The sequence below is a fragment of the Gossypium arboreum genome, chromosome 13 (assembly GCF_025698485.1).
Source record: "Gossypium arboreum isolate Shixiya-1 chromosome 13, ASM2569848v2, whole genome shotgun sequence".
NCBI lineage: Eukaryota > Viridiplantae > Streptophyta > Magnoliopsida > Malvales > Malvaceae > Gossypium > Gossypium arboreum.
This window is the reverse complement of record NC_069082.1, coordinates 2,951,619-3,023,707: the sequence shown is the minus strand read 5'-3', so window position 1 is coordinate 3,023,707 and position 72,089 is coordinate 2,951,619. Positions and strand designations below refer to the sequence as shown.

At 30.7% G+C, this 72,089-nt stretch overlaps 6 protein-coding genes, 3 long non-coding RNA genes and 1 other non-coding gene across 11 annotated transcripts; 1 reads left to right on the top strand and 9 right to left on the bottom strand.

Annotated features, from left to right (window-relative positions):
- Nucleotides 1-9,167: 9,167 nt before the first annotated feature.
- Nucleotides 9,168-9,974, bottom strand: LOC128286929 (uncharacterized). The gene is made up of 2 exons (XM_053024741.1): nucleotides 9,711-9,974; nucleotides 9,168-9,605 (listed from the first exon to the last, which is right to left on the bottom strand). Exons 1-2 carry the CDS (start codon nucleotides 9,814-9,816, stop codon nucleotides 9,346-9,348), a joined length of 366 nt encoding a protein of 121 aa, XP_052880701.1. The 5' UTR covers nucleotides 9,817-9,974; the 3' UTR covers nucleotides 9,168-9,345.
- Nucleotides 9,975-20,836: 10,862 nt separating this feature from the next.
- LOC128286392 (uncharacterized) lies at nucleotides 20,837-21,583 on the bottom strand. The gene is made up of 2 exons (XM_053023690.1): nucleotides 21,388-21,583; nucleotides 20,837-21,255 (listed from the first exon to the last, which is right to left on the bottom strand). The coding sequence occupies exons 1-2, from the start codon at nucleotides 21,491-21,493 to the stop codon at nucleotides 20,999-21,001; spliced, it is 363 nt and encodes a 120-aa protein (XP_052879650.1). The 5' UTR covers nucleotides 21,494-21,583; the 3' UTR covers nucleotides 20,837-20,998.
- Nucleotides 21,584-24,346: 2,763 nt separating this feature from the next.
- Nucleotides 24,347-25,107, bottom strand: LOC108463596 (uncharacterized). The gene is made up of 2 exons (XM_017763518.2): nucleotides 24,870-25,107; nucleotides 24,347-24,765 (listed from the first exon to the last, which is right to left on the bottom strand). The coding sequence occupies exons 1-2, from the start codon at nucleotides 24,973-24,975 to the stop codon at nucleotides 24,536-24,538; spliced, it is 336 nt and encodes a 111-aa protein (XP_017619007.1). The 5' UTR covers nucleotides 24,976-25,107; the 3' UTR covers nucleotides 24,347-24,535.
- A 4,814-nt stretch (nucleotides 25,108-29,921) lies between these two features.
- On the bottom strand, nucleotides 29,922-32,511 carry LOC128286383 (uncharacterized). The gene is made up of 2 exons (XM_053023682.1): nucleotides 32,328-32,511; nucleotides 29,922-30,358 (listed from the first exon to the last, which is right to left on the bottom strand). The coding sequence occupies exons 1-2, from the start codon at nucleotides 32,431-32,433 to the stop codon at nucleotides 30,081-30,083; spliced, it is 384 nt and encodes a 127-aa protein (XP_052879642.1). The 5' UTR covers nucleotides 32,434-32,511; the 3' UTR covers nucleotides 29,922-30,080.
- A 6,011-nt stretch (nucleotides 32,512-38,522) lies between these two features.
- LOC128286582 (uncharacterized) lies at nucleotides 38,523-40,249 on the bottom strand. The gene is made up of 2 exons (XR_008277195.1): nucleotides 40,123-40,249; nucleotides 38,523-38,863 (listed from the first exon to the last, which is right to left on the bottom strand). It is a non-coding gene; the product is annotated as an uncharacterized LOC128286582 (long non-coding RNA).
- A 1,689-nt stretch (nucleotides 40,250-41,938) lies between these two features.
- Nucleotides 41,939-43,929, bottom strand: LOC128286481 (uncharacterized). Its single transcript, XR_008277060.1, has 2 exons — nucleotides 43,780-43,929; nucleotides 41,939-42,385 (listed from the first exon to the last, which is right to left on the bottom strand). It is a non-coding gene; the product is annotated as an uncharacterized LOC128286481 (long non-coding RNA).
- Nucleotides 43,930-46,567: 2,638 nt separating this feature from the next.
- LOC128286497 (uncharacterized) lies at nucleotides 46,568-48,501 on the bottom strand. The gene is made up of 2 exons (XM_053023825.1): nucleotides 48,356-48,501; nucleotides 46,568-46,822 (listed from the first exon to the last, which is right to left on the bottom strand). Exons 1-2 carry the CDS (start codon nucleotides 48,456-48,458, stop codon nucleotides 46,611-46,613), a joined length of 315 nt encoding a protein of 104 aa, XP_052879785.1. The 5' UTR covers nucleotides 48,459-48,501; the 3' UTR covers nucleotides 46,568-46,610.
- Nucleotides 48,502-54,343: 5,842 nt separating this feature from the next.
- TRNAA-AGC (transfer RNA alanine (anticodon AGC)) lies at nucleotides 54,344-54,416 on the bottom strand. The gene has a single exon. It is a non-coding gene; the product is annotated as a tRNA-Ala (tRNA).
- Nucleotides 54,417-54,855: 439 nt separating this feature from the next.
- On the bottom strand, nucleotides 54,856-61,045 carry LOC108464392 (bifunctional aspartate aminotransferase and glutamate/aspartate-prephenate aminotransferase). 2 transcript variants are annotated; one of them, XM_053024388.1, is made up of 10 exons: nucleotides 60,777-61,045; nucleotides 58,987-59,224; nucleotides 58,753-58,846; nucleotides 58,509-58,612; nucleotides 57,145-57,393; nucleotides 56,933-57,046; nucleotides 56,718-56,801; nucleotides 55,619-55,789; nucleotides 55,361-55,474; nucleotides 54,856-55,207 (listed from the first exon to the last, which is right to left on the bottom strand). In XM_053024388.1, the coding sequence occupies exons 2-10, from the start codon at nucleotides 59,179-59,181 to the stop codon at nucleotides 55,067-55,069; spliced, it is 1,266 nt and encodes a 421-aa protein (XP_052880348.1). In that variant the 5' UTR covers nucleotides 59,182-59,224; nucleotides 60,777-61,045; the 3' UTR covers nucleotides 54,856-55,066. The 2 variants fall into 2 exon arrangements, with proteins under 2 accessions (XP_052880348.1, XP_017620161.1); XM_017764672.2 differs by lacking the exon at nucleotides 60,777-61,045 and adding an exon at nucleotides 59,995-60,363.
- Nucleotides 61,046-63,053: 2,008 nt separating this feature from the next.
- LOC128286951 (uncharacterized) lies at nucleotides 63,054-65,798 on the top strand. The gene is made up of 3 exons (XR_008277640.1): nucleotides 63,054-63,178; nucleotides 64,127-64,198; nucleotides 65,587-65,798. It is a non-coding gene; the product is annotated as an uncharacterized LOC128286951 (long non-coding RNA).
- Nucleotides 65,799-72,089: the final 6,291 nt, after the last annotated feature.

Here is a 72,089-nt window from a genome sequence, read left to right as displayed (position 1 = left end):
ATTGAAAAGTTGTGCTGTGCCTTGATCTGGACAAACCGAAGACTGAGACAATACATGTTGTACCATACAACTTGGTTGATATCTAAAATGGATCCTCTGAAATACTTAATGGAATCGACTGCCTTGAACAGGAGAATGGCCAGATGGCAAATTCTACTTTCTGAATTCGATATAGTCTATGTGAACTAGAATGCCGTAAAAGGGAGTGTGATAGCAGATTTCCTAGCCAGTAGAGCCCTAGAGGACTATGAGCCTCTGAACTTTGATTTCCCAAATGAAGATCTAATGTGCATAGCAACCACGGAAGAAGACCCTCAAGAAGGTTACCCTTGGAAGCTAAACTTTGATGGAGCATCAAATGCTGTGGGAAACGGAATCGGGGTAGTTCTGGTGTCCCCGAACGGAGATCATTATCCATTCACTAGTAAATTAGATTTTGACTGCACGAACAATATGGCAGAATACGAAGCATGCATCATGGGAATACGTACGGCCATAGAACGTAAAATCAAGGTGTTAGAGGTATATGGAGATTTTGCCCTAGTGATTTATCAACTCAAAGGTGAATGGGAGACAAGAGACCCCAAATTGATCAATTACCGGAGGTTGATCCTTGAGTTAATTAAAGAGTTAGATGATATTTTCTTCTACTACCTCCCACGAAAAGAAAATCAGATGGCTGATGCCCTAGCAGCTTTAGCTTCTATGATTAAGGTGAACCAACCAGAGGATGTGAAACCAATCCAAATGAGTATTTCCGAGGCCCCGACTCATTGTTACAACCTCGAAAAAGAAGAAGAAATTGATAATCACCCTTGATACCACGATATCCTGCGATATGTGAAGAATCGTGAGTACCCCGACCAAGCTACTGAGAACAACAAGAGAACGTTGAGAAGACTGGCCAGTGACTATGTCTTAGATGGGGAGATCCTATACAAAAGAATGAAGGATCAGGTATTGTTAAGATGTGTAGACGCCATTGAGGCTAAGAAAATCTTGGAAGAAGTCCATGAGGGCCTCTGTGGGACACACGCTAATGGTTTTACGATGGCCAGGCAAATTATGAGGTTCGATTATTATTGGTCCACCATGGAAGGAAACTGTATTAACTACGCCAAAAGATGTCATAAGTGCCAAATCTATGGGGACAAGATTAATGTACCTCCCTCACCTCTGCATGTCATGACTTCACCATGGCCTTTCTCGATGTGGGGCATGGATGTGATTGGGCCAGTTTCACCAAAAGCTTCAAATGGGCACCGATTCATCTTTGTTGTCATCGATTATTTCACCAAATGGGTGGAGGCCACTTCATATGCCAATGTCACTAAATCAGCAGTTAGCAAGTTCCTAAAATGGGAAATCATCTGTCGATATGGAATGCCGGAAAGGATTATATCTGACAACGCATTGAATTTGAACAACAGCACGATAGCAGATGTCTGTAGTCAGTTCAAGATCAAACACCACAACTCGTCACCATATCGCCTGAAGATGGACGGTGCAGTCGAAGTAGCCAATAAGAACATCAAGAAGATTGTGGGGAAAATGACTGAGACTTATAAAGATTGGCATGAAAAGCTACCATTCGCCCTCTATGCTTATCGAACGTCTGTCAGAACTTTTACCGGGGCAACGCTTTTCTCATTGGTTTATGGAATGGAGGCAGTTTTACCTATCGAGGTCGAGATTCCTTCCCTCAGAGTTTTGTTAGAGGTAAAGTTAGATGAAGCAGAATGGATCTATTCTCAATACGATCAGTTGAATTTGATTGAAGAAAAGAGGCTAAGGGTTATTCGCCATGGTCAGATGTACCAAAAGCGAATGATACGAGCTTACAACAAAAGGGTTCGTCCTAGAGAATTCCACGAGGGAGACCTAGTATTGAAAAAGATCCTGCCCATACAAAAGGACTTCAGAGAAAAATGGATGCCGAATTGGGAAGGGCCTTATGTAGTGAAGAAAACCTTTTCTAGCGGAGCATTGATATTGGCTGAAATGGATGACAAGACCTTATCCAATCCCGTGAATTCGGATTCAGTTAAGAAATACTTCGCTTAAAAAAAAAAAAAGAGGCCAGGGTGAAAACTCGCAAAGAGCACCTTGAGACCAAAGGGATTTTGAATTGAAAACCCGTAAAGGGCGATTCAAATTTTGATCAAAGGTAGGGCATGCTTATGATACCTAAATTAACAAGGAGGAGAGATGTTACATCTTGGGGCATCTGCAAGAGTACTCTAGATCCCCTAAACACATATTGGGCAAGAAGGGAGTCCTCAAGAAGTCAGTACAGAGAAACTCACGCTGCGATATTTGGGGCACCTATTCCCTTCTATTCATGTTGACTGCGATTAGTATATCCCTTCAAATGTCGTTTCTGATAAATTTCAGTTTTGTCATTGTTATGATCTTTTTCAAGCATTTTGCATTGAAATGATAATTAATGGACTAAAACCATTTTTTCAAAAAGAGTTTTGCACATTACTCTGAAAGTTCTAAATAGTACAGGAACCTGAAACAGGACTATTATTTAAAACTAACCAAACTCAAAGATTGGAAGCATCTGAGAAGAAAGAGTATAAATTGGAACCACCTCTTCGGGTTTTCTGTTCAAAATTTGAGCTAAACAAGAAGACAGAATACCTTTTCAGAGAAAGAACCTTGATGAACAAAGAGCAATAGCAACTTAAACATTAAAAGGGACTCACCCTCACCACATGTTGCACCCATACATTCATAGATCAGTCATAATGCATCTAATTAGGAGCATTTGATTCACTTTGATCATAGCATCCTAATTCTTTGGCATAAGCATAAATACATGGAACTGATTCTACAGGTCATGTCCCTAGAATTAGTGAATTCACCAAGCCTTAAACCCCTAAGAAGTAGGGTAACAGGTTAAATTTACAGACCTTAACCCCCTAAGCAGTAGGGTACTAGGCTGAAAATTACAGATTTCGCCTCCCTGAAGTTGCAGTGGAGCAGATCAAATCCAGCGAATCCTGTCTTCCTGAAGTTACAGTGAAGCAGATTGAAGATTTACAGATCTTACCCCCTAAGCAGTAGGGTAACAGATTGAATTCAAAGGGCTTTAACCCCTAAGCAATAGGGTAACAAGCTGAATTTGCTGATTTTATCATCCTAAGCAGTAGGGAAACAAATCAAAGAAGATGGGCTTTAACCCCCTAAACAGTAGGGTAATAGGCTGAAAATCACAGATCTTGCCTCTTTGAAGTTGCAGTAGAGCAGATCAAATACATCGAATTTTGCCTCATCGAATGCAGTAAAGCAGATTCAAACCACCAAGCTTTAACCCCCTAAGTAGTAGGGTAACAAGCTGAAGTTTATAGATATTATTGCCCTAAGAAATAGGGTAACAAGCCAAATTTTCAAACCTTAAAACCCCTAAACAGTAGGGTAACAGGTTGAGTTTACAGATCTAAAAGCAGATCAATGATGGCAAGCCTTAACCCCCTAAGCAGTAGGGTAAGAGGCTGAAAATCAAATATCTTCTCCCTGAAATGGCGTTGGAGCAACTAAAAGCCACAGTAGATTTCTTTGAAGTGGATTAGGCGAAGCCACAGCAGTAGGGCAGTGAAGCGAAGTGAAGCAACAAGATTGGAATAAAGCTACCTGGAGAAAAGGAGCGCTAAACAAGTCTAAACACAGTGAGACCGGGCAAAATTGGTCTTTCTTAAGTCTTTGCTCTATTCTCGTTACACGACAACAAGCAAAGAGGGGCAGCTGTACAAGCCCAATTTTGGGCCTAAAACCCAAGCTCACTAAAACCCAATTATGCCAGGCCCAAAACCAAAATGCCCAAACCCAATTTACATCAAACCCTAGCCCAAGTGAACCATCAAAAGTTTCAACCCTAGCCCCTAACTCTTGCGCCGCTGCCTCCATGTGCTGGCCTCAACGTGTACAATGCCCGAGACAGGCGTCCCATCCACCACCGCCCCTGCTCCTACCGACAGAACGAATCCACGCCACAAGCACTTGCAAAAATTAATAAAAAAGAGCAAGTTGTAGAAAAATGCCTATAAGAGGCCAAATCAAAAAACCATTATAAGCGGGGACATTTTTTGTGAAAATAAAAAGCAAACAACATTCCATTTCCAGTAAAAACAAAGACTTTAGCAACATCAAGAGTAGGGAATAGCCCCATATCAGAGACCGAAGAACCGCAAACAACAAAATCTAAGGTTTATTTCCCATTTTTCCTTTCGAATTTATTTACATATATTATCCCCATTTTTAATAAAACAATACACATATATTAAATAAATAAAAAATATATAAAAAAAGAAGAAAAAATCTACCTACGGGTGATTTACGGCCACCGTATACGGTGGCCGGAGCTACGGCCGGCACGATGGACGACACGGTGGCAGACGATCTGCTCCTCGCTGGTTTCTGGGCTCGCTGCAGAGAAAGGAGAGAGGGAGAGAGGTTTTCAGTTTTTTTTTTGTTGGAAAGAATGAAAAATGAAGTTTCAAAAAAAAAAACTTGACTTTTAAAGGCCCCCGGTACGACGTTGTTTTGGGGCGTGCATTCAGCACCTAAAACGACATCGTTTAGCGACCCGATCCATGACCCGACCCGTCTGCCCGAAGGATCCGCGTGTTTTTGCAAGCATGGTCTAATTGCATGCTTCGTCCTTCCGCTTTTCATATGATTTGCAATCAGTTTTTAATTTCTTTTAAATTGGCCCTGGAATTTATAGCGATTGCGATTCGGTCCCCCCTTTTGCGACGTCATTTTAAGAGCTCGGGAAAATTTCCCTTTTGGCCCTCCGCAGTCGCGCGCGTTTTCAAATTAGTCCATTTCTCCTTTATTATTTTTTAAATCGGCCCCGAAACTTCATTTTGTTTCGAATTCAGCCCCTTTTTCATATTTAATACGGTTTTTGTATTATTTTTCCCTTTTCATTTTAATATTATTTATCATTTTATTTATTATTCTCATTATTATTATTAGCATGTTTATACTATTATTTAGTAATCTTTTATTTTCCATTTGATACTTATATATATATATATATATATTTTATGTATATGTTTATAGTTTTATATATTATTATTATTCCCAATGTATATTTCATGTATACGCATTTAAATACCATACTATACACATATATGTTATATCTATTTTTGCTCCCATTATATTTGGTAATAATATTAGTGTATGTATTATTATATGTGTATATATTTTAACCTATACATATCGTCTACATTTATATATTATTATTAATTTTTGGTATTATTGTTGTATTAATGCATTTGTATATCATTTATGCATCCTTTTAATATATATATATATATATATATATATATATATATATATAATACACCATATTATGCACATGTATGTTAATATTATGTCATGCATATCAAATATATATTATGTACATATATATTGTAAATATCATATTGTTTGTACATTCTATAATGTATATTTTATAACTATTATGTACTCATTTCAGATACATATCCCGTACATTTTAATATATCATATATATATATATATTTGTTTCTATTAGTATATATATTTTAATACCATATGTATTATTATCGTTTTATACTATTGCTATTATTATTGTTTTCGTCATCATTGCCATTTTTCTTTTGTCATGTTTTATGCATCTTTATTTATTTATTCATGTATTCGATGGTTTTATTTTCCTCATGCATTTGTTTATATTTACACATTACTAGGCTTGCTATTATTTCATTTTTATATAATTGCTCACATTATTATTTTTGATATCGTCACGCTCATTATTATACATTATTATTAATACCAAAATTTGCTTTTATAAATTACGTTATATTTTTTCACTCAATATATTCAAACAATTCTTTCATAAAAGCAATATCCTGTACTAGGTAATTCGAGATAATCGTGCCCTAACTTACTGGGTTTCGATTTTTCTCATTTAACCTAAATAATAGAATATATTCTTTTTAAATCACTATACGAGTTTTGAAAAATACTTATTCTCGAAGATGTGAAATGTTGTGCCCTAACTTACCGGGTATGACATTTTGTCGTCTTGAAATAAGAATTTGTTTTAGAATAAGGGCAATATTCAGTATTTGAGAATTCGAGAAAACGTGCCCTAACTTACTGGGTTTCGATTTCTCTCGTTTACTCTAAATAATCGAATACCCTTTTAATAAAATACACAGATTTTATAAAAGGCAAGCTCGCTCTCGAAAATTCAAGATGTTGTGTCCTAACTCACTGGATATGACATTTCATGTTTTGAGACGAGAAGGTCTTTAATATTTAAGCATTTTCTTTACAAAGAGGGATCGTATTTCAAAAGTCTTCCAAGTTTTCAATCTTCGACACTAAAACACTAATTAATCAATTAGGTACCAGTTTTGGGCGTATCAAGGGTGTTAATCCTTCCTCGTTCGTAACCGACTCCCGAACCTGTTTTCTTGATTTGCGTAGACCAAAATTGTTGTTCAAATAAATCAAGTTATTTATTAAAAACAACCACTTTAACAAGGTGACCCGATCACACCTAGTCAAAAAGGATCGATGGCGACTCCCGTTTTTTGCGTTCATTTTCAAAATCCAAGTCGATTCCCGTTTTACCAAAAAATGGTTACGACAGCAACTACTGGTCATTCAGAAGAAACACGGTCTCGACAAGGACTGCATTAGCAGGAGAGATGGATACAGCCACCTAGAGAAGCTTTTCAAGCTAAATGTGGATGCCAATTTTGATAGTAGGAAGCAAGAGACCGACTTAGGAATAGTTATGCAGTGACCATGGTTGTGTAATCAGTGCGGCTGTTCAAAGTTGGAAATGTAGTGGTTTGTGCTATTCAGCGAGGATCGAGGTGGCTGTTTTTAAAGGTTTTACCAGCTTATAGGTAGAATCCGATTCCTTGCTAGCAATACAGGAAATTGAGATGAGGGACGAACCATGCTGGGACTGGGGTACTTTGGTTCTTGATATTTATGATATAGCCCTTGATTGTCGTAAGGTTGTTTTTGATTATATAAAAAGGGATTGTAATAAATTATCTCATTCACCATCTAGATTAAATTGTGATCAGGTTGGTGACGTTAGAGTGTGCGATGATTCTTTACGATACTTTGCATAATCCAGACAAAATTTTCTTCTAAATGAAGTTTTGAATAATAGAATTATAATTGTTAGTTGAATATTATCTTCATTTAAACAGAATTTTGAAAAATTAATTTTCGTGGAATGGGAAAGGTTGTATGAAACATAGATGTTACATCATTCTGTATTCTTTACTAATTATTTAATGTCATGTCAGTATTTTTTCATGTTATTGACACATCATTTTGATAAATTTTTTAATCTAAACCCTAGACATTGAACTCTAAACCTGATAAACCGTAAACCTTATTTTAATCCTATGCTTAGTGTGTTTTTGGATGATTTATTATATAATTTAGTGAATTTGATTCTCCTAATCCCTTAATTTCATGTTTTAGACTTAGGTGAGTATAGGGGAACAAAATGAGCAGAAAACGGGTTAAAAACAGACAAAACGGATTGATTGAAAGATCCACACGGCCAAGACTATTTCCACACAGGCTGAGCACACGCCTATGTGAACGACACGGCCTAGACATTGAGCTTTAAATTCCAGACCCTGAACCCTAAACTCTGAACCTTGGACCCTCAACCCTGAACCCTAGGTGCAGGGTTCAAAGTCTAGGTTTCAGTACAAAATCCAGGGTTTCAAGTGAGTCCAAGGTTCAAATTAAAAAGATTATTAAAATGATGTGTCAATAACATGAAAAAAGATACTGAAGTGACATTAAATAATTAGTAAGAGATACAGAATGATGTGGCGTCTCTATTTCTGATAAACCATAAATGTAAGATATTTTAATTCTATACTTGGCATATTTTTGAATGATTTATGATGAGAATTAGTAAATTTGATGCTTCTAATCCCTTAAATTCATGTTTCTATACTTAGGAGAGCACTTGGGAGCAAAAAGAGCGAAAAAGGGGCCAAAATCGGAGTTTTCAGGATCCACACGCCCATGTGATCCACACGGGCAAGCCACATGCCCATGTGCCAGCCCGTGTCAATATCACTCCCTGTTTCTCAAACACGCGAAAAAAACCAATTTTTAGGGTTTCTGAGCATTCTAAAGTCTATATAAACAACTAGAAGAATACCTAAAGGGGGGACACAGAGTAAAAAGTAGAAAATACTCGAAGGAAGCCATTGGAATTATCTCAGAAGCAGATTCACTTCAAGTTTGAAGATCTCTATTCAAATTTTTCTCGAAGTTTTTTTTAGGTTTTTTATGTCTTGTTGTTTTTCTAAATTTGAGATGTCTTCCTTTTACATTATGAACTAAACCCCCTAAATACCTAGAAAAGATGAAACCTAAGATGAATCTTATTATTTAGTTATTTGAATTATGATAAATACTTGTTCTTATTCTTAATTATGTGTTTTTAATCCTTATTTTAATATTTTCATGATATTATTCTAAGTTTGATGTGCTTATTCAGTAGAGTAAAAGTCCCTGTTTAAGAGTAGATCTAGCATAATTAAGCGGAGTTGCATGCAATTCTAGAAATAGGACGACATAAATCTGCCGGATTAGAGTCAAATCTAATAGGGGAATCCATAGATCGAGTTACGAAGATAGGGGTTTTAATTCAATTAATCAACCTAGAGTCAGTTGTTCTTAGTCTTGAAAGAGATATTAACATAATTTAGGGATTTCTATAGATTAAGATAAGTGAATATAGAGTTTGATTCAGAGTCAGAATAATAAGTGAAGTCTAGGTGGATTCTTTCCTGGGTATTGTCCTCTTTATAAGTTTTCTTCAAGTATTTTTCCCAATTTGCTCTCTGTCGCTATCAATAGTTAATTAGTTAGTTAATTTTAGATTAAAACAAATCCCTTATACTTTAGGCTAAATAATAGATAGTTAATACTAGTACTTTTAGTCCTTGTGGATATGATATTCTGGACTTACCATAGCTATACCACTATTCGATAGGTACGCTTGCCTTAGTTATGATCGTAGTCCAATTTAGTGATTCATAAAACGATCATCAATTTCATATAGTCATTTCTTTTCATGGAACATCCTATTTTTTTAAAAAAAAAACAACAAAACTTAGATAACGAAAAACTTGAAAAAATAAAGTTTCAATCCAAATATGGATGCAAATTTGAGGTCTAAAGCTTAAAATTTGAAATGCAATTTAAGTTTTGGCTGGTATGAGTGAAACATACCAAACAACAACAGAATCCAAAAAAAAAAAAAAAAAAGAACAACGCCAGACTTTATCTCAAAATGAAACATAAACTTTATGGATTGGGGTTATAGTTGTAGGAATTGGCACTCGAACACGCTTGCACGAAAACATTATTAGTAGTTGAGTTTTTGCAATTCCATCCTGAGTTTGTGGGGTTGTTCGCAATCTGGCGAGAATTCACCACGACCGGAGATGAGCTTGTCCTTGAAACCTGGCTAGATGCGGCTGGCTGTGAATCCTGGCCACCCCAAGATGGTGCTGGTTGTGATTTACTTTTCCTTACTCCCGCTTTGCTTGGTCCATTGCCACCTTCTGCAATTCAATGTATTGGGCATCATACACATAAACCAGGACAAGGTTTTAAAAAAAGAAATGAAAATGAATACGATACATATAGAAAATTGAAAAACATTTTACCTTCCCCCAGTAGTTTACGAGAGACTGTTCCTTGTTGGAAGAAGACGAAAGATACCAAGAGGTAGCAGGAAAGGATGAGAGGAAACGGAGATTTGATGTTTACCATAATTTGCTTCTCTGCTAATATTCTGGATTGGATGTTCAATTTCTCCCAATTCTCAAAGCAACAAAAACTATTGTTTTGGCTATTTTAGTTAGTACGTTTTTTCACATAACAAACTATGCTAATTATAAATACTATGACACCTTTCTTCTGGTCGTCAACCCATTCATTAGGTTCTTTCGTCTGTTTGTGTGAACAAAAAAAAGTTGCCACCGCCCAAGTAACTTTTAAAATAAAAGAAACACGGTACAACTAGACCAACTAAATTTTCACCTTGCTAAAAATCAACTATCTTAAAGTTTTTGAGTTAATACAATGTTTAGAGCTATTTATAATCTATTGTAACCTATAATGAAGAGATAAAAATTTCAGCATATTCAAACCCACATCTTCCTACACTGATGAGAATAATATCAATATCAATCAAGCTAAGACTCAATTGGCTATTAACAGTATTATTAGATTTCGATAAAGTGAATATATCTTTATATATTTACAGTTTTGGAAAGGAAGCTTGCCTGTGTAGGTGAGGTAACATTTTTAATAGCAGAGCCGAATGGTAATGAAATGGCTGATACATTAGCAACAGCTGGAATGAGTAAGCCTGGTATGTTTAAGGCATGGTGGTGAGTCTTGAAATGTTGTTGTTATGATCCTACATGTATGTTGGTATGCTGTTATGGGGTCTGATGGAGTTTTGTACTGGTTTTTGTTTTTTTTTCTTAGAGGGCTGTTTAACAGAAGGGATTATGGGGTCATTGTGGGTGTTTTTTGTGGTTATCTGATTATGGTTTTGTTCATGGGTGCATGTGGGTCTTTTTGTTGGGGGTATGCTTGCATTTGTAAGTATGTTACTGCAAATGTGGAAAATTGTAAAATCTTGATTGAGCAAAAAAAATATTATAAAGTTGTAAAAAATATTTATGTTCACATTGATATTTAGTGTTTTAGATAATTAACACATGTGCATAATTTGGAAAATAATTTCATTTGTAGATGCCAAAATTTAAATAAATTATTTTCATTTAAAATCAAGTTTGTAAAAAATCAAAACATTATTATTAAACCAATGTAATATAGGTTTTTTTTTGTCAATCTCATTATAAGATTTAATAATTTCTGCTCTTTTTAACATATTGCATAGTATTATCTATAGCTTCTCGTCAACTCATAACTAAGAAGATAATGCGCTTTAACACACTCGAACTCACATTCTCTTGTATTAGCAATACTGTTCATACCAATCAAGTGTTATATTTACACAAGGACTTCAACCGACTAACTAAAACAGTTATGACTAACTAAAAAGGTTATGAGCTAACCATCTTATTAACCACTAACAACTACCCGTTGACTGGTCAACTGACCATGCTGTAACAGTAGGCTAATACTGCCCCTGCTAATCAGAATGACAGGAACAGATTCAACTTGCAGCTTACTCCTTAGATAACAAAATAAATTCTCAGCTATTTGCTCCCCTTCTGGAACATGACTGACTATGAGTTGCTTGGCCCCAACTTTCTCGCGGACAAAATGAAGTTGCAGTTCAACGTGCTTGGACCGAGCAATGAAAACAAGATTCTTGGACATTGCCATGGAGCTCATATTCACACCAAGCTGTAGGAACCCCTGTCAGTTTCACTCCCATTTCGTCAAGTAAAGATTTTACCCGTACAATCTCAGACACAGCACTTGCCACACTGCGATACTCAGCCTCGGATGTAGACAGCAAAACAACCGGCTGCTTCCTCGATCTCCATGCAATGGGATGGTTACCAAGATACACGACATATCCAGAGGTGGACCTCTTGTCTTGCAGGATGTTACCCCAATCAGTATCAGCATACGCCGTTAACACAAACGCTGAAGCAAGTTGAAACACAGCAGCAAAATCAACTGTAACTTCAATACGGGTGAACAAACTTCTGTTAAAACCGAATTAATTGACCGAATCAATTTAATTCGGTTAATTGGATGGTTAACCGATCTAGTTTAGTCGGTGATTGGTTAAATTTTTTTTAAATTTTCGGTTAACGGTTAATTCGGTTTGAAATTAGGTAATTAACCGAACTTAATAAATATTATATATTATATGTATTAGGCTAGTACTAATTCGGTCAAATAAATATTATAAATTTATTTATTTTGATATGTTTTACACTCGTTTTAACAAAAAAATATAAATTTCGGTTAATTTGGTTAACCAACTGAATTAACCAAAATATTTCGGTTCGGTTAATTTTTTTGAAAAAATTTTGGTTTGATTAATGGTTAGGATTAAAAAATTCGATTAATTCAATTAATACTAGTTCAGTTCGGTGAACCATTTGAACACCCCTAACCTTGAAGATAGCGTAAGATTCTCTTTACACTCATCTAGTGGTATTCACATGGATGGGTCATAAACTGACTAACCTTATTCGATCAATATCTTCATAAACAAAAAACATGCACAAAAATCGTCCAACATGCAAAAGTCACAAACAAGTCTTCTCGATAATGATACTAACAACTTGACCGTGAGCAAAATATAAAATAAAGAATAGGTTGCTTGTACTGCAAGTGTACAGGTCAAAACAAAGAATACATGCGTTGAATTAAGCAAAATATAAAACAAAGAATAGATTGCTTGTACTGCAAGTGTACAGGTCAAATTGAAATAATTTGTATTACAACGAAACATTGGAAATATTCTGAGGATTGAACCCAAAAAAGATTATGCACTTTAAAGCAATAAACAAAATAGCAGGCACAAGGAAGTCTATCGAGCTACTAAAGCAATCAATTATTAAGGAAATTGAAAATAGGTGAATTTATAAAAATTACAAACAAACAAATAAACATAAAAGGTTCTAAATGAACAGTGATCAATTAACTCTCATGTAAGCAATGAAATTACACCTAAAGGACTCAATTGACAATTTCCTCGCTTAATCAATTTTACCTTTCGGTATCAACTAATCAAATAAGGAAGTTAATCAAATTATCCTCTTGATCTCACTCAATTAAGTTAAACTAAATCATTTTTTACGCAATAGATTATCCTTTTGGTCTCACCTATCTAAATTTTTACTTAGAGTTGTCAATTCTAAATGTTATAATCTATTCAATTTAGTCCATATTGTTTATTGAATAATTAGGCATAAAATCATATGCTTACAATTAAATTAACCAATCACCCAACAAATTTAGCACATAGTCATGGAAAAATTAAACACAAAAAGCAATTTCATACAATTAAATTAAATTAAATTAAAAGGATGAAAATGTATAAGCTTAAAAATGCATAATAATATGGAGAATTTCTTTATTCCAATAGTAGAAATACTTCATTCCACGAGAGTTTATGAAAGCCCATTATTGAAATCTTCATTTGAAATGAAAATATAAAAGAAAATAGAGCATTTGAGTAAAGAAAAGTACTAACCTAGAAATTTCTGCTAACCAGTCCCTGTACTATTACTCTAATCTAATTTTAAAAACTATTAGCTCAAATAACCATAAATTCTCTACTTAGTCTCTCAAAATGTTGATTTAAGGTGATATTTATAATTGAAAATGTAAACAACCATCAATTAAATGTTTGTCCCTAATAATAATTCCAAATAAGGCATGTTTGACCAGCAATTCCACAGCTTCCCCCTCTAAAATCTCAATTGATTTGGTTGTTACGAACTCTATGTCACGAAACTGGTGATGTGAGGTTGTGACAGTACTACTCAGAGGGCTCTGGATTGTAACACCATAGGTCCGATGTCGTGATATTGCTCAGTTTCCTCGATCCAACTTCAGAAGACTCAATGTTGCGACATCAACATCCCAAGGTTGCAATGCTGAAGCTTTTTGCTTCCTTCCTTCCTTCTTCTTCCTCAGTTAAGTCCCTGCCAGTGCCTTGGCCACATGTTAAGTTTGTTTGGACATATAATTGATGAATTTCATATGGCCAAATATAGTATATGTTGTATGCCAACTAAGCAAATACACACATAACCCAAGTGATGAACATTGAACTGTTATAGTCAGACTTATGAAATATTTAAAGGGGACCACTGATTTTGGTATTTTATTTAGTGAGTGCCTTAGAAAATTTATTTCATTAATTGTAAAGTGGCACGTACTTTTAAGAAAATATTAAAAAATAAAACTGTTAAATATGACTCCTATTTTCAGTCAAATTTGAGAAATAATCTTTCAGTTAAACTCTGTTTACTTGTTTCAATCAAATACTGATTAGTTTAGATTATTTTATTATTATTTGACCTATGAATTTAGCCTATAAATAGGCTCTTTTACAACCTTAAAAAAATACACCCATTAGAGATTAAAACTCATAACATATTTAGAGAATTTTGCGTTTACGTTTTGAGGGTTCTTTTTTTCGGGTTTTTAGGGTTTAGTCTTTATCTCCATCTTTTGTACTCTTCGTTCTTTTGCCATTATAGTAAAATTATCTTTGCCCGTGGTTTTTTATCCTCTTTGGAGGGGTTTTTCACGTTAAATTTCTATGTTCAATTTTTTAATTTATTCTGCGATTTTCTTGTCCGTTGCTTAATCGGGTCGATTCCTAACAAGTGGTATCAGAGCTAGTTCAATTTTCATAGATCAGCCCGTTCAAAAATGGCAGCAACAAGATTTGAAATTGAGAAGTTTGATGGTGAGACAAATTTCAATTTGTGGCAAGTTCGGATGATGACAATTCTAGTTCAATCCGGTTTGAAAAAGGTTGTTACTGGGAAAAAGCCTGAGAATCTAAATAAAAGCAGAATGGGAAGAGCTTGATGAAAAGGCTTTATCTCGCAACCCGCTTGTGCCTCATGAATACTGATTGCAGGAGCTATTGATGGAGAAGACCTCATCCGCCTTGTGGAAAAGGTTAGAAACTCTTTATGCGACTAAGTCTCTGGCTAATCGTTTAGTGTTGAAACAATGTCTATTTACGTTTCGCATGAACGAAGGTGAGCCTCTTAGAGATCACATCAGTCAATTTATTACTCTTTTAAATGATTTAAAGAATGTTGAGGTTCATATTGACGATGAAGATCAGGCTATGCTATTATTGTGCTCTTTACCCCCTTCATACAAGTCTTTCGGGGAGACCCTGATTTATGGCAAAGACAAACTCTCGTTCGAAGATGTAAAGGGTCATTTGTTGAGTAGAGACAAACTCGACAATGACCTTCATTTGGATAGCAAGCTTTCGTTTTGGTAGCATCAAAGAAACGAGATAAAATGTGTCGCTATTGTAAAAAAGTTAGGTCACGTCAAAGCAGATTGTTATAAACTACGAAATAAAAGAGCTGCTGAGAGTAACGAGGAAGATGTAGCTAGTGCTAATTTGGCCGATGAAAATGGTGATGATTTTTTGTTAGTGTCAACAAGCGATAACACCAAGCTCACGTCCGAGTGGATTCTAGATTCAGGATGTTCTTTCTACATATGTCCCAATAGAGAATGGTTCTCCACATACAGTTCGGTTGAAGGTGGAGTTGTGCGCATGAGAAACGATTCATCTAGTAAGGTAATTAGTATTGGTACTGTTAAAATTAAGATGCACGATGGGATGCGTCGAAACCATTTTTTTTATTTGAAAGAAAAAACAGAAATCGACTTTTAAACAACATGTGGAGTCGCCACCAATCTCTTTGCATAGGTGTGATTGGGTCACCTACTAAAATATTTTGTTCCACTTAAAACAATTTTGGTTCACATAAAATTTTAAAAAAAATGGTTCGGGAGTTGGTTACACATGGGGAAGGGTGAGCACCCTCATTACGTCCAAAAATTGGTACCAAATTGATTCGATGTTATCCTTATATCAAAGATTTTAAAAAAGATCTTTCAAAGTATAGTTCTTTAAAATGTGTGAATAGTTCAAGTTAACTGTCAAAATTCTCTCGTTTCAAAGATATGCAGTATCATACCCAACACGATTGGATACGATCTTTTATACATTCAAAAATACTATTGATTTTTCACTTTCAAAAACTCGTACGCTAAAATTATAAAAGGATATCCAAATATTTAGTTCACCAAAAAAATCATACCCAGCACGGTAGGGCATGATTTTCTGAATTCCCAAATATTGGATATTGCCTTATTTTAGAATTTTTGAATAATAAGGAAAATTAGAAATTAGCTCAAATCACATTTATTTGTTTTAAAATAGATAGAATACTTAATGCATCATAACGAAACATTTGTATAGAAAAGGATTAATGAACATGAAATAATATGCACACATATAGTACAATAAACCACAATTAATAAATCCAATAATTATGTACAACTATTCTAAGTAAAATGTAACCAAATTCTTAATCATGGATGGAGAACAATTGATATAATGAATAAAACAATGACTAAATGACATACATCAACAATAAATATCGCACAATATAAAACGATCCACAAAACATGTACAAAATCAAATGGAAATTTGAAGTCAATATGGTATAAGACATTTTCAAAGTAATGATGAATTAATGAACACATAATATATAATATATAAGTTGACAAATTTGCATAAAAACTAAGGATATATATTTATTGAAATAGATATTATAGAATAAAACTTTGAATCAAATTATATGTAAAATATTTTAAACACAAATTTATTTTAAAATTGACAATGTACATAATAACTTAAATAATATATAAAATACGAAAGAATAATAAAATACATGATAAGATATAATATACATAATAGATTCACAAAACATGCATATATAAATAGATTTAGGAATAATTATTTGTAAAAATAGCATGAAATTAATAATGCATATAAAATTTAGTTAGACTATTTTATATACATACCATTATACATAAAACATTTAAATGAGATACTATATAAATATTAGAGTAACCTAATATAAAGAAGCAATAATTTCATAAGTACAAAAACGAAGTTCTGAATAATTTTATATATACATAAAACCTCAAATGAATCTTAAAACAACGTGTATTTTAAATAAAACTCCATTAAAATAATATATGTACAAATATTCACAAAAATATTTAAATGAGACATTATCTAAAATGTTAAAATAGTATGATAAAATTAATCTTAAAATAATTATACAAATAAAAAACAAAACAAAATTAATAAAATAAATTAACACATATACAAAAATATTAAATGACTTTAAAAATAATAAGTGTTTCAAATAGAAAGCTTAATTAAAACACTAGGTATGCATAGGTATATACATATATAAATGTTTAAATAAATTTTTATACATAATGTTAAAACAATATAATGCAAACTTCAAAACAATGATTTCTTTAAATTGAGTAAAACTATTAAAGTATTTTCAATACATAAAAAAATTCCTCAAAAGACAATGAGTTATACAAATAGGAAACTTAATTAAAATAAATTTAAAATGAATGGGGATAATGTATAAATTTCTAAAATTGAACTGAGGACTAACACACAATACACACAAATTCCAAGGGACCAAAGCTGGAAATAATCCAGATCTCAAAATGCAGAGCTTAAGCGCGGGCTGAATTGATGTAATATCCTAATTCTAGGTGCAATTTAAAAACAAATAAAGTATGAATAGGGCCTAATTCAAAATCGGCGCGAAGGAGAAGGGCTACGCGCGTAAATTCCCCAATTTAAGCAAAGGCTTGCTAAGCGGGTCAGCGCGCGGATCTTGCCCTCTTGGAACGGCGCCGTTTTAAACACAGCCCTTAAACTCTCATTTTGGCTCCTTTTCTCCTATTTTTTTCAATTGCAGCCCACCTTTTAGCAAATTTCTATAACCCTAAGTCAATCTGCTTCATTTAGCAGCCGCCAAACCCACCACTCAATCTGATGGTCGAGGTGCACGAGCAGAGTCCCGATCTTGCCATCACAAGTCATCCATGGAAATCTGGTAAGTTAATCCTTCTCATTCTTTAAAAAAAAAAACTCAAATAATGTATTGTTCTCTCTAAAAACAAAGCAGAAATTCAAAAGAAAAAACATTCGACCCTCGCCCCGAATCTCTATATTTTCGAGATATATGGCCGTTCATTGGTGCCGATTTAAGTGTTTTCACTTTCATGGTAATATTGCGAGCAAATTGAGAGAAGCAAAAAGAAATAAAAAGATTTTTGGAATAACCTTTGGATAACTTTGTGATTGCTCTTTTTCGATATTTCGTATGTATTTCAGTATGCGTAGTATGCGTAAGATTTACAGAGATGAAATCGACAACTTTTTATAGCCAGATTTTCTTAGAATAAATAAAAATAAAAATTACATTTATTTACTGTATTCTGTTAGTGGTTCTTTTGGTGTATTCTTTTGCAGATTCAGCCGTACGGAGGAGCGGGGAGACACGGGAAGGAGGCCGTGCGAAGAGCTGCTCGTAGGAGCCCAACTCTCTAGCATATTCCAGAAGCTTCTGGTGCTCTCGACTGCTAAGCTTCTTTTTGGGCCCCGAATTTGGGCTAGGTTTAGGATATGGGTTTATAAATTTGGGTTAGAATTGTATCTGGTCTGGTATAAGTTTTTATTTGGCCCTAAAAATTTGTAAAAGGACTTAGATGATGGACTTTTATTGGTTTTCATTTTAATTTATTTTAGTTTTTGTTTTTTTTTATTTTTGGTTTTTCTCTAGCGAGCTCGGGCGAAATGGGCCAATTACAGGATGATTAGGACACTCTCAGATGTCAGGTATGTACCTGATTTACAAAAGAATCTCATCTCCTTAAGTATTTTAGACTTGAAAGGATACAAAATCAACATCGAGTCGAGCGGCATTAAAGTATCTCGTGGAGCTCTCGTTTTGTTAAAAGGTAAAAGAACCGACAGTCTTTATATTCTGGAAGGTTATATAGTGATCGGTGAAATCGGACGTCCCTCGTCCGTTACGGAGTTGAAGTCAACTTGTTTGGAGCAGAGGCAACTTGGTCATAGGAGGGAAAAATGTATGACCGTTTCGTTGAAGAGAGGTTCTCTTTTGGATGCAGGTTTTGAAAAGTTAGGGCACTGTGTTCGTGAAAATCAGACCCGGGTTAGTTTTGATTTGGCAGTGTACAAGTCGAAGGCTAGAAGTCTTTCAGTTTCTAAGCACAAATTCGACTCAGTTAATTCCATGCATAGTTCAATATAGGCTCGTGGCGGGCTTTGGCAAAGATGGCGTTGTGAAAATATGAGTCAATGTGGAGATTTGTTAAATATGACTCCTATTTTCAGTCAAATTTGAGAAATAATCTTTCAGTTAAACTCTGTTTACTTGTTTCAATCAAACACTGATTAGTTTAGATTATTTTATTATTATTTGACCTATGAATTTAGCCTATAAATAGGCTCTTTTACAACCTTAGAAAAATACACCCATTAGAGATTAGAACTCATAACACATTTAGAGAATTTTGTGTTTACGTTTTGAGGGTTCTTTGTTTTCAGGTTTTTGGGGTTTAGTCTTTATCTCCATCTTTTGTACTCTTCGTTCTTTTGCCATTATAGTAAAATTATCTTTGCCCGTGGTTTTTTATCCTCTTTGGAGGGATTTTTTTCACGTTAAATTTGTGTATTCAATTTCTCAATTTATTCCGCTATTTTCTTGTTCGTTGTTTAATCGGGTCGATTCCTAACAAAAATAAATTAAACATGTAAATTTTTTAAAAATTAATTACTAGTGATAAAGTATGAACTCTAGCTCAAAGCTCAATTGTAGATTAATTTTTTTGGGTAAGTTACACTATTGGTCACTAAATTATGGGTAAATTTTTTTTGGTCATTTAGTTAAAAAAATTACAATTTGATTATTAAGCTTTTCAAATGTTTTTCTTTGTCACCTAACTATTCAACAACACATTTTAATTGGTATAATAATAATTTTATTCCTTAATAAAAAATATGAAAATTGAAATTCTTTTAAAAAGTTTGAACATTTTAAAAATTAAAATTAAAATTAAATTAAATTAAATAAAAGTAAATGAAAATTTCAAAAATAGATAAAGGGAGAAAATGAGGAGAATTATTTTTAGATCCTCTAGTTTTTATTTGTATTATTTGTATAGAAATATCCTATACCCATTCTTTTAAAAAACACATAGGAAAAATAAATAAAAATATAAACCAAAACTATTGGTTCTATTTTTAACTCTTCTATTTCTTAGACATATTTTTTCGTTATAAGAAACGAAAAAAAACTAGAATATAATATTTTTTTTACAATTTGTGTTTTGAAAGATAATTTAAATGAAATGAAATTTTAAATTGAGTCGAAAAAGAAAATTTGTGGTATGTTTTGCTAAAGAATGACATCAAAATCAATTTCACAAGCCTCTGTAATATTGATTCTCGACGTTCTTCGAGGACACGAAACTTGACTTCAAGATATTATTAATTTAGTTTCGAAAAACATTGAGGAAGCATGCAATGATCTAACTTTTTTTATTTATCTTATTTTTAATTTGTTATTAGATTCTATTGAATGATATTTTTTCCATACATATTAGCTCTTCAACAACATTTTTAAGATTTTATTTTTCTAGAAATTTTATATAGAAGTTTCTATTTTTTTAAAATAATTTTGAATTTTTATAATTTTTATATAAAACCGAGTCAAATTGTTAAAAATATAAAATTAAAAACTGCAATAATTATTATACCAATTAGAAATGTGAACTTCTAAACGTCACAATATATTCTTTATTTAAAGAGAACCGAGATCACAAAACTTTATCTTTAAGTAGGCAATCAATATATATTTAAGCAATCAAAGAAATTTGGATTATTTTTATATGTAAACTCAAGGTTTCCTCAAGTCACACTAAACTTGAGGCTTTTAAAATCTTTAAAAACATACATTGTTAATATAAAAATATATTATATATAATATATATTATTAATTTAGAACTGAATTAATTAATAATCGAAATCTCAAAAAATTATTAGTAGACTTCTGACCGAACTAAATTCGATCATGAAACGAATTAAATCAGTTCGATCAGTTAATTCAATTTTAACCGAACTATGAACACCCCTAATTTAAAGCTTAAAATTTGATAATAAAAAAAAAGATTAAGGTTTAACTTTATTATATATCCTTCTTTTATCATTTATTTCATTCGTAGTGCACAGTTAATATACCAGCCATGAATATCATTTTGGCTGGTATAGGTGAAACATACCAAACAACAACAGAATACACACCAAGCATTATCTCAGAACGAAACATAAACTTTATGGTCTGGTGTAGGATTGATAAGTGGTCTTCGAACACGATTTCACGTAACCATTACTAGTAGGTGTGGTTTTGCAATTCCATCCCGTGCCTGTGGGGCTGTTGGAAACCTGACGAGAATACGACACGACCGTAGGTGGACCTGTATTTGAAAACTGGCTAGACGGTGGTGGATGTGAATCCTGGCCACCCCAAGATGGTGCTGATTTTGATGTACTTTTTCTTACATCCGCTTTGCTTCGATTATTGCCACCACCTGCAATTCAATGCATTGGACATCATACACATAAACCAGGACTAGGTTTCCTTAATGAGTTTGTAAAGGGTATTAAAAAAAAAAGAAATGAAAATGATTAAAATACATATAGAAAATTGAATACATTTTTACCTTCCCCCAGTAGTTGACGAGAGAGTGCTCCATGTGGGAAGAAGACGAAAGATACCAAGAGGTAGCAGCAAAGGATGAGAGGCAATGGAGATTTGATAGTTACCATAATTCTTTGCTAGCTAATATTTTAGATGTTCAATTTCTCCCAATTCTCAAAACAACAAACACTATTATTGTTTCGGCTATGGTAATTAGTATGTTTGTTCTCACTACAGCTCTGCCATTTATAAATACTATGACAACTACTTTATCTCTTGGTCGTCGACCCATTATTTGGGTTCTTTCGTTGAAGTTAGTGTAAACGCAAGTAAAGGTGCCTCATGGACAAAAATAAATAAACAATGACGCCCAAGTAACTTTGAACACGGTAAGACTAGACCAACTAAATCTTCCCCTTCAATTAAATCTTTTAAATATTGATTCACTACTTATTTTGAAAATATTTAGATAATAAATTGAAGCTATGCTCCAATGGTCTTTGAGACAGGGGCAGAGTTAAAAAATATTTTGAGAGGGCCGGAATAAAGTTGTATGTTTTTATGATAGCAAAAATGAAATTTCACCATTTTAATAGTATATATCTTTATAATTTTGAAAGATTAAATCAATTTTTTCTTATTCTTAAGGGGTCAAAATGTAATTTTACCATAACTAATTTAAAATTTTAAAATTATAAAAGGACTAAATGTAAAATTTTATATTTTAGGGGGCCTACCACCCCTTGGCTCCGCAAACTTAAGTCTTATTCGATAATACATTGAAATAATTAAATTAGTTAAAAATCAAAAATTGTTTCATAATCTATAAAAAATATATAATTTTTTTCTATAAAAATATAGAAAATTATAAATAGATTACTTAATACAAAAAATTTTAATTATTTTTATTATATTATCCTTTAAATATTTTGGTTTATTTTAAAATTATATTATCCTTTAAAAATTGAAGTTTAAATTTTAACTTAAAAAATTATAATTAAAATTTACAACCATCAAACTATATAATTATATAGTGTCTTTGAGATTTGATCTTGAAGCTAGATTTGTAAAGATGTTTGCTTGAAAATTTTGATTTTCTTTTGACTCAAGAGTTTTCAAAACTTAATCTTAAATCAATTATGTTTGATTCAAATGTTTTTAGACTTGATCCTAAAAACAAGTTTGAAGAAAGTTTGAATCCAAAAATTTCCAAAACTTGATTTTAGAATAGTTAAGTCCAGGTTGTCAAGTTTAATCTTGAAAACATATTTTATCACCTTTATATACAAAAGGATGGGGATAGTTTTGATCCAATTATGGTCTTTGAGACATGATATTAGATGAATAATTACTCTTCAAAGGTCTTTTAGATTTGATCTTAAAAATTTGTTTATCCCTTTTTTATGTTGGTTGAACAAGGTTAGAGAGAAACTAACCAATGGTTGCTGAAATTGATGCAGTGTTCTTTAAAATTCTTTTGAACTCTCCAAAATTTTTCAAAAACTTCTTAATATTTGATTTTTGTATTTCTTTTAAACAATGATTAAAGTGTTTCATTGGAGGATATTCAAAGGGATTCTTCCGAGCAACTTTGGATGGCATGTGTTGTTTGAATGTTGCTTGAGAAGAAGACTTTGGAATTGCATCTGTCCTAACTTGCCGGTGAATTTGACTTGGACACTGGTGAGTCTAACTTTTGGGATAACTTTATGCTGGTGACTGATTCGTTATTTGAAATGGGTTGAGAGGAGCATGATTATCCTATGCCACCTTTGGTTCAATAGAAATAAAACTTTTCAGGCAGGTGCTTGTTTATTGGCTGCTACATTCGAGTATCATATTTTAGAAATGAAACAAGCAACGGCAAGTACTGGTCATTCAGAAGAAACACGGTCTCGACAAGGACTGCATTAGCAGGAGAGATGGATACAGCCACCTAGAGAAGCTTTTTCAAGCTAAATGTGGATGCCAGTTTTGATAGGAGGAAGCAAGAGACTGACTTAGGAATAGTTGTCCGAGCTGACCATGGTTGTCTAACTGGTGCGGCTGTTCCGAAAGTTGGAAATGTAGTGGTTTGTGCTATTCAGGCGGGATTAGAGGTGGCTGTTTTTAAAGGTTTTACCAGCTTATAGGTAGAATCGGATTCCTTGCTAGCAATACAGGAAATTGAGATAAGGGACGAACCATGCTGGGACTGGGGTACTTTGGTTCTTGATATTAATTCATGCTATAGTCCTCGATTATCGTAAGGTTGTTTTTAATTATATGAAAAGGGATTGTAATAAATTAGCTCATTCACCATCTAGATTAAATTGTCAGGATGGTGAGGTTAAAGTGTGCGATTATTCTTTACAATACTTTGCATAATCCAGATAATTTTTTCTTCTAAATGAAGTTTTGAATAATAGAATTATTATTGTTAGTTGAATATTATCTTCATCTAAACAGAATTTTGAAAAATTAATTTTCGTTAGAACGTAGAAGGATTGTATGAAACATACATGTCACATCATTTTGTATTCCTTACTAATTATTTAATGTCATTTCAGTATTTTTTTTCATATCATTGACGTATCATTGATAAATTTTTTAACCTAAACTTTGTATCCTAAACTCTAAATCCCAAATCCTGAATCCTGAATCTCGAACCTTTGACCCTCGACCCTGAACTTTAGGTGCGAGGTATGAAATCTAGGTTTCAGGGTATAAAATTCAGGGTTTCAAGTGAGTCGAAGGTTCAAGTTAAAAAAATTATCAAAATGATGTGTCAATATCATAAAAAAATGCTGAAATAACATTAAATAATTAAAAAGTGATATAAAATGATATAACATCTCTATTTCTTACAATCATTTCCTTTTATAGAACATCCTTTTTCTTTTCTTTTTTTTTAAGAAAAACCAAACTTAGATAACGAAAAACTTCAAAAAATCAAGTTTCAATCCAAATATGGATGCAAATTTGAGGTCTAAAGCTTAAAATTTGAAAAGCAATTTAAGGTTATCTTTCTTTTTTTGTTCATTTTCTTCATTTCTTTCCTAGCGTACAGTTCGTGTACCAGCCATGAATGTCATTTTGGCTGGTATGAGTGAAACATACCAAACAACAACAGAATCCAAAAAAAAAAAGAACGACGCCGCACTTTATCTCAAAATTACGAAACATAAACTTTATGGATTGGGGTTATAGCTGTAGGAATTGGCACTCGAACACTTTCGTACGAAACCATTATTAGTAGTTGAGTTTTTGCAATTCCATCCTGAGTCTGTGGGGTTGTTCGCAGTCTGGCGAGAATACATCACGAACGGAGATGAGCTTGTCCTTGAAACCTGGTCATACCAAGATGGTGCTGATCGTGATTTACTTTTTTTTGCTTCTCTGCTTGGAGGATTGCGACGTTCTGCAGTTCAGTGTATTGGACATCATACACATAAACCAGGACAAGGTTTTAAAAAAGGAAATGAAAATGAATACGATGCAAATAGAAAATTGAAAACATTTTACCTTCCCCCAGTAGTTTACGAGAGACTGTTCCTTGTGGGAAGAAGACGAAAGATACCAAGAGATAGCAGCAAAGGATGAGAGGAAACGGAGATTTGATGATTACCATAATTTGCTTCTCTGCTAATATTCTGGATTGGATGTTCAATTTCTCCCAATTCTCAAAGCAACAAACACTATTGCTTTGGCTATTTTAGTTAGTACGTTTTTTCACATCAGAAACTATGCTACTTATAAAGACTATAACAGCTTTCTTTTGGTCGTCGGGTCGTCAACCCACTCATTGGGTTCTTTCGCCAGTTTGTGTGAACAAAAAAAAGTTGCCACCGCCCAAGTAACTTTCAAAATAAAAGAAACACGGTACCACTAGACCAAATACTTTTTCACCTTCCTAAAAGTCTATTACCTTAAAGTTTTTTTTTTTTTTGAGTTAATACAATATTTAATATTATTCATAATTCATTTTAACTTTTAAATAAGAGATAAAAGATGTTTTAACACATTCGAATCTACGTCTTTTTGCAATGATAATAATATTAATATCAACCAAGTTAAGACTCAATCGTCTATTAATAATATTATTAAATTTCAATAAAGTGAATATACCTTTTTATATATATATATATATATATATATATATATATTACAAGATTCTAAATAAATATTTATGTTCACATTGATATTTAGTGTTTTACATAATTAACAGATGCATAATTTGAAAACATATTTCATTGTACATGACAAAATTTAAATAAATTGTTTCCATTTAAAATCAAATTTGTAAAAAATCTAAACCTTATTGTTAATAACAAAATCGTATTGGAAGAAATTTGATGATGTCTAACACCATTTTTTAAACTAATGTAATATAGGTTTTTTTTTGGTTAATCTCGTTATAATATTTGATTGTATCTGCTCTTTTTAACATAATGATTAGGGTTATCCACAGTTCCTCGTTAATCCATAAATAGGAGTATAATACGCTTCAGCACATTCGAACTCACATCCTCTTGCATTGGCAACACTGTCCATGCCAATCAAGTGTTATATTTATACAAGGACTTCAACCGACTAACTAAAACGGTTATGAGCTTACCATCTTATTAACCACTAACAACTAACCGTTGACTGGTCAACTGACCATACTGTAACAGTAGGCTAATACTGCCCCTGCTAATCAGAAAAAAAATATCAAGCAGTAACAGGGACAGATTCAACTTGCAGCTTATTCCTTAGATAACGAAATAAATTCTCAGCTATTTGATCCCCTTCTGGAACATGACTGACTATGAGTTGCTTGGCCCCAACTTTCTCACGGACAAAATGAAGTGGCAGTTCAACGTGCTTGGACCGAGCAATGAAAACAAGATTCTTGGACATTGACATGGCGCTCATATCCACACCAAATTGTAGGAACCCCTGTCAGTTTCACTCCCATTTCGTCAAGTAAAGATTTTACCCGTACAATCTCAGACACAGCACTTGCCACACTGCGATACTCAGCCTCGGATGTAGACAGCAAAACAACCGGCTGTTTCCTCGATCTCCATGCAATGGGATGGTTACCAAGATACACGACATATCCAGAGGTGAACCTCTTGTCTTGCAGGCTGTTACCCCAATCAGTATCAGCATACGCCGTTAATGTTAAGCTTTGGCCTGCAATGCAATATGCAAACCAGCATTGGAGCTGAACCAAATGAAGCAAAATCATTTTGTTTATTTATAATTGATTTGGTTGCTTTGTAATCTAACTTTTAAGTTAGCAGGATTTGGTCAAGATTTAAATGTGATAGCTGGTATGTCAGCTACATTTTATTTGTAATTTTAGCTAAGCTTTTGAGAAGCATTTATGGGAGCAGTTATGTTAGGTAACTGTCATTTTTATTGTAATATATATACTTTATCCGGATGAAATGGAAAGTAAGAAAAATTCATTTCTTCCAAAAATTTCTGCTTTGTTGGTAGTTTCTTTACAAGTCTCAAGTCTTTAAAGTTCAAACTTCTTTCATATTTTATCCGAGTTAATTACGTTGTTGCTCTATTTCTAGACAGAGCTTCATACTTGATCCGGATTACTTGCTTTTGTTTTCTTTCTCTGCTGTTAAAACTCAACAGTTAACACAAGCGCTGAAGCAAGTTGGGTAAATGTTTTTTAAATTTTTGGTTAACGGTTAATTCAGTTCAAAACTAGGTAATTAATCGAATTAACCGAACTTTGGTTGTCCCTCCAAAATCTCAATTGATTTGGTTGTTACGAACTCTATGTGACGAAACTGGTGATGTGAAGTCGTGACACTACTACTCAGGGGGCTCACAGGTCCGATGTCGCAATATTGCTCGGTTTCCTCGATCCAACTTCAGAAGACTCAATGTTGTGACATTAACATCCCGAGGTAGCAATGCTGGAGCTTTTCACTTCCTTCCTTCCTTCTTCTTCCTCAGTTAAGTCCCTACAAGTGCCTTGGCCATATGTTAAGTTCGTTTGGACATATAATTGATGAATTTCATACGGCCAAATATATGTTGTATGTCAAACTAAGCAGATAAACACATAACACGAGTGATCAACATTGAACTATTATAGTCAGACTTACGAAATATTTAAAGGGGACCATTGATTTTGGTATTTTATTTAGTGAGTTTCTCACAATATTATAAGGATACAATGATGCTAATTGGATCTCAGGTTCAGATGAAAGAAATTCCACCAGTGGTTTCATATTCACCCTTAGTGGTGGTGTTATATCATGGAGATCAACCAAACAAACTATTATAGAAAATCTACTATGGAGTATATTACTCTGAAGTTGGCTGGTAATGAGGTTGAGTGGTTCAAAAACTGAGCAAATATTTCATTGAGCACGAAGCCAACAGCTTCTGTGTCGATGCGTTGTGATTGCCAGTCGGCAATAGCCATTGCAAAGAATAAAACTTTCAATGGCAAAAATAGACATATTTATCTAAGAAATGATGTGATTAAGTAGCTGCAATATGATGGAGTGATATTAATTGATTACGTGATGTCAAAGATGAATTTGATAAATCATCTGACTAAACCTCTTGGGAAGAAACTAATATATGAAACATTGAGGGGAATGAGACTATTGCCAAAGGTTGAATTTAACAATGATGGAAACCCAATCTATGTGATTGGAGATCTCATGAGTTAGGTTCATATGGGTAAGAACGACGTCATAGTTGACCTGCTAAGCACTATACGAGTAACAATGCTTAAACAAATAACTGCATGGATGGTGAGGATGAGTAAAACCTCTTAATCAAATTCATATCAGTTAAAGGTAGTGTATTGCTCTGTGGAATACAGTTAATGGATTGACATATATGAGTGTAACTTATTAACATACAACTGCGTTGAAGAATGAATCATAAATATAATATGTTCAATGAGAAAGTTTACAAGTTAAATAATTGGTTAATAAAAACTTGTTTCCCCAATTATTTAAGTAAATTATACTTATTTGTCGAAAGTTTTGGTTCATAGGAAAAAGGACACCAAGACTATGCATTATATTGAAATACTTGGCTAAAATTCTTTCTTAGTTCTATGGAATATTCGGAGAATTGTTGGAAGTTTTATGTATTTCAAAGAATTCACAAAGTCTCACATCCTTTAAATAAACTTATCAATATTATGTTTATATAGTATTGTTTTACTTTGAGCTTATAAGAGCCAAAGTGAGAGGATGAACACGCGCTCATGAAGCTTGAGCCTGAAAGCTCAGTTCAGTTCAAACGAGTTAATTCTACCCCTTGCATATGATTCTAAGCTCAGTTCAATTTTGCTTTTTACATTTTTTATTTATTTTATTTATCACTATTTCAGTCAAACTAGGTTACTTGATTTCCTATTTAAGTGAGATTTTTTAATGTTAAAATCAAATATTTCTTAATGTATCAAGTATTTTCCCAACGAATATGTTTTCTATTTTTGACATACATGGTACCTTTAAATGCCATGCATGATACCCTTCAAACATAAACAATCAGTTTATTCTTAACGTTCTCTTACAAATTCTCTGTTTTTCTCAAAAACTTCCTTCTATGATTTTACCCCAGTATTTAATTGTTTCTTTCTTTCTTGTTCCCTATTTTACGATTAATTAACAAAAGTACTTGTTGAATTTTAGAGGATACAGAACCCGCGAAATATCTTTAAGGACAGTTATATTCATGACTCAAGCAATAGTTCCAATTTTCTAACCCTTGGATTTCTAATAGAGGGTTGGTCGGTTGGACCCTCCACCTTCAATTTTCTTGCTATTTTTTTGGAGAGGGGGATGATGGATTGATGGAGATGACTTAGGGGGGCTACTAGGGGTAGCTCGACTAGGGTATGGTGTTGGTGGTAGTGAGGGAGTTGTAGTGACAAAGCAAGGTCTCAAGGACTAGATTGTAAAATTTGTAAAGCCAAGTGGCCTCTTTTTCTAAATCCTCATTTTTTTTAATTTTGTTTTTTTGGAATATTGAAATTAATAAAATATTTATATAAAAAATTATATGAATCTAAAATGGATGGGCCAAAGCCCGATAAAAAATTATCTAATAAAATAATTATAAGCATTCTGAACTAAGTACGGGTTTTTAGAGTTAGCTCACCTTCGGGGGATCGTAACCCTTTGTCCGTTCTATTGTAGCACGTGTCGCCCAAAGCATAAGGGGCATGATGACTTGATATCATCTTCACCTTCCTCTAACTTATCACCAACAGTTTGCTCAAAGTTCCAAACTCAACGGTGGCAACTAAACATGAGGGTTGCACTCGTTATGAGACTTAACCAACACCTTACGGCATGAGCTGAAGACAACCATGCACCACCTATGTCTGTATTCCCGAAGGCACCCCTTTCTTTCAAGAGGATTCGCGACATGTCAAACCCTAATAAGGTTCTTTGCTTTGCATCGAATTAAACCGAAATTAGTTTGGGCTTTAATTCGTACACACTTCAAAAAAGCTCAAGATAAATTTCCCAAAAAATAAAATTATGAAACAAGTCATTTAAATTAAATTTAAAGAGTAAATAAGTTAGCAAGTTAGTGATTTTAAGGGCTGACAATTAAAATTAGATTAAATTGGACACATTGCTTTGGGTCTGGACAAAATATGGTGTTTTTTACACGGTTCATGTACACAAAGTACACAACAGAATACACAAAAAACGCCCAACTGCACCTAAAAACGAAACATAAACTTTATGGATTGGAGTAATAGGTGAAGGATTGAGAAGAGGAGCTTGAACACGATTGGGTGAAGACATTATCATTAGTTGTGCTTTCGCAATTCTGAACCACGGTCGAAGAGCTCGAACACGAGTTCATGACAGCATAATCATTAGTTGTGCTTTCGCAATTCCATTTCTGTTCTGCAACCTGGCTAGATGGGGGTGGATGTGAATCTTGGCCACCCCAAGATGATGCTGACTTTGATTTACTTCTTTTTACTCCCGCTTTGCTTGGTCCATTGCCGCCTTCTGCAATTCAATGCATTGGGCATCATACACATAAACCAGGACAAGGTTTAAGTCATGTTCCCTGATGAGTTTGTAAAGGGTTTTAAAAACCAAAAGGTTATAGTATAAATTCTCCATCTCACTATAAATTTACCACTCAGCTTTTTGTGGTTCAACTTTATCATTAAATTATGAATTTTATTAAAATTTGTTACCAACTTTAATTTTTAAATAAAATTTACCATTTGATATTGATTTGATGTTTTAAAATAAAATATAATAAAAATTATTCAAATATTTTATGTTAATAGATAACAATAAATTAATTTATAAAAATTAAAAACTCATTTATTTGCTTTGAATTTTCATTTAGCAAAAGAAAGACTTGAATTTTTTTAAAAATGGGTAATGTATATGAATGTACTATAACTCGGCAACTTATACCTACTTGATACTTAAATTTTTTTTTTAACTTCATTGGTATCTAAACTTGGAAATTGTAAGCCAACCTGATACTCTTTTAGGTACCTAACTAACATCATTAAAATACATTAATATGACACTAACAACCAATAGCATGATAACACGTGGTAGCTTAACATTTTGACACATGACAAAAATAAAATATATAAAATATATATTCTTTTACACATAGGTAATGAACCTAGACAACCATTTGTCTAGGTTCATTTGAGTTGGATTATTTGTCTAGATTCATTCTAAACATCCTTTTAGTTTTTTATATATTTTAAATTTTTATATTATTATTTTTAAATTTAAAATATATAAAATCCAAAAATTAAAAAATTATAAATTTATAAAAATATTAGAAATATAATTTGATACTAGAATGAACCTGGACACCAATTTCTCTAAATACGCTTGAACCTAGACAACCATTTGTCCAGCTTAACTCTAGGTATTTTTGGTAATTTTCTATATTTTTATTTTTAGAAATTATCATATTTTATATTATTATTAAATTAAAGATACATAAATTTTTATATTTTGTAAAATCTTATGTTTTATAATTTTTTGTATATTTTAGATTATATTAATTATATTTTATATATATGGACAAATATATTTTATATTTTTAAAAATTTGACGTGAAATAATATTATTTTAAATATATTTTTAATATATTTTTAATTTCATAATTATAATATATAAATTTAATATTTTATGAAAAATAAAAAAATTAAAAATATTTATGGAATGAATATTGACAAAAAGTTGTCCGAGTTCAAACGCATGTAGACAATGATTTGTCTATTTTCACTCTAATGTCAAATAATATTTCTAATATTTTTGTGAATTTGTATATTTTAAATTTCTAAAGAATAATAATATAAAAATTGATATGTCGGACAAATTTTCATTCCTATGTGTAAAAATTTATGTATTTTTTTATTTTTTGCCACGTGTCAAAATGTAAAGCTTCTATGTATCTCAAGCTATTGGTCGTTAATGCCATATCAGCACTTTTAATGTTGTGAGTCGGGTTCCTAAAAATGTAATAAGTTGGCTTAAGATTTTCAAATTTAGGTATCAAATAAGTACAAGCTAAATTTTAATAAAAAATTAAACTTTTAATATCAAAATCCAATCAAGCAAAATTGAAGTGGTGAAATTGAATAAAGAGTTAAAGTATAGTGATAAAATTACCTCTAGTTCAAAAGTACAAAAGCAAATATCAATGAAACTAAAATATAATGACAATTTTCAATTTTTACATTGCAAATGTACACATTAAGCTAAAAATAATGAAAATGATTAAATTTAAAAGATACTGATACGTATAGAAAATTGAAGACGTTTTGTCAATTGGCATGGGTATTGTTACCAATACAGGAGGACATGGGTTCAAGTGCGCTAAAGCGCATTATCCTCCTATTTATGAGTTAGAGAAAGACTATAGATAGTTCTAAACATTGTATCAAAAAAAAATAAATATAATCCGAATATATAATGAAATTGCACGTTTTACCTTCCTCTTGTAGTTTACGAGAGACTGCTCCATATGGGAAGAAGAAGAAAGATGCCAAGAGGTAACAACAAAGGATGAGAGGAAACGGGGGCTTCATAATTATCATAATTTGCTTCTCTCCTAGTGTTGTGGATTGAATGTTCAATTTCTCCCAATTCTCAAAACAACAAACACTATCTATTTATAAAAACTTTGAAAGGAAATTCAAACCCACGCTGCATTAATAAATTATACACATTTAATCATTCGTTACTGAGTCAACAAAATAGACTATTCATCTAATTAATTCTAGAAGTGGACCAAAAGCCTTTCTCCCATGAATATATAACTTCAATTTTGCCTTGAGTCAGGAAAAAATGTTATATTGAACATGAAGTTAATAATAATTTTAATAGTGTTAATAGTTGGGTTTGAATTTTAAAATCTAAAATATAATAAAATTAAATTCCTAAAACTAAAAGTATAAGGACTAAATTATAGTTTTGTGAAAATTATAGAGACCAATAATATATTTTAACCCATTATCCAACCCATCATTTGGGTTCGTTCGTTTTTTTAGGTCAATGAAAATGCAGTGCTGGGCAAGTTCTATGAAATTGAGGTTCTTGTGTGAACGTAAGTAACGTTGGCGCTATCGACAAAAATAAATAAATAGATAACGTTGACGACAATGTAACTTTCTTTTTCAAAAATATAATTCAGGTCTAGTATTATTTACGTAAAATTTCTTAACAATATTAATTTCAAGATTCGAATTTAATTTAAATATTTAAGAAAAATAATTATTTTTATTTTTAATTATTCATGTCATAAAATTAGAACTTTAATTGATAAATCGTGTCGCCTTAGATGATTTTTCGCTTCACTCTTAAGTTAAAGAATATTTTTTAGAACATTTACTTAAACACTTGGCGATGGTGTACTATTATTTTCTTATAGCTTTTTTGTTGAAGTCCCATTGTCTTTCCAAGTTATTTCTTCTTTATTTTGGTGCCTTATAGAATGTCTTTTTGTGAGTTCTCATTTTCGAAAATTAAGTTGACTTAAACGGATTTGAAATAAAAAATCACCTAAGATCAAACTGTTTACTAGACTAAAATTCTAACCCGTGATACTTGATGGTACTCCAATATAACTTTCAAAAACTAGTTGCAAAATCAAAGAAGCACTCTAAGACTTGAAGAAATTCTTTTAATGTTTAACTCACGGCAAAATTGGAGGTATATATTCATTGGAGAAAAAACTGACTTTTGGTACACTTCTAGAATTAATTAGATAAATAGTCTATTTTGTTCACTTAGTAACTAATAAGCAAAAACGTCGTAAATGTTTTATACAAAATGGACTTTTTAGTCAATAATCTCTTGACTCAATGACAAGAGCATTATGTTATAGGCACCCCAATTATAAAAACAATACGCTTCTTATAGGTCAAATACATATTTTTTATTATATAATTATATAATTATTATTTTATCTATTTAAATAAATAAATTATTAATTCAAATATGAATTAAAAATAAAATAAAGCTTGAGAAGAGATTCAAAGTTGGGTTACTTGAGTAATATGCATAAACATTAAACCATTAAACCAATCAACCAAGTAGCATAATGTGTAATAAGAAACAACATTTTGTATAAAGTGTTAAGAACCATAAAATTATTATACAAAGCTATATAAATTAGAATCATCATATAAAATTATCAAGAACAAAACTAGATATAGAAGTATACTTGAATTCATTAATATTTTTGAAATTTTGAATCTTATGGTTTTAATCTTCCAAATTAGCCCGAAGTAATTCAGAGAAAGTGACTCTCTTTTTTTTCTAAGGATTGGATATTAGAAAAGTTACGTTATGTGTAATTTGGGGACGATAACACTAATTTATGACTTTTGCATATTAACCTAATTTCTAATCAGTCCATCATTAATTAGAAATTAGTTACTAGTGTATCTACATATATTTGACCATACTTTATTTAATAACTAAAACTCAATAAACGTTAACTAAATTAGATCACTTTTAATTTGAGTTAATCTTTTATAATAGTAAATAATAACATGTAATTACTCTTATTATATATGTGATGTCCATATTTTCCAACATAAAACACTTTTTTTAAGTGCATCCTAAGGTTATTTCCGTAATTAATTCTAAAACTAGTTCAAAAGTTGAATTATTTTCCCAATGGGTATATACCCCTACTTTTTTCCATTGATTCACAATTAAATTTTCCAAGGATATGAGATTCTTCTTTAAATCAGGCACATGTCTAACATTTGATAGTGTCCTAATGATTCTATCATGCACAATGATCTGAATGATACCAACATTGGTTACCTTAAAAGGTGAATTGTTTCCTATAAGCACAACTCTACCTTCAACTAGACTATATGTGGAGAACAAGTCCTTGTTTGAACACATATGGAAAGAGCACCCCGAATCCAGAATCCACTCAAACTTAAGTTTAGACCTTTCAATCATAGACACCAACAACCAATCATCACTTTTGAAACCATTTTTTTTAAAAGGGTTGGCTTTTATTTAAAAACGAAAGTAAGAGTCGCCACCAATCCTTTTTATTTAGGTGTGATTGGATCACCTAGAGATTTGGTCGTTAATAAAATATCTCGACTTAGTAAAACAACGATCTTTGGTCTACAAAATTTGAGAAAACGGGTTCAGGAGTCGGTTACATGTGAGGAAGGATTAGCACCCTCGTCACGCCCAAAATTGGTACCTAATTGATTAATTATCGTCTTAATGCCGAAAGTTGAAAAGATTTTAAAAGAAATTTTAAAATACGATGCCTTTTTATGAATGTTAATTTTAAAACACTTGAGTCATATTGAAACGAGCATCAAAGGCCCACTCATCCTGAGATAACAAAATGCCACATCCCGTAAGTTAGGATGCGACGTTCGAATCTTCGGGAATAAGTTTGCATTTAAATTTTTTATTGAAACTTCGTGTATTTTGAAATCTAAAAGGATATTTGGCTATTTAGGTTTAATAAGAAAATCGAAACCCCGTAAGTTAGGGTACGGCTTTCTCGAATTCCCAAAACGCGAAATATTATTTTATTTTGAAAATTTTCCTTTCGAATAATAACGAGTATGACACTTAACAATATGCGTTTATTTTATTTGGAATAAAATGAAATGATCTATATTGGATGAATATGTTGGAACTTCATACACGATGCGATTTAAACGAAACAAAACAAAAATATAACATAGAGCATGGAATAATAAAACACGAATTAGATGCAAGGTTCATGAATGTCAACAATATGAAGATGTTAAATAAATAATTTCAATAACATGTGATGACAATATTCACACGACGTACACCATTTTAATATCAACATTAATAAACATAGAAATGAAATAATAATATAAAACAACTTAAAACAAATAATAAGATAGTTTTAAATAAATAATATATATATATATATAAAGGTTTAAAATAGATGCTATAAAAGCAATTTAAAGTAAATAATATAAAACAATTTAAAATCATTAATATTCAAAACAATAAAATAATATATATAGAGAAACTTAAAATAAAATAATTCAAACTAACATATAAAAGTTTAAAACAAAATAAATTTACAATAAATAATATATAAAATGTAAATAAAATAGTTCAATGTAAACAATACATGAAATCTTAAAAGGTTTACAATGAATAACAAAGAGTATTTGAAAGTTAACATGTAAAACACTATAAACTAAATAACATATAAAAATTTAAAATAGATCATATATATATATATATAAAATAGCTTAAAGTAAATAACATATAAAAATATTTAAAATAAATAATATGTAAAACAGTTTAAAATAACTACTGCAAAAAACTTAAAATAAAAGTATAGAATAACTTAAAACAATGCACAATAAAACAATTTAAAATGAATATTATAAAGCAATTTTAAATAAATAATACATAAAATAGTTTAAAAGAACTAATATGTAAAAATACCTAAAATAAGTAATATATAAAATTGTACAAAATAAAATGTATATATAAATAATAAATAAGTAGAATATATAAAACAACTTGATTCTAAACGGTTAAGGATCGAGTTAAAAAAAGGGTTAAAATGTGGGGTATAAATCGTAAATAATAAAAGCTGCTAGGGGCTAGAATAGAACGCACGTGAAGGAACAGGGGTTAACTGGGTAATTATTCCCCAACCCCTGTGCGCAACGTTTCAATACAGGACCGAAATGTAAGTAGAATAAAATTATGCGGGTAAATATCAAAAATGTAAAACAATTATAGGACCAAATTGAAATGTACAAGAAAAATAGGGGGATTAAAATAGCAAATAGCCCATTTGGGCTTTAAAAACACGCGGATCCCCCCATTAATCGGGTCGGGTCGCGGGTTTTCCCCCTAAACGACGCCGTTTTGAGGCGTGTGGGGAAAAGCAAAACGCTGCCGTTTTGCATGGCTATTAAACCCAAAAAAAAAATTAAAATTTTCATTTCAGCCCATTTTAAGAAAAAAATCAGAAACCCCCTTTTTCCCATTTCTTTTCTCTGCTAGGGTTTTGAAACCCATCATTGCCGCCGTCGTCGCAGCGCCACCATGGGCAGTGGTTGGAGTCGCGTGAAAATGGGGTTTTTTAACCCCTGTTTAAAGTTCCCGAAGGCCATGCCTTCTCAGCCCGAAAGCTCGAGAGAAGAAGGCCTCCCCTCTCCCTTTGGACTTGGTTTCGACGACGAAGAGGGGTCCGATGCACGTCCCTGGGGCGATTCAGGTAAGTGTTTCCTTCTCTTTTATTTTTGTTTAAAATAGGTTTATAAAAAAATAAATAAAAAATAAAAAAAAACGAAAGGAACAGGAGAAATGGAAATCAAAATCAACATTTTTTTTGCTTTTGATTGCTCAATATCTGTGTCCAATTACATTTCAAGTTCTTGTGGCTATATAGCCGAATACATATTTTGTTTGCCTCTGTTGCCCTTGTGTGCTGTGTTGTTTTTGTTCCCTTTTTGGTCTGTTTGCAAGTTGGAGGGGCAGGTCAACAAGCGGGGCTTCCGTTTTGGTGCAAGGGGACAAGAGGAGCCGAGCCTCGGGCGTTGGTCATGCCGATGAGGCACGTGGAGGGTGCGGCGCTAAGGGAAACGAGGGTTTCCTACTACTTGAGATGTTGGGCCATGTGGGCCATTATGCTTTTCTTATTATTCTAGGCTTGTAACAATTGGACTTGAATTTGTTTAATAATTTATTTGGTTTTGTTTATCTAATTTGGGTCTGGGCTGGGCAAAATAGGCCCATTACAATCACCATTATCCTCGACTACACAACGGCTACCTCAATCTTGTGTTCCTCATCGCTCTCAGTAGCCGTCTTGTTTTTATTTTTCAACTTAGAACATTTTGCCTTTATGTAACCCAACTTTTTGCAGTAATTATCGAAACCCTTTTTTTTATTTTTAAAAAAACCATGGGAATCGACTTTTTAAAACCGAAGGTGGAGTCGCCACCAATCTTTTTATTTAAGTGTGATTGGATCACCTAGTAAGATATTCTACATCAATTTTGGTTTACATAAATTCAAAAAACGGGTTCGGGAGTCGGTTACGCATGAGGAAGGGTTAGCACCCTCATTGCGCCCAAAAACTGGTACCAAATTGATTTGATGCTGTCTTTCTATCAAAAGTTTTTAAAAAAATATTTTCTTAAGTATAAAAAAAAATGTTTGAATAGCTCAAATTAGTTGTCAAAAATCTCTCATTCCAAAGATATGCGGTTTCATACCCAGTACGATTGGATACGATCCCTTATTCCTTTAAGATACGATCGATTTTCGAATTTTTAAAAAAAACTCATACATTAAAAGAGGTTATCTAAATATTTGGTTCATCAGAAAAGTCATACCCGTACAATTGAGCATAATTTTTCTGAATTACCCAAATATTAGATATTGCCTTATTTTAAAAATTTTAAATAGCTGAAATTTAGAAATTTGCTTAGTACATCTAACAATCATTCTAGGTATAATGTAACAAAAAAATTCTTTAAGCATGGATAATGAATAATTAATATAAAAATAATACACATGATCATAACATAAAATAAAATGATGTACAAAAATATGTATGAAACAAAATGGAGAATTGATGATCATATAATATATATAAGTTAATACATTTGCATAAAACTTGGGATATATGTTTATTGAAATAGTTATTATAAATTTCATTTCAACCATGGTCTTACACATTTCATTTCAAAGAGCACACTCCCGTGAACCTCATCCTTACAGTGGGATTACCAGTCCAGGCTAAATCTCCTACAATGACAATTACTCTTATGAGCTTGGATCTGAATTACCAGTCTAGGCTAAATTCAGACTTTAATTCGAATTACCCGTTCGGGCTAAATCCATTTACACATATTCTTCGGGAGGGCTATATCAGGATAGGATCACCGGTCTGGGCTAGATCCTTTTTATCGTCAATTCTTTTTCAGAGATCCATCGAATTTTCCTTTCATTCAACCGGGATTTCTTCCCCTTTTATCAAATATGTTAATGTTTCATCAATTTTCATACAATGAACATTCAAATCATATTCATATCAAAAACATATATTTCAAACATTTAAGAATATAATTCAAGTTATACAAACTTACCTTGCAAAATTGCAGAAATATCAAGATTCAGGGGCATTTTGATAATTTACCATTTTTCCAATTTTCACCCGATCATAAATTGACAATTTCACTCAATTTATTAATTTAGATAATAAAACAATTCATTCCCTTTAATTTGGTCATTTTTACATTTTTACAAAATTACCCCCTAAAGTTTTACTTTTATTCAATTTAGTCCTTAAGCCTAAAACATGCAAATTAGACATGCTAGCTGAATATTCATATATATTTTCCTCATTCTCCTCTTCATTCCACATCCTTAATGTATTCAACACACTTGTAAGTAACATTATCTATAATTTTTATTATTTACTTTTATGAATATTCAAGCTGTCTATCTGTGTCATAGTCACTAAATTATTTATATCTGGAGATCTAGAACTCTAAATTAAGATCCGTTAATTTTTCCTGAAACTAGACTCATATATCTTATTACCATAAAATTTTTAAAATTTTTGGTTCAGTAAATAAGTACAGTTTATTCTTTAAATTTACCCCTGTTCTGCTATCTGACAGTTGTGACCCTTCTTAACTAAGAATTAATTATCTCCTCGTACAGAATTCGAATGATGTTTCTGTTTATTTTTCTTGAAAATAGACTCATTCAAGATTCTAAACATATAAATTTAAGCCCATAATTATTTTTCTCCAATTTTTGATGATTTTTCAAATTCAGAACAGGAGAACCCGAAATCATTCTGACCTTGTCTCACAAAATTTATTATATCTCATGATTCACCATTCCATTGCTTACATAATTTCTTCTATAAGAAATTAGACTCAATAAGTTTTAATTTCATATTTTATTTATTCTATAATTTGATTTATAAAATTTTTGGTGAATTTTAAAAGTTAGACTACTGTTGTTGTCCAAAACTGTTTTAGTGTAAAATGTTAATTTTCATTTTGCCCCAAATTTTACAGTTCATACAATTCAGTCCTTATTTCACTTCTAACTTGAAAATTCTATCAATTTAATCCCTAATTCAATCATTTCATTCAACATGAACAATATCTAGAAATCTAATAACTTTCAAAATATCAACTTAACTTCATCAAAACCTTATTCCAAAACTTCTAAAACATCAAAATTAAAAGAAAAGGACTTAATTGACTTACCTATTAAACTTCCAAGCTTCACACCTTGAATTTTCCCTTTTCTTCTTTCTTTTCTCTTTTTCTTTCTTTCCTTCCCCTTCTCTCTGTTTCGTTTGCTTTTTCTTCATTTCTATTCTTTTTTTATTTCCTTATATATATATATATATATATATATATACATGTATTTATATTTAAATAATAAGTATTTATTTATTCATGTGTATATTATTAATACATTTGTATCCATTTATAACCATATATTTGTCATTATTTAATATATTTATCATATAAAATCTTATAATACAATTATTTAATTAATAAATATCTTTTATAATTAATAAATATCCATTAATAATTAAATACTTATATTACAAATGTATGTATTTTTATCCATACACTTGTATATTTTATTTACTATACATTTATCTTTATACTAATTTATTTATCATATAAATATCTTATAATATAATTATAATAAATTAATTTAATATCATTTATTACTAATAAATATATATTTTATAACTAAAATCTAAGTAAAAATCTTGGATTTTTACTTTTTATGTCATCTCACTTATACTAAATGACATAATTGTCATTTTGGTCCTTTATTTTCTTTTTAATCTATAATTAAACTTTCACATTTTATTCAATTTAATCTTTTATCCAATTATCCTTAATTAAGCTAAATTCACTTAATTAAACTCTAATTAACCACTCAATTAACTTTTTAAATATTTTTATAAATATTTACCGATCCGTTTTCAAGATGTGAAACTCGAAAATATACTTTTTCGATAACCGTAAAATTTGGGTTATTACATTATTTATCTTTTAAAATTCCATCCTTTAGTCATCATTTAATTTGATAAAATTATAATTTAGTCCCTCATAGTTCTTCACCTATTCAATTTGGCCCTAATCCATCCATTTTCCTTAGTTTCTAGATTATTCCACCCTTAAAATATTTACACTATTGGTCCTTCAACTTTTTCATATTTACACTTTAACCCCTCAAATTTTGAGTATTTACTCTTGTGCAACAAAACCTTTCTCACTTTTACAATTTAGTCCTTCTTGAATTAATATATTATAATATACTTCCCAATATTAACATAACTCAAAATTTCCCTTTTTGTCACTTTATTTTCTTATTTTACTATATCACGGATAATATTTTACTGTAAAAATTTTCGGGATATTACAGTCCCGACACTCCTCACTTGTCTTAGGCATTTTTTGGTTGCTTTTCATTCATTTTTCTAAGTTTCTGCAAAGAGTTCGATAAATGTGAAGCACACCTCACAGGCTCTTATACTAGAAGTTAGATTATATTTTGTCCCTTTACTGAAAATGGATAAATTATTCCCTATACATTAGATCAAATAGCAAATTGGTCATTTTTATTAAAAAATTCATTTATTTGTACTATTAAAAACTAGCTTGATTGATAGAATAACCAAAAAGTAGCACGTGACATAACATGTGTACCTCATGCCAATATACAGAGATTAATTTTTAACAGCAGAAATGGATGAAATTTTTAACATAATGACCAATTTGCTCTTTGATCTAATTTGATTTAACGTACAATGACTAATTTACCCATTTTTTGAGTAAAGGGATAAAATACAATCTAACTCCTAATTTAGAGCCCACTATAGTACTTATATCTTACTCATGAGATTTAAAATTTAAAGTTGTAAATATCATCTTTTAAAAATTATTGCATGAATTAATTAAGATAACATGCAAAAAGAAATCCCTTTGTTTCTTTTATCTTGGGTAAACATAGTCTAAGCACAAAAATAAGAGTCAAAACTTTGAAATGTAAAGAAGATTCTTGAAAGAGAAAATATTAATATGAAGAAGCAGAAGAAGAAGAAAAATTCGATAGCATACAGTGCACCCTTGTATATCGTAAATTTATTCCAAAACTGCTTGGAATACTTTATATGGGGCAGACGCTTGGAGTAGGTTGGGACTTTTGGCCTTTCAAAAACAGTAAAATTATAACGGTAAAATAACATTTTTTTGGCTTCTCAAAATATTTATAATTTAATTTGAGTCCCTCTTATAAATTTGTTTTTATATTAAGGGCTCCTTTTTTAAGTTCCGCTTTGATCTGGTTGTTTTCCATTAGGATTTGGAAGACAAGGTAATTTACCACGTCCGCATTCTCGAGTTAGTGAGCGAGTTGAGGGTGGAGGTACATTGTAGCCAGCCCAAGATGATGCTCGTTTTGAGCGGCTTCTTTTTACAGCCGCTTTGCTCGGTCCGTTCCCATCTGTAATTCCAAGCATTGGATGTGGTATATAAACCAGGACAAGGTTTAAGCAATCTTCTAATTAGTGAGTTTATAAATGTTGTTTCTTTTCAAACCAGTAAACAAGGTTTTATTCACAATTTAACCCCTAAATTATATCCATTTTTCCATTTTGATATCTAAATTTATTTTGTCCCGTACCTTCACCTATTTTTGTACCTCACATCAAACTATGTTAAAAAAAAGTCTTCAGCCAATCAAAATGTGCCATGTCATTGATGACATGGCAATGTGATCGATGATGTGGACGTTGCCCAAGATAATCGAGTGTTGACTGATGTTGATCGGGTGTATACCGATTGTTGACCTATGCTAACCGACCGTTGGTCAGCCAAAAATCATTAAAATTTATTTGAAAATTATAAAAGAATATTTAAAAATGAAAAAATTGTAAAAATTATTTTAAAAATATAAAAATTAGTAAAAAATTATTTAGAAAATTTTAAAATTTAATTTAAAAATATGAAAAATATATAAAATTATTGAAAATATTGAAAAGTTGTAGAAGTTCTTTAAAATGTAAAACAATTGTTAAAATATTATTAAACTTGTAAAAGTATAATAATTTTAAAAATTGTAAAACTTGTTTTACATTTTTTACATTTCTAAAAATTACATTTTTATATTTATTTTTATAAATTTAATATTTTTAGACATTATAAAATTGTAATTTTCAAAAATGCAAAAAAATTGTGAAAATCTAAACAACTAATGATAAATAATTTTTACAATTTGTCTTAAAACCATCTTCTAATATTTGAATTCAACGCTTGTTTTCAATTTCAAAGTTCAGTTTATTTACCAAAATTTTATTAGAAAGTGAGGGCTAATTAACCAAATAATGCATGAAATCTGTCATTGCCAACCCATGGGCATAAAGATAAATCTTCCATCTTTTTATTTTGAACAATATGTGCTCTTTATTATAATAATTTTAATTTTTTTTTGTAATTTTTAAATAATTTTTTAAATTTTAAAATGATTTTTAACTTTTTTTTGATTGGTTAAAAAATAATTAATTTGATCAACATGCCACATCAACCATCAATGTGTCATGTCATTGATCAGCACACCATATCATTGGTCAACGTTGCCATGTCACCGATGATGTGATGTGTTATACTTGGCTGATCTCATCGTGAGTTATCAAAATAAGTATTGGTACAAAATTCAGATATCACAATGAGATAAAAATTGCTTTAAGTACTAAACTAAAAAACCTAGGTAAAATTTAAAGACTAACCTAAAAAAAAATCATTCATGAACCAAAGATAACACTGGTAAGACAATTGATTATATAACCTTTTAATTAAATCTAAAAGATGCTGTTACATGCATATAAATGATTACATTACCTGAAAGCACCGTAAGTTTACGAGAGCCTATTTCATATAAGAAAAAGACGGATGTCAAGAGAGAGCAGCAAAGGATGACAGAAAATGAAGATTTTATTACCATAATTTGCTTTTGTGTTGGGTGTCTCCCAATTTTCCCTAAGCAAAATTATTCTTTCATGTCAGAATCATGCTACTTATATAGACGATGCTTATTGTTCATTTTTCTCTTCAGCCCATTATTTGGGTTCTTTTGTTTCTTTTGGTCAATGTAATATAAGCTTTAAAAAGACTATGTTTTATTTTGTTCATTGAAGTGCTAAAAATTACTTGGGATTTGGGCTATTTTAGTGGAATTAGAGTGCAAAATGTGTAAATTGACTCGATCAATTTCCACGAAAAAACTGTAACAAGCCATTTACGATTGACCCGAGTTAGCTGTTGACCTCAGTTCTGAGCGTAACGTCGATGTAACGTACGTAAAGATCTAAAAAGTAATTGTAAAATGGGAGAAGCATGCAGAAAGACTGAGCACACTAAATTTTCTCAAGGTTTTTGTAAGTAATCATTCTTTTAAAATATTAGTATTATTGGATGCATTTATTTTTAAAAAAAATTTGAGATTTCGGGATTCTTATAAATCAATGATCGAAGTTAAAAGGAAGAAGAAGCCCACAAATAGACTATTGATGATGTCTTGTTAAATTTTTAGAATTTAACGCAATGAATTTAACAGTTATCTCTTGATTAGTTTTAGAATTTTAAATTTAAAAAGATGCAAATACTAAAAATGATCAAATTTCGACATAGAAATTAAATTCACAACTTCCACATAATAGAGAGAGTAATAATTGCGTTTGGCACCTGCTAGGAAAGTTTAAAAAAAATGGTGAATGTAGCTACAAATTCCTCTATTATAGGGATTGGATTAAGGGTGAGTTTGAATGGGCGGTGCGTTTAGCTGCGGTTAGTGTAAAAACAGCGGTGGCGGTGAGATTAGATACTGTAGCGATACTGTAGCGTGAGACAAAAAGTAAGTTAAACACACCGCACCGCAGTCAATCGCCCATTCAAACGAAGCCTAAATTAGTCCATTTACTATGAAATGGTGAATGTAGCCTTGTACTATTAAAAAGAATCAAATAGGGTAAAATTGGAATAGAGCTAGCATTTACTGTTTAATAAAATGACATGAAAATTATTTCTACTATTAAAAAGAATCAAATAGGGCAAAATTGGAATAGCATTTACTGTTTAAAAAATGACATGAAAATTATTTCTTTAATTTATAGTTCAACTCCAAACAAATTATTTCATCTACAGAATAATAAAATGCTTTCAATGTACAACATTGCTAAATAGTAAATGACATTTTTTAAGCAATAAATATTAATTTTGTTGAAATTGGACCTTGTTTGATTCTTTTAAATAATACAAAGACTAAACTGATCTATTACTAATTTGATCTAGTCCCATAATAAAAGGGACCTGCTATAGGTGCATTCAAAAAAACTATTTTTAACTATATTTTTCATCTATATAGATGAATATGCATGTGAATAACTATGAGATAACTAACCAAAAGGTGTTTGGTGCAATGGTAAATTACACTTTTAGGGGAAACACTTGAGTTCAAACCTTAAAGACGACGATGTTGGAAAAGGTAATCACAAACCCAAAAAGGATTAGTCTCTTGGACCAACGGACATGAAAGATACCTTAATTCAAAGAATTACAAGTTAACTTTATTTATTTGTTGTTCAATACAATTATTAACCTATTACATATATAAAAAGGACAAACATTTTTACTCCGTAGAAGATTCATTGGAACATTTTAAAATATTTATAATGTTCTAATAGTTATAATTTAAAAATTACAAGTGATCCAAAAAAAAAATTATATCATTTGGTTATTAACCAAGAGTTGTCACTATTCATAATGACTAGTTATGTCTCTTATTATCAAAAGTTATGTCACTTAATTAATAACAAAGGGTCATAATTATTCAAGTTGATGTATCGAAGAATTATGCTTATTGCTAAAGATGTGACTATCCATTTGGGTAGTTATGTCGCTATAAAGAGACACGATACCTCTTATAAATTGGAGTGAAATTTCATTTGTATGATACACTAGAAAATACATCAAAAATTTGTTTTCTGTTCTCCCACCATATTTTATATTCCTAAATTGTTCTACAAAGAATTACTGCATAAATTATTTATAAAAATTGATATCCTTATTATACTCCGCTCAGTGCTCAATGAACTATTTCAATCAATGGACTATTAAAATTTCCATTCACTTGTACTATAAAACTAGGGTGATTGACATAATAACCAAAAAGTGACACTTGACACGTAACATACCGTGTACCTCATGGTAATATATAGAGACTAATTTTTAACAGCAGAAATGGATGAAATTTTTAACATAATGATCAATTTGCTCTTTGATCTAATTTGATCTAACGTACAATGACTACTTTACCTTTTTTTTTTTAGGTAAAATGCAATCTGACTCCTTATATAGCAGTCACTATAGTACTTTTATCTTACCGCTAAGATTTAAAATTTAAAGTTGTAAATATCATCTTTTAAAAAATTATTGCATGAATATATAAAAAAAAATTACTCCATGAATTAATTAAGATAACATGTAAAAAAAATAAAATCTCCTTGTTTCTTTTCTCTTGGCTAAACATAGTCTAAGCACAAAAAGAGAAGGTTGGGACTTTGGCCCTCAAAAACAGTAAAATTACAGACAAATTACAACGGTAAAATAACATTTTTGGCTTCTCAAAATATTTATAATTTAATTTGAGTCCCTCTTATGATTTTATTTTTATATTAAAGGCCCCTAACATAAGTTCCCGTGCCCTTTGGTTTTGCTTTACTAGCTTTAGGAATACAATTACTATAAGACCCTGAGCATGGTAACTTGGCAGCGTGACTTCCAGTTCCCGAGAGAGTTGAGTGTGGAGGTACATTGTAGCCAGCCCAAGATGATGCTCGTTTTGAGTGGCTTCTTTTTACAGCCGCTTTGCTCCGTCCGTTCCCATCTATAATTCCAAGCATTGGATATGATATATAAACCAGGACAAGGTTTAAGCAATCTTCTAATTAGTGAGTTTATAAATGTTGTTTCTTTTCAAACCAGTAAAAAAGGCTTTATTCACAATTTAACCCCTAAATTATATCTTTCTTTTTTTTTGGTATCTAAATTTATTTTGTCTCATTTTGGTTACTAAATTTTGCACCGTTACCTAATTTGGTACCTCACAGCAAACTACATTAAAGAAAAAGTCAGCCAATCAGAATGTGCCGAGTCATTGATGACATGGTAACTTTGACTGATGATGTGGCATGTTGACCAAGATGACCGGGTGTATACCGGTTGTTGACCTATCTTTGCCCGATCGTTGAGCAGTCAAAAAATCATTAAAATTTTATATATTTTCATATTTTTAAAGTAAATTTTAAAATTTTTAAATACTTTTTTACTAATTTTTATATTTTTAAAATAACTTTTGCCCTTTTTTTCATTTTTAAACATTGAAAAGTTGTAGAAGTTTTAAAATGTAAAACAATTGTTAAAATATTATTAAACTTGTAAAAAGTATAATAATTTTAAAAATTGTAAAATTTGTTTTCACGTTTTCACATTTCTAAAAAATTACAATTTTATAATTTTTTAATTTAATATTTTAACCATTATAAAAATTGTAATTTTTAAAATGTAAAAAAATATTAAAATCATTAAAACTTTTAAAAATATTAAAATTGCAAAGATTATTTTAAAATTGTGAAAATCAAAAGAACTAATTATAAATAATTTTAACATTTTTCTTAAAACCATCTTCTAATATTTCAATTTCAAAGTTTAGTTTATTTACCAAAATTTTCCAAACATTTTATTGAAAATTTTCAATTTGAAAGTAGGGCTAATTAACCAAATAATGCATGAAATCTGTCATGGGTCTTGCCAACACATGGGCATAGGGATAAATCTTCAATATTTTTTTTGAACAATATTATGCTCTTTATTACAATAATTTTAATATTTTTGTAATTTTTACAATTTTTAGAATTTTTACAAATTAATTTTTAAATAAAATTTAAAAATCTCTAATTAATTTTTACTATTTTTTGCAATTTTTATTTTTAAATTTTTTAATTTTAAAATTTTTTATTTTTTTTGGTCAACAAAGAGCCAACTTGATCAACAGTCATATCAACAATCAATGTGCCATGTCATCGGTCAACACACCATATCATTGGTCAACATTGCCATGTCATCAATGATGTGGTGTGTTATGCTTTGCTAACTTCTTTTTTTAACGCTATTAACTGTGAGTTACTAAAATGGGTATCGATACAAAATTCAGTTACTAAAATGAGATAAAATTTGTTTAGATACTAAAGCAAAATAAATAATGTATAATTTAATGACTAAACTGTAAATAAAGTAAAAAAGAAAATTTCATTCATGAATCAAAGATAACATTGGTAAGACAATTGAAATTGATTCAATTATATAACTTTTTAAATAAATCTAAAAGATGCTGTTATATGCATATAAATGATTACATTACCTGAAACCACCATAAGTTTACGAGAGCCTGTTTCATATAAGAAGAAGACGGCAGCCAAGAGAGAGCAGCAAAGGATGACAGAAAATGAAGATTTTATTACCATAATTTGCTTTTATGTGTTGGGTGTCTCTCAATTTTCCCTAAGCAAACTTATTCTTTCATGTGACAATGATGCTACTTATATAACTATGCTTATTGTTCATTTTTCTCGTTAACCCATTATTTGGGTTCTTTTGTTTCTTCTGGTCAATGTACTATAAGCTTTAAAAAAAAGTATGTTTTATTTTGCTCATTGAAGTGCTAAAATGATTTATATTGTTTTATATTGTTTTATATTGTTCATTGAAGTGCTAAAATGATTTATATTGGTCAATGTACTATAAGCTTTAAAAAAAAGTATGTTTTATATTGTTCATTGAAGTGCTAAAATGATTTTGCTTCCAAATTTCTTGGGATTTGGATAACTTTTTGTGGAATTAGGGTGCAAAATGTGTCAATTGACCCAATCAATTTCGACGTATAAACTGTTTGCATCTCTGAACGTAAAGATCTAAAAAGTAATTGTGAAATGGGAGACGCATGCTGAAAGACTTGGGCAGACTAAATTTTCTCAAGGTTGCTATTTTTTATAAGGAATCATCCTTTTAAAATATTAGTATTATTGGTGGCATTTATTTAAAGATCTCTTTTTGTGAGATTTTGAGATTCTTCTAAATTAATAGTTAAAATTAGAACAAATTTTTATAGATAATTGTGTTATTTAAGCTAGTTTTTGCCATCTAATCCGCAACTCGATTCATACGTCGAGGGATGTATTTAAAGTTAATTTTCCAATCATGTGAACACATCTCTTGAATTAATCCAAGCAATGAAAGTTCGTTATCTCTCACCTCAGTCGTTGTTGCTATATTGATCATTGACAAATTATCAGATTCCACCATCACTTTCTTGTAACCAAGTCTTCTTGCCACTGCCAAACCATCGCTGAATGCCCACAGCTCCGCCTGATCAATACGAAATGGCTATATCCCATTAGCCAGTCTTCTCTACGATTCCTTAGCACACCAGCTGCTTTTCCTTGCATCGTTTTCGTATAGACTGAGCCATCAGAATTTAGGTACACGAATATAAAGTAGAAATTGGGCGTTTATTAGGCTGCGTTCAGACGTGATAAAGCCATGAAAAGAGTGTGGACTGTTTGACAACCCATTTGTAAAATTCGAGATGCGTATTGGCAATGACTACGTCAATTTCATAAAAGTTAGTCTCGCTTGAAGTTTTGTAGTTAACTGATGATATCTTTATCCCTTTGATTCATAAATTTGTTTGACCGATTCATTCAATTTAATTAAAGTAAATATGAGAAGAAATTAAAGGTGAATTTATATCAAATAATTTATTAAAGTTATGTGACTTAAATTATTATTAATAAATAAAATAAAATAAAATATAGTCGTCCCCACAAATCTCCATTAAGCATAAAAATGGACTAGGGTGCATAAGTGGACTCCATATAGAAGTACACTTTTTCTATTTGATATTGATTAGAATAAGGTGTTTCAACTTTACTACATTGTTTCTATTTAACATTAATTAGAATAATATTTTTTAACCTATAAATAAATGTAGTCTAAACTCCTCTTGTTTCATTCAAATTCAAATCCGGAAGGGTTTCAAGTTGTTCTTATTTTTCCTTTTTATTTTTCCACATAACTAATATTTACTTTATTGTATTTATTATAACTCAATTCTAAAAATGAGATCCACTTTAAATATAACTAAAATATATATTTTAAAACTTAAAAACTAACCTAAATCTCAATATTTTCATATATATATATATATATATATATACTTCCGTTCCTTTTATATTATATTATATTATATTATATTATACATATATATACATGTATGAATAAATGATATGTCATGCATGCACGTTCAAAGTTTTTATACGTGCTAATTTCAGTACAATTTGTTCGTGCTGTTTACGAAGGCATGAGAAGAGAAGCAATCAATTTGAAGAACAAATCAATTGGTCAAAATTTTCGTATTAGTGTCTATATTATCCATAAATTAGGGATTTAATTTATATATTTTAATTTACCAATTTTAGTTCCTATTAAGGTTGTAATCAAGCCGAGCCAGCCGAAATAATAGATTAAGCTCCATACTAAACTCGAGTTTGATGGAACATCTATTTCTAAGCTCGAGCTTGGCTTGAGATATAATCAAGCTACTTAAGCTCGAGCTCAATTAAGCTTGTTTACCAATTTTTGTACTTAAACTTCAGCTCTACTCGATAATTAAGCTTAGAGTTCATATATAGTAAGGGTAATTACGTAATTTAATCATATAAAATATGAAAAACTTAGTAAGGCTCATGAGCTATGCGGGTCAAGTATTACTAAACTCGAATTTAGCTTAGTCGATAGCCCGAGCTCAATTCAATAATTATTGCATCGAGTTCAATTTTTTTCGAGTCGAATTCTAGTAGTGTAACGGCTCAAATTTCAGTGATATCGGACTAGTGATTTGAGATCACTAAATCCGACATGTGAGTTTAGATATTAGTAAGTAAAAGTTAAGTGTGATTTTAGAAATAATTTCGAATTAGTGAAATTATGAATTAAAAGAAATTTGTAGATTAAATAAGATAAAAACGAGGTATTGAGACCTCGAATTTATAAACTGAGCCATAAATATTTATGGAGTGTTAGTAAGCTAGTATTAAAGTTTCGTTAAGAAATTTTAAGGTTTCGGTAGTCAATTGGGTAAAAAGGACTAAATTGAATTAAGTGTAAAATTGTGAAATGTGACTAAATAGCTCTAGTAATAATTAAAGGAGGACTAAATTGGCAATTAAACACCTATTATTGGGCTGGACGGCATGAGTGTGCAGGAAAAAAATAAAAATCAAGTGTGAACAAGGGGCAAAATTGGAAATAGGGTAAAAATTAACTTGTAAAATATGATATATTAGGTAAAATCTAGATTTTTCTTCATTTTTCTTCATCCTCTCCAGCAAAAACACCATTGAAGGGTTCTTTTAAGCTGGTCTCTCATATTTTTACTACATATCAAAAAAACGAAGTAAATCGTGGAAAGGAGAAAATTCAAGAATAGCCTCTGACTTTATACGACTTTTGCAAATTAGCCCAGGTAAGTTCATATGGCAAATTTAATGTTTTGTTATGAAAATATTATGGTTTTTAAGTATGTTATTATAGATGAATACTATTAAATTGTAAAAAGTATGAAATAGTATTTAAGTAAAAAATATACATATTATTTGGAACAATGGATTTGAGTGTTTCCATTTTGTGACCATAATGAATTGACAGAAAAGATGTGATATGTACTTCCGTATAAGACCATAGCTGGGTTATGGCATCGGTGTGATGTGATAATGTGATTCCGTATAAGACCATATCTGCGGTATGGTATCGGTATGTTATGTGATCCGTGTAAGACCATGAGAGGGCTATGGCTTCGGTGTGTGATGTGTGACAATGTGAAAGTCCATAGTTTACTATGGCAATGTGATAATGAAGCACTCAATTCCTTTATTGTTCCTTAATTTGACAATGGAAATAAATGAGAAATGGGCCCAAGGGAGTTAAATTTGTGAATAGCAACCTGGAAATTATCCAAATGAGTTTATTAATGAAATTGTGATTTGCAGGATGAATTAGATAAGCGAATAGATATATGATTGTGTACAATATTTGGTAAGATTTGTGTAATTATGCATATGAGCTTACTAAGCTTCTATAAGCTTACTTGTGTATGTTATTTGTTTTGTAGATTGACTTATATACATACGGAGGATCGGATCTAAATTAAGGGTCACACTATCCAGATTTACTCCGGTAGATTTTGTTAAACAACTTTTTGATGTATATGGCATGCATAGGAGTTGATTTGATAATGTAATTGTGTGAATGATTAAATATGTAAAGTATGTTAAATGTGATATTTTGTGTTTGAAAATGAAATATACATATTTTGGATTGAAATAATTGATTGGTTGGGTTCTATTAGTGTATAATTGTGTTTAGGTACAAGAAATGGATAAAAGAATGTTATTTGATCAAGATTTATAAATAGCTTAAAAATAGTGAAAAATGAGGTTTTCACATAGTCAAGTCACATGGGCGTGTGCCTAGGCTGTGTGGTAAAGTCAGAATCGCCCACGGGTAGGTCACACGGACATGTCCCAGGCCACACGAGCGTGTGCCCCTATTTTCAAGGAAAATTTTCAAAAGTTCCCAGTTTAGTCCCAAATCACTTCCTAAGCATATCTTGGGCCTCGAAGGTCCATATTAAGGGCTTAAAGATGAAATTTGAGAACTTTTTAAATTGAAATACAGATTTATGACTCGGTTTTATATGTTTATTATTATTTAATTCAGGTAGCACCTCGAACCCTGTTCCGGCGTTGAATATGGGTGAGGGGTGTTACAAGTAGCTTGTAAGCACCAATATATCATTTACACCCCTAGTCCCTACACTTTTCAAATTTTGAAATTTCAGTGAAGACTCAAATGGTACCAATTAAATCATTAGGTCAAAATTTTCTATTATTCTATACTATGCATAAGTTTTGGATTTAACCCCTAATCTCCAATTTGATTATTTTTAGCCCTATACTCTTCGAAGTTTGAAACTTTAGTCTCCACTCAAACGGTAGGCATTAAATCTATTAACTAAAATGACGTGACTTTGTTGTGAATTTTATGTGAAAATAACTAAAATGACATTATATATATGATAATATGTTCGTTGTATAAGATTTTTGAAACACTATAATTTAACTTAATGAATTTAACGACTATTGTTTGATCAGGATTAAAATTTCAAATTTTGAAACGTGCAAATACTAAAAACGATCAAATTACGACATAGGGACTAAATTCACAGCTTCCACATTATAGAGAGAGACTAATAATTGAGCTTGGCCAAATCAATTTGAATATGAAAGATAGTGACTATAGCTACAAAGTAATTTATTATAGGAATTGGATCAAATTAGTCCCTTTACTATAAAATGGATTAATTTAATCGTGTATTATTTAAAGAAAAAATCAAATAGGGCCAAATTAGAATAGAGCTAACATTTACTGTTTAAAAATGACATGAAAATTATTTCTTTCATTTATAGTTCAACTCCAAACAAATAGTTTAACTCAATTATGCTCACATTCTTGTTTTGGTCACCCAACGTTAAAAATTTTCAATTTAAGCACTGACGTTTGAACCAGTTCCTATTTTGTCACCCATCGTTATATTGAAAACGAAAAACCTTTTCTAACTTGTATAATAACACATATAGTCTTCAATACTTATGTATTCTATCAGTTTGATCTTAATTCTAAATTCTATCAATTTGATCCTAATTCTATGTACCTTGAAGGAAATATCCTTCAAGGTACATAGAATTAGGATCGATTGATAATATTTATAAATGCGAAGGATTAAATTTATTAAATTATTTAAAATTAAGATCAAACGATAGAATACATAAGTATTGAAGACTAATCTGTTATTTATCACCAAAACAAGAACAAATTCATATGTTAGTGCCTAAATTGAATTTTTTTAAATTTGGTGACCTAAATAGGAATGCGAGAAATATCTTAATAATCATGATAGATTTAATTTCATAATTAATAAAATGTATTAATATTATTACAACATTTAAAAATAAAGCTTTTAAATAAATGATTATTTCATAATTAATAAAATGTATTAATATTATTAGAACATTTAAAAATAAAGCTTTTAAATAAATTATTATTTAATTAAAATTTAATTTTATATAATTTTATATTAATTAATTAAAATTTATTTAAAATTTAGAAACCCCAGCTAGCGTACGGGGATCTAATGCTAGTAATTTATTAAAATTTTCATTCACGATTATATCTTATTTATGTATTATATAGGAAAGGAATTAATTAAGAAAATGAAAAATTGAAACACAGTTGGAGATGCGGGGTATCGATCCCCGTACCTCTCGCATGCTAAGCGAGCGCTCTACCATCTGAGCTACATCCCCGCTGTCGATATGAGAAAATTAACGATTATTACAGCATTATATGAAGGTATGTGGACGACAAACATCACTCAACAAATTCTTCTATAATTTCGCTTTAAATTCTTTTTTCGATTATCAATTTTTGTAACTAGCTTCAATGTCTCGTTTGTGTTTCGTAATCAATTGCATTACATCACATATAGAATAACAATTATCAAGTTTCAAGAATTGATATCCCTTGGAACTTTGAGATTATTCCCTCTCCTCTTCGGCAATGGATACCTTTATATTTCCCATACCTAGAAACTTATACAAGAGAAAAAGAAATCATGGTTCTTTAATGAATTGGTTTACTCTATTGTTTCATTATTTATGGCTGCAAAGTAGTTGAGAAAGAGCTTAAATTGAAGCAACGAACAAATCAAGGCATGAAACATATAGCATGTGAAGGGGAAGTCCATTCACAAACACATTGATACAAACCTAACATTGATCAATAGAGCTTTTCGAACAATCTTTCGACTAGGAATTTTCTCCCCACAATCCTGGTACAATAATTTTCGGATTAAAAACAATGCATTGAGAGCATGTTAAAATCTCTGTAAGCAAAAAAAATTCAAATCACTAAATAAAGTACAACATGCTGATTGCTGAATGATATAATTCATGTGTTAAACAGGAACAGCAGGCCTGAGGGAGATGAGTGCTTTCTTAATTCTCTCAAAAGAAGCTTGTAAGGTGGTGAGGGATGCCGCATATGATATCCGAATGCAGCTATCGTCCCCGAACGCATCTCCAGGGACTAGTGCAACCTGTCAATCATTACAACCACTCTTTGATGTTGGATGATCTTTAATATTAAAAACAATATTCAGCCACTCCCTATAATATTGACAAAACCAGGCCTAGCAATTTTTAATTAATTTAAAAAGAAGTGCCCTGAAACAGTATTCAATGAAGCATACCTGACCCTCGTCCAGGAGGTATCGACAGAGTGATTCTGAATTTTCAATTTTACCAAAACCTTCAACTTCTATTCCGTAGTAAGAACTGAAATCAATGAATAGATAGAAAGCTCCCTGCAAACAAGTAGTGCAAGTAAGAAGTATGTTGGTTGAACTTGACATTGAAGAAAATGGGAAGCACATAAACGAGTTTTTTTTCTTTGGGGGGGGTAATAAGTAGGGTTTGCCCAATAAGAGATTTTGCGCCAATTAGCTTACCTGAGGTTCAGATATCTTAACACCTTCCAATTCTCCAAAGCTTTTAACCAAGAAATCTCGACGTTCCCTGAAGGCTTTCACCATGGAAGAAACTACTTCCCCACCAGCATAACCCAAGCCTAATGCAGCAACTCCTGCTTTTTGTGCTATACTACTAGCTCCTGAAGTGGACTGAAAAACATAAACCAAATTAAGGTTTTGTTTTCAACATATCGATTAAAGTACTGAAATTACACTAACTAATACAATAATGCTTTGATATGCATAAAATACATCAATTTCAACCTATTGGCACTAATTGACATATTGGTTTTCCATTGCCTTGTACTGTATGAGATCAGTAATTTGAACCGTTCTTAATATATCAATTTCAATTGGTTGGACATATACAAATGTTTAGATGTGTCTATCTAGCACAGTCAACTCAAGCTTACTCAGCATCATTCTTCTTCCCTTAACACTTGCAAACCAGGATAAGCAAAACGTTGTCATTATGTTAGTTAATAAGTTCTGATTTTCTCCAAAGACAAGCAGCTTTAGCCTTTCAAGCACAGTCCAATAATCTTATTCCCAAGACATGTCTAACCCCACCTCCCATTCTAATTTGGCTCAAATTTTATCTTCATTCGTTGTTTTAGGGCTCAAAATTTTATGTCAAAACATGATAATACTTTGCTAACATTTGGTCAACAGATGGTTCAGTATTTTATTGACTTCAACGATCACAATATGCAAGCTCATCTGATGGCAGCATCAACCCTCCAGGAAAATACAATGCCTCTAACTTGTCAAGTATGAGTAAACATAAGCCCCAGTAAAATAACATTAATGCAAGCACATTCAGATAATTGACCAGTATAAGTCAGAGATAAGTAGTGGCTGCATCTGCAGTCCCCAATATACCACACAGCCAATCCAAGAAAAAGTGCCAAAATTCTGGTCATTTTCTATATCAGACTGGAAACAAAATCCACTTGATCTCCAATAAAGTTCTTCCCAGAGTTTATTACAGGCAAAGGCAATAGCATTACTGCACTAATGGACGAAGGATGTAGTTTGCTTTGCCAAAAATAAAAATGATGAGTATGATGCAACCTACCTGACTCTGGATTTTATTACATGCTGCAATAAAGTTCTTCGGTCCAGCAATATATCCAAGTCGCCATCCAGTCATTGCAAAAGCCTACATATTTCATCTTCAAAATGTCAATCCTCAAAATGACCACTAAAGGAACTACACCAAAGCTAAGCATGGAAAATTCATCAATTAAGTAAAAGGAATACTTAACCAACATTTAAATGCAATTGAGTTACCTTGGAAAAGCCATTGACTGTTAAAGTCCGCTCCCACATGCCTGGCAATGATGCAAAGCTTGTGTGAGTTGCTGGTGCATAAATTATATGTTCGTATATTTCATCAGATAGCACCTGAATAAGCCAATTACAAAAAAGCTCAGTGATTGAGTATCCACATAGCAGGTTTGAGATTTCAGGCAGGTGTGAGATTTCGGGCTATTTAATAGTACCAGAAGCCTGGGATTCTTTGCTACAATTTCTGCAATTTTTTCAAGCAGTTTCTTAGGGTAAACAGATCCAGTTGGATTTGATGGGGAGCATAGAATCAACAATCTTGATTTTTCAGTGATATTAGACTCAAGGAGCTCTGGGTCCAATAGAAAATTGTCAGAAATGAGTGTTGGAAGAATAACAGGTGTTGCATCGGCCAGCCTCGCCATTTCCGGGTAACTCACCCAATATGGAGCAGGAATTATAACCTGAAATAAATTAAGTGCTCATAATCAAGTCGCCTCTTATTACTCTACTTGTTAGAAGCATGATTCTGAGTGCCTAATTAAGGTTACTATCAGACATACATTGGAAGAAATATCTAACACCATGAACAGGAAATAACCATTCTAGCATGCAGGCAAATATTATAATATTTACAAATTTTATATCATTTTCTTATATATAGAGGTTATTTTAGTTCATTTGGCTTTCTATCCCCACTTTCTTGACAAAGCAAGCTAATATTTGATCTATTTCATGCTGAGCATTTCAAATCTATATGGTATTTCTGATTGCCTAAATTTGTAACCCAGCAACTTTAAGTTAAATATGTACGTTGTGACTGAAACATTGATAGCATAATCAATTAAGAAATTTGGTCTATGACTAATTAATGATCAGATCATCGAACACAACTGTAAATTCTTGTGAAAGAAAACTGTAAATTAAACAATGGATGAGTTCGAAACATGAACTTCATGGGGTATTTGAATTTGATTATTCTGAAAATTACAGATGGATGCATTCAATATATGAAAAAGTAAATAAGTTATACAGTAGAAGACACCTTTGATATTCTTAGATGAGAGTAAGGTTTTCAAACTCACCTCTCAGAAACAATGGTTTTTGAATGTAACATTTTCTTACATATTGTAATTATTAGCGCAATTATACTAACAAATGAAATTTAAATGCTTTATTCCTATTCATGTTCCAAAAAACAACTAATATCAACTGTCTTACTCAACAAATACCCAACTGTAGGACAAAAAAGATCAGGCATAGTATTTGTGTCCACGTTTTATTCTTGTTGATGGAACAATAAATCACTGGAATGGGTTATAGATACCAAGAATATTCACTCAATTCAAAGGTGACTATGTCATCACTAGAAAGTCCCCAGTTCTATGAACTTTTGTGATTTGAATATAGAAAGAAAGAAAGAAAGCAAGATAAGTAAACATGTTTCAGCATTGGGTGAAAAGAGAAATAAATCTACAATAGTAATTTCACAACAAGGTCAAAAGAGGTTGGGGAGGATTTCTTAACGCATATTTCCAGTACATTCTATGGTAAAGATTGCCAAATAGAAAAACTTTACCTCATCCCCAGGAGAACAAACTGCAAGAACTGCTTGAAGGATACTCTGTTTAGCACCATTACTGACCACAATTTGGTCAGGTGTATAAGAGATACCATTCTCCTCTTCAACAAATTAAAAGAAAATACATAAAAAGAACAAGAAAAAAACATGAGAAACCATGCCTCATCCTACTCCGAAGGTAAACACACATCAAGTTTACAGTTCTAAATCAAAAAAGCACTTGCATAATATATACACTTACCTTTTAGCTTATGACAGATTGCTGTACGAAGTTCCAAAGTACCTGCATTAGGACTGTACCTTGTGTAACCTTCACGAATAGCATTTATCCCAGCCTTGCTTTCCAGAAACAACAGAAGAACAATAAATTAAAATACTTATTAGTGGAAGAAGAGACTCTAAACCAAAAGAGGTCAAAACTTAAAAAGAGAAAATAACAAGAAGGACCCAAAATGCACAAGAAAAAGAAAAGCACCTCAGCTATAATGGCTGGTGTATCAAAATCAGGCTCTCCGGCAGCCAATCGAATAACAGGGACACCAGCTTGTGCAAGAGCAGTTGCATGATCAGTTATAGCCACTGTCTTTGAAGGCTTCACAGAGTTAACTCTGGGGCTCAAAGAGATGTCAACTTTCACTTGGTTAGAGCTGCTACTCTCTGCCTTCGACATTGCACTTATTCTATATAACTGTTGTCTTGAAGTCTCAACAGATCTGCCAAGAAGCACATACAACTAGACAATGAAACTCTCTATTAAACTGGTGCTCCTTCTCCCTTTGGGTGATAATACTTTTCTGTAATTTTCACACAAATTAACAAATGCTTGCACAACATGTTTAACCTTTTTTTAATCTTTAAATTGATAGATAGAATTGCTTGCAATAGTGTCACTAACGGAAGTTTCTTAATTTAAAATAGTTGTACAACTTCAATGAATCAGCTTAAGGAATGAGGCAAACTAAAAGTAAGGACACTTCTCTTTAGACTTGTAAAAGCAAACTACTACACAAAATTACCTCCACAGCAATTTGTCCTTACTTATTGCCAAGATACCCTTTTAACTGCTGAAAAGATCTTCAGTCTACACTATCATCTTGTACAGAATAAATATTATATTAATTACCAGCTGCTACTCAAAACAATTGACTGATATTTGAACATATTGACGCAAAGGATTTTGACATAGCAACTGCATGTACTAAAAATCTCGAAACATAGACATGAGATCTTCAGAAATTCAAAACTAAGGCTATCTATTTCAAAAAGACTTAATCTTTGTGGAAAAAGAGTAAAAATTGGAATGGCAAATTCTAGTACGAAAGCTAACAAATTTAAATGACACAACTGATGACCCAGAAACAAATTTATGGTATTGCTCCAATGAACTGAATAGACAGAAGATACGATTTGTTAAATGCAACCACAACCCAAAATTTGTTCCACTAAGAATCAAATAAGAGACAAGGAGCAGGAAAGAACTTACTTGAAGGAGAGATTTGAAAAAGAAGGCAAAGAAACGGAAATAGAGACCTTGGAGGCGGAATTTGATCCCAAAAATGGGGAAGCGAAGCCAACACGGGAAATGTTTGTTGAATTATGAAGAGAAATTGCCATTTGAATGAAGATTCAAGAGAAGATTCTGGTCAAGAGATGGAAGCTGTTGTTTCTCATCCAAATAAATAAAAGCAAACCCAAAGCTTAATATAAACAACAAAAAAGAAGATGCAAAGGGGTTGTTGGAGAAAATGAAGATGGAGAGAGGTTGGTGGAGAGGGGGGTTGGTAGTGGGACTTGGGAGAAAAGGAAAATGAAGGAGTTAACTAGAGATTTTATCACCAGGACAAATACAATCAAACTTTGCAATTTTTTAATTATTTTTTTAAATAATAAAAATTTAAAATGCACTTGAATAATTATTTTAATTAGAAAATATTTTCGTAAATTTAAATCGTGATACTAATTTAATAAATATTATTTTATTATATTAAAAATATAACCATATGAACGAGTCCCTTGTTTAAATTTTATTAGTTAACTGAGTTGAAAAAAAGAAATATTAATTAAATGCACTTCCTGTTCAAACTCAAGATGTAAATTTTTTAGTCAAATATTTTGAGTCATTGAGCTAAAAGTTGAGTTCATAAATACTATATCTTGAATATACGGGATAACATAGATCAAAAGAGCGGATATGTGAAAATAAAATACAAAATGATAATAAAATGAAATGAATGTTGGAATACTAGAATTCAGGATATGGCTTACTTGGATTTCTGATCGTCGATTTGCAATGCAGAGCGATGAGTTTTTGGTGGGAAGGATAAAATAGAGGACTGGAGGTAAGATATTGAGAGAAGGGAAAGAAGCAGATGTTGGCGGAGGAGTGAGATTGGGATTTTGTGGGAAAGTGGTGGTTTGTTTTACTATTCCACCGTCACTCTCGTTGCGGTGCGAAGAGGTAGAGTGGAATATTAATTTTACATCTTTACCTCTACTTTCATGCTCAATCAAAAATTTTTATTGAATCAAACTGCTCTTGGTCTCTCTCTATTTAAATGCATTAAGCTTAGAGTGATAGTCAAATGCTTAAAGAATTTTGTAATTTGGACACATTCAGAACTTCCAGTTGAAACACTTTTTCGTGTCTAATTTGGGTGAGAATTTGAAAATCTATTCAAATATTGAAACATCAATGTCAAAATGCATCAAGAAAAATTCTAAAAGTAAAGAGAAAGTTATAAGTTCTACATTAATGGATAATTTTGACGCATTTTCGCGTTTGAGTCATATCTCCTAACATATTTGGAGTTTGGAGTTGAAATTTCTACAATGAATGTATAAGATGCAAATATTCAATCAACTTTCTTGGATTTTTTTCCATTAAAAGTCATCAAATAAGATGTGAAAAATGACTCCAAAAGATGACAAAAAAGTGGCCTAGCGATTTATTACTAGCAAGTCTTTTGCATTGTCATTTTCCTCCTCACAAACCTTTTCTTGTTAGTGTTTGTTTGTTTCTTTATCCTGTAAAATCTTAAGTTTCTTATATTTAATACGTATTTTTCGTATAAGTTTGAGTTGTTTAATTTTATTATATTATTCTAAATTTTTAATGCTGAAATGAAAGTGTGAAACTCTTAACATATATTAAGGTAAATTATATACTCATCATTTGAGCTAAAATTAATTATTAATCACATGTCATAATTAAACTTGTAAACTAAGATTTTTCTTTCGTTATAAACAATAAATGGCACAATCAATGCTTAGATATTTACCTTGGTTTGTTGTAAAAATATATAAAAAAAAAAATCGGCATAATAAATATTTGAAATTTTTTTTATAAATTTTGAAGTTATCAAATGATCATAATACAATATGTTATTTTTGAATTAAACGTTGAATTTCCATATTGCATCATCATTTGCTTATGGATTCATTTGTTAAACCCTTACACTTATTGGACAATCATATTGGACCCTCGTTTGATGGACATTATTTTGTTTATGGATTCATATGCTTACTTATTGAACTTAAATTGTTAAATTCTCCAATTGGAACTTTCATTTTGTGTGAATTCTAATTGTGTAATAACATTGAGTACCAAAATTTAATCTTAATATGACCCCAAGAGTGAATCATCCAATCTCAATACATTTTCTCCTAAGTATTTGTTTATTTTATTTTTAGTTAAATTATTCCGTTGATTTTTATTTTATTTACTCCTACTTACATTTTCGACACTCATTTCAAAGTTAAAATTTAAATATGTTCTAGTATAATACTTGAAATATTGTAAGTTCTAATCAATTCTCTTATGGATCGAATTCAAATTCTCAAGATTTTATTCCTTAAATATAACCTACACTTGAGTTATAGATTTAGAAAATGTCTGTCAAATATGGGGTAGTATATTGAAAGACAAAAGATAAAAGGATTTTTGGGATTTTGGTAAACTTTTTCTCTCTTTGTTCTTTGTGTATCAATAAGAAGAAGAAACAAAGTTGGGGGTTGGGAAAGAAGTTTTAAGAATCAAAATGGGAGGGAAAATATTATGAATGTACCTCTTTCTAGACTGTTTAGCTCTTTTCCTCTAGTCTACACGACACTCTTTCAGGTCCATGTGTTAATATGTGTCGGAATTTAACACCATTAGTGTAATGACCCGAATTTTACCGTTACCGAAAAAGTGTATTTTCGGGTCTCCGTTTCTGAAAAATGGATTCGTAAATATTTATTAAAAATATTTACAAGTAAAATGAGTGGTTAATTAGAGTTTAATTAAGTGAATTTAATTTAATTAAGAGTAATTAAGTAAAAGGACCAAATTGAATAAAGTATAAAAGTTAAATTATAGATTAAAAGAAAATAAAAAGGACTAAAAGGAAAATTATACAAAAGTATAAATTGAGGCGGTTTATCGTGAAAAAATCTAAGATTTTTTTTTATGTTTAGTATATTATTATATTATTATATTATTATATAATAAAGATATTTTATGTTTTAATTATATTATATTATATTATATTATATTATATATATAAACTAAAGAAGCAAATGAAAGGAAATAGAAACAGAATGAAACGAAACAGAGAGCAGGGGAGAAAAAGAAAGAAAGAAGGGGAGAAAAGGAAAAATTTAAGGTTTGAAGCTTTAAGTTTTAATAGGTAAATCAATCAAGCCATTTTTACTTAATTTTGATGTTTTAGAAGATTTAGAACAAAGTTTTGATGAAATTAAGTTGATATTTTGATAGTTATTAGATCTCTAGATATTGTCCATGTTAAATAAAATGATGAATTAAGGACTAAATTGATAGAAATTCAAGTTAAAAATGATACAAGGATTGAATTCTAAAGTGATTCATAAGTTTTATGCTTTAAGGACTAAATTGAAAGAATTTTGAAATTATGATTTTATGATGAAAAATAGATAATTATGTCTAAGTTTGGTTAAAAATTGAGTAGAAATAAAGTATGAATTAAGATAGAAAAGTAAGTGAATTTAGTTAGAATTAAATTGAAATTAAAGTAAATCAACAATTTGTACTAAGACTATTTTGGACAGCAGTAGTAGTCTAAGTTTGAAAAATCACCAAAAATTGTAGAAATTGAATTAGAGGATGAATAAAATATGGAATTAAATATTATTGAGTCTAGTTTCTTATAGAAGAAAAGATATAAGCAATTGAATTGTAAATTATGAGATATAATGAATTTTGTGAGACAAGGTCAGAATGAATTCGGGTTCCCCTGTTCTGACTTTGGAAAATCACCAAAAATTGAATAAAAATAAGTAGAGGCTTAAAGTTATATGTTTAGAATCCCTAATGAGTCTATTTTCAGGAGAAATCAACGGAAATATTATCCGAGTTCTGTACTGTGAGATAATTAATTTTTAGTGAAGAAGGGACGAAACTGTCAGACAGCAGAATAGGGGTGAATTTAAAGAATAAACTGTACTTAATGGCTAAACCAAAAATTCTGAAAATTTTATTGTAAGAAGATTTGTGAGTCTAGTTTCAGGAAAAATTAGCAGATCTTAATTTAGAATTCTGTAACTCAAGATATGAATTAGTAATGTATTAATGATTATGAATTGTATTAATTTCGTAGTCAATGTGGTTTCGGAAATCTCGGCTAAGAAATGACAAGACAAAGTCAACGGGAGTTAGCTCGAAAATTACGGTTTGTATTTCTATAATCCGAACTTAGTTATTATTTGTTATATTTATATACATATGGCAATTGTTAGTGTTAGAATTATGATGTTTTACAATTGGAATGGATTGATTTTGGTATGCAATGAATTTATTGAATTTATATTGATTGAAATTATTTTGATTGAATTTATATTGATTGAATTATATAATATATATGATTTATGTAGAAATTTGAATATTGAATGAATATTATATTGAAAAATATATTGATTGGAAATATGAGGAAATTGATATGAATATATGAGATTGTGATATTTGAATATTTGATATTGAAAAAGTGAATTGAATTGTATTGAATTATGAATTAATGTGAATAATTGAAATATATTGTTGAATTGAATGAAATTGTATGAATTGTGAAAATGGGTGAATATATGTGATTATAAGAATGGTATATTGATGAAAGAATTATTAAATTGAGAAAGTGAATGAAATACCCTATTAACTAGTTGGGCTGAGTCGGATATAATTGGCATGTCATAGGATCTGGAAGTGTACGGGATTTGCCGGCTTTATCGATCAAGCACTTTATGTGTCGTATTTCAGGCACCTCGTGTGTCGTATCAGGCACCTCGTGTGTCGTATCAGGCACCTCGTGTGTCGTATCAGGCACCTCGTGTGTCGTTTTAGGCACTTTATGTGTCGTATACTGATCAGGTACTATGTACCGTTTTAGGCACAATGTGCCGCATTGGTGTGTTTGGGTTGGAATCCGTGTATCCGTCAAAGTCCGGGTTTGTTAATAGGGGTAAATAAGTGAAAGATAAATCGAATAAATTTGATTGATCAAGCTATTGAAATGAAACGAGAAATTGAATTGAGAATTGAAAATTTAGATATGAAATTGAAAATATGAACCAAAGGTTAATGAAATGATTGGAGTTCGAATTGATGATATATGATGCCACTTGATGAATTGAAATGTGATTTGAGATATATGAATTGTATGTATATACTGAAAGCTATCGAGGATAGTAAGTTGATATGATATAAATGAAATTGATGTTATTGAAATGAATTAAAATGGAATATGATTGATAAGTGTATAGTTGAATATAGTTTAATGATATTGAATTGTGAGTAAATTAAGGAAAGCTATACCGAGTAGTAAGTGAAAGAATGGAGTAAATAATAATGGATTTAGTTAAGAATTGAACAATTATGTTATTGTGTTTATTATATGATTTGTATAAAATTTATATGGTAAGTAGTTGAAATTTATCTATGAATAAATAATTGAATAATTGTAATTGTTATTATGATCTTAAGTATTTGTTATATTATTAATTGTTCAGATTATAGAAATACCACTGAGTATACCATACTCAGCGTACGGTTTGTTTCCGTGCGCAGGTTAAGTAAAGATAGTACGTTGAATCAGCATCCCAAGACGATCCCGAATTCATTAAGGTAAAGTATGTTGAGTATTGATAATGGCATGTACCCAGGATGTTTAATGAGAGTCATTTAGGTTGTAAAAGTATTGATGAAATGAGTAAATTATGGTTGGCAACGGTATGTAGTATGAATTTTGAAATTTACTAAAAATTCGTAGTGATTCTAAATTAGTCTCGAATTGAATTTACTGTTCATATTGGACCGCGAGGGCCCATTAAAGGGACGACATCTTAAAACTAGGATGTGTGTGAATATTTATTTTAATTAATGACTGAAATTGGACTGTACTGACTGGTAATGTCTCGTAACCCTGTTCCGGTGACGGTATAGGGTTAAGGGACGTTACAATTAGATCTGAGTACCAAAAGTTGGATAGAGATATTAAATCAAACAAATTGAAAATACATGTGCCAAATTGACAATTTTGTTAAAGTATAAAGGTAAATCTTGAATTATCCCAAAATATACTTATATAGTAATATTTTTAGTTTTTATACTAAGAGTTAAGTAATTAATAATTTGGATAGACATTACTTAAAATGAAATTATAAGTAATATTAATAATATATTAAATATAATATATTGATGATTTCATTATTTATTTTAAGACATTAAAAAATTTATTTCAAATAATTAATGATTTCTTTGATTCCATTGAAAAACTCAATAGTTTTTTTCTATGAAATCCAATCATTCTTCTTCGCACATGGCACTAGTTTTTATTCTAATTATCAGATTCTCTATATACCTGATCAAATTTGAAGATTCATCTAAAGTGAGAGAGTTTAACAAAAATTATAGGGTCAAAAATTAGATTTGAACAAAAAAATAAAGCTCATTTTCTAAATAGACTAGGCCACATGTGAGATTTTTTGGCCCAAGCCTAATTTGGCTTGAATCAGTCTAAACTTTTTTTTCTACTGTTTTATTGGCATTTCATTATTATATTGTTATTATTTTATTTTTATTGTTTAGATATTGTATAACTCTATACAACAAACCACAAGCAGTTCTAATATTTAATAAAGAAGCAATAAGATTGTTGATTTAGAATACAGGGAAAGAAGGAAGCCATAAAAAAATCGAAATGATGAAATACAAAACAATGTTATACAAGGCGATTGAGTCTTAGTTCAACTAGCATGGGTATTGCTACCAATACAAAAGGACATGGGTTCGAGTGCACTGAAAGGCATTATTCTCCTATTTATGTGTTGGGGAAGGACTATGAGTAATTCTAAGTATTGTGTCAAAAAAAGAAGATATGATCTGAACCTATAATGCATGAAACCACCATATTATGCTCTCACCATCTTGATGCCAAGATTGGAATTTTTATCAACATAAGTTCCCTTGCTAAATTGTTGTCTAATGCACAGTTTGTTATTGACATTTTTGGGCCTTAGGTGAAACAATAAATTGAATCTTTTTAAAAAATTATAATATGTAATATAATAAAATTGAAATTTTTTGGGATACTATGAGAAAAAACATTTATGTTGAAAATTTAAAGCATTTAATTTATTTATTTAGTCTGAATTTTTTTCCTACATTAAAAATTAAAAAAATAATTTTTGGACCCTTTCTAATTTCAATTTTAGATAATTACACTCTCAAACTACCTCTAAAGTTGGGCTACTAATGGAATAGAAATCAAGTCCAATATTCAACCCAACATGAAAAGCAAGAAAAATTTAGGAGGAAAGGAGTGGTAGGTGAATGAATAATTATTTAATCTACCAAAAATTTTAATTTAGTAACTTAAAATAGTTGTAATCTCATACATACGAATGTTAGTAAAGAAGTCTTTGTAATTAATAAACTAATGTCGAGTAAAAATAAAAGAAAAATATAAAACATTTACCTAAACTAAAATTAAGGGCTTTTAGTAGGCTTTTTTCAAGCAAAAGGGCTTTAATAGCCATGTAGGGACTAAAAGTGATATTTAAATAAAATTCTTCTAATAATAATAATTTTAATATTCAAACTTTGTCCAAAAATTTAAAAAAAAAGAGAAATCCACTTTTATTATTACCACAATTTCCATTTTTGGTTCCAACAATTAATAAGCAAAAACATTTTCAATTTAAAAATTATAACAAAAACAAGAAGCCCTTCAATTAATTGTTTAAGCAATGGTGTACGAATTTTTTTTATTATTAAAGAGGGTAAAAGCTATTACATAGCAATCAATTTAAGAAAAGATAAATCAATAACATCCTCATGCAGCACGTTCAAAGCAAAATTAAAAAGTTGGGATTAAGGGTAAAAGTCAATAATCATTCTTTCTGCGGCATTTGCTAAGCAATCTGTCATCATATTGTATTCTCGATACACGTGCCTAATACCAATATCTCAATCTCAACACAACATGTCTCCGATGGCATGAATGGAATACGAATCCGGCTGTTATATCATCAGAGTACCCTTAATATAATGCAACGCTTTCAAACAAATTATTTCTAGTAACACATCATGACAATCATGGATTATCCTAAACCATTATCAGGATTATCCAGCTGACGAAGCACTAAATCAATCCATGTTAGACAACAACGGCCTTGAAGATTTGACACAACCTTGTTTTTTCCACACTTTAAACTCACGCTTGGTTATCTCATGCATAGATGTACCAACTCTTCTCATTGCATGCACGAGATCTTTTGAAGAAAAAGCAATAGAGTGGCCCACTGAGTTGTTGTCATCATCCTCAATGATCACAGCTGCGTGATTTGATTCTGGTAAGGTAGCAGCACTAATAATGACCAGATTGAAATCAGGTGGAATTCAAGACCCATTTCCCTTACTTTCTCTTATCCCACCTCCTTGGATCGGTCTTTCTCAATAATAAATTATAGCTCTTTTTTAGTAACCTTCGTGATCGGCCCAAATTATAATTTTAAAAAGAAACTATTAAAATCCTCAAAATTATTTATTAAGCAAAGAAAATTATATGTTCATGTGAAGGAGCCGGCACATGCAATCAATTTAATCCAGTCATACTTCAATGATTTTGAATGTCAATAATTCGAATTTAATAAACCAAACAATCTTTAAAACATGATTACAACAAACTACAAGTTAGGTTTGGTTAGTCAATTTAATACAAAATTTATTTAAACTGGCCCCTTAATTGTAATTTTTTCTTTTTATAATCAACGACAACAATACACCATTGTTAGAGGGATTCACGTCACACGTATTCACATTTCTTACACAATATTTGGTTGTTTAAAATTCAACTAATTTCGATATTACTGATTGAGTCTTAATTCGATTAGTATGTTCATTATTGTTAATGTAGGAGTATGTAAGTTCGAGTGTACTGAAGTGCATATCCTCCTATTTATGAGTTGGAAATGGACTATGGATAGTTCTAGCCAATATAATCAAAAAAATTAATTTCGAAATTTTCAAATAATTGATAATTAATATTAAATGAAATTCGAACTAGAAATTAAAAATATTTTTATAAATACACTCAAAAGGATGTCCTTATTTTTAATTTTGAATATAATCAAATACGAACAGATGGCAACTGGCCAACAATATATTGTAATGACACCCACAAAATCTGAAAGAGAAAAAAAAGATGCCTACAAATATATAACATATATATTGGTTAAATTCTACTATCAGTCCTTGTATTTTGTAAAAGTTGTGGATTTAGCCTCTACCCGAACAATAGTATTTGATTAAGCTTAATTATTAGTCTTGTACTATGTGTACAATTTTAAATTTAATTCATATTCTCTTATTGGATCATTCTAAGTTCTTATACTTTTCGAATCTCGAAAATTCAGTCTTGATGCAAATGACAATTCTTAATCTATTAACTGAATTTTTAGTGAATAATATGTAGAACTAACAAACTATCATGACATTTCACGTCAAATTTTGAAAATAGAATAACTATCATGACTAAAATTTTTAAAAAAAATATATAGAGACTAAAAATACCAATATAAGGACTATATACAGAAATTTAATTTAATGTTTCATCAAAGCTTTGATATTGTTTGACATGGAAGGACGGCACCAAAATAATATCAGTCCAGCTTAAGCATCAAACGCCTAATTGGACCATAATATATGAAACAGAGAAACTTTCAACTTGGACAGTGTTTGCATGAATTGTGGATTAATAGCATTAAATACACCTACAAACATGGTTAATTTATTAATTCAACCCCCAACATTTTTTAAAATTTCTTCCCCAAATTTCGAATTGCCGATTTGGGGTTTTTAGAAATAATATTGTTTAATTTAACTTTTTTTTTGTTGGTAACAAGTCAAATTATCTGTTGAATTTAATATTTTTTCATAAATAAATTGATGAAATTATTCCTTTATTATTTATTCATTAATTGCATGTTTAGAGAATATAAATGGTTAAAACAAAAGTGAGGAAGCTAGTCAGATTGAGTTTTAACTCAATTGGTATAGTTGTTATTATTTATTCAGTAGGACGTGAGGTTCAAATGCGCTAAAGTCCATTATCTCTTATTTATGAGTTTGGGAGGAACTATAGATAGTTTTAGGCATTATGTTAAAAATAACAGATATGATTAGAACTTATAATGAATTGTTAAAATGAAAATAGAATAATCAAATTAATCTTAATCTAAAATAATTAAATCTTAATGGACCTACAGAATGCGGAGGATTAGTTGCTGGGTTCGCTCCGATAGATAACTCGAGAAATTAAAATATATATAAATTTTGTAAAAGTTTTAAATAATTAAATTAAGATATTAAAATATTACTAGGGCTATCAATTATTGTAGGGCTTTACTAAACTATAGGCCCAAAACTTTAACAAAGTTTAGATAATGGGTTGTAATGATTTTACTCCCAAATGATCAATTTGCTTATAACTATTATTTCATTATATATTTTAAATTTTATTTTCATACAATTTTAATTTTTTCAAAATTTTACAATTTAATTACTAAATTATTAAAAATTATTCAATTAGAACTCATATAATTAAAGTCTTCATTATTTTATAATGGAAAATAGTTACTTTTATAATAATTTAATCGGTTGGAAAGTGATTTTAATGTTTAGTATGTTAAATTTTATTTATTTTCTTTCGAAGTTACTTTCTCAACAACGTGATATTCACGATAAAATAGGTGAGAAAGTTTAGATTAAAAAGTAAAAAATATATTAAAACAAAATTAACCCTATCTTATACCGGTTTAGACTATTAATCTATTAATAAACATAAAAAAAAGATATTGCCTTCTTCTCTTGTCTTACTATTTGATTTTCTTTATTACTTTAACCAAGTTTTTGCAAGTATTATATATACATGAATTTATACGAGGACAAATTTATTTAATAATAGTAAATTCATAAATTATCATTACATTCTTAGGAACGTACTTACTAAATTAAATCGATAATGTAATTTTTATAATTTTTACGAGATTTTAACCAATATCTTTCAATATATATCAAATATTAAATGATCACGTTCCATGAAACAACATCAAACATTATCTAAAATCATATTTAATTTTATAATAAAGTTTGGGTTATATGGTAAGTGCGGTGTAATCCTATTGGTTTAAATGTGATTTGAATATTGTAGGGCAGGAAGCACTTAAATAAACGCGTTGATTTACGACATTCACATTATAGATTTGCTAATAATCACCACAACAACTTACATTTATTTAATTATTATCTAATTATACTATTATCTGATACCTCATATATATTATTTTTATGAGTAGAGACCCACAATGATTTCGATCTTTTAAATTCTTAAATCGAAAAATATTGCATACTTAGATACACTTAAATTAATATTATCTAAATTGTTGTATCAATAACGATGTCAAATAAATTAATTTTTTAAATTTTTATTATTATATTTTAATAATTCTATTTTCTTACATTTTAATAATACTAATACGTGAAAGTTTTTGTATTTGTGAATATAGTGATTACGTAAATTAAGATAAAAATAAGTTTATAAATATAAAAAAATTTAAATTCAAAATATATATGATAAATGTTATTCCTATTTTCTTATATAATCAATCCTCTCTATAATTAGATTTATTCATGGGTCGGCCACCCGATCCAATCTGAAATCTCGCTCAAAAAGTAGAAGGATTTAGGTAAAAATATAAGTACGAAAAATGGGCTTAGAAAAAAATAAAGTCAATTTAGAAGTAAAGTTTTTTGGGCCCAGCCTGACTTTGCAAAAAAAAAAAAAATCCTGTTGTTTTGCTGTTGTTTTTCACTATTTTACTGTTGTTTTCTTACTGTTTTGTTGTCATTATATTGTTTTGTTGTTATTGTTTAATTATTGTATAACTCTTATTTTATTGTTAATTTTATTACTATTTTAGATATATTCGCTTATTAAGTTGTATCTATATTAATGTTATTTAAGTATAAATATTTTCTTTTTAATTTTTTCAATACATTGAGAAACATTT

Bases quoted from the DNA above. Each gene is read 5' to 3' on its own strand.
- LOC108464392 (XM_017764672.2), bottom strand. From the start codon at position 60,125: ATGGCAATTTCTCTTCATAATTCAACAAACATTTCCCGTGTTGGCTTC. The intron at 58,847-58,986 runs GTGCTTTTCTTT...CTGGAAAGCAAG, and splicing joins CACCAGCCATTATAGCTGAG to GCTGGGATAAATGCTATTCG. The intron at 58,613-58,752 runs GTAAGTGTATAT...AATTTGTTGAAG, and splicing joins AATCTGTCATAAGCTAAAAG to AGGAGAATGGTATCTCTTAT.
- LOC128286497 (XM_053023825.1), bottom strand. From the start codon at position 48,458: ATGGTAATAAAATCTTCATTTTCTGTCATCCTTTGCTGCTCTCTCTTG. The intron at 46,823-48,355 runs GTAATGTAATCA...TTGGAATTATAG, and splicing joins TAAACTTATGGTGGTTTCAG to ATGGGAACGGACGGAGCAAA.
- LOC108463596 (XM_017763518.2), bottom strand. From the start codon at position 24,975: ATGGTAATCATCAAATCTCCGTTTCCTCTCATCCTTTGCTGCTATCTC. The intron at 24,766-24,869 runs GTAAAATGTTTT...ACTGAACTGCAG, and splicing joins TCGTAAACTACTGGGGGAAG to AACGTCGCAATCCTCCAAGC.
- LOC128286392 (XM_053023690.1), bottom strand. From the start codon at position 21,493: ATGGTAACTATCAAATCTCCATTGCCTCTCATCCTTTGCTGCTACCTC. The intron at 21,256-21,387 runs GTAAAAATGTAT...ATTGAATTGCAG, and splicing joins TCGTCAACTACTGGGGGAAG to GTGGTGGCAATAATCGAAGC.
- LOC128286383 (XM_053023682.1), bottom strand. From the start codon at position 32,433: ATGATAATTATGAAGCCCCCGTTTCCTCTCATCCTTTGTTGTTACCTC. The intron at 30,359-32,327 runs GTAAAACGTGCA...ATTGAATTGCAG, and splicing joins TCGTAAACTACAAGAGGAAG to AAGGCGGCAATGGACCAAGC.
- LOC128286929 (XM_053024741.1), bottom strand. From the start codon at position 9,816: ATGGTAAACATCAAATCTCCGTTTCCTCTCATCCTTTCCTGCTACCTC. The intron at 9,606-9,710 runs GTAAAATGTTTT...ATTGAATTGCAG, and splicing joins TCGTAAACTACTGGGGGAAG to AAGGTGGCAATGGACCAAGC.